At 37.3% G+C, this 72,089-nt stretch overlaps 3 protein-coding genes and 1 long non-coding RNA gene across 6 annotated transcripts in view; 1 reads left to right on the top strand and 3 right to left on the bottom strand.

Annotated features, from left to right (window-relative positions):
• ugcg (UDP-glucose ceramide glucosyltransferase) overlaps positions 1 to 21,852 on the bottom strand; it is a 25,984-nt gene extending 4,132 nt beyond the window's left edge. Inside the window, exons 1-6 of the mRNA XM_079861458.1 lie at positions 21,651 to 21,852; positions 13,455 to 13,596; positions 2,332 to 2,434; positions 955 to 1,056; positions 583 to 695; positions 1 to 42 (exon numbers count right to left, since the gene is read on the bottom strand). The exon at positions 1 to 42 is cut by the window's left edge and continues 137 nt beyond it. Coding sequence (XP_079717584.1) covers positions 1 to 42; positions 583 to 695; positions 955 to 1,056; positions 2,332 to 2,434; positions 13,455 to 13,596; positions 21,651 to 21,748 — 600 coding nt within the window. The 5' untranslated portion in view covers positions 21,749 to 21,852. The remainder of the gene's footprint in view (positions 43 to 582; positions 696 to 954; positions 1,057 to 2,331; positions 2,435 to 13,454; positions 13,597 to 21,650) is intronic.
• Positions 21,853 to 39,767: 17,915 nt separating this feature from the next.
• Positions 39,768 to 45,153, bottom strand: LOC307153117. Its single transcript, XR_013820108.1, has 5 exons — positions 45,096 to 45,153; positions 44,697 to 44,832; positions 44,369 to 44,563; positions 41,162 to 41,275; positions 39,768 to 40,533 (listed from the first exon to the last, which is right to left on the bottom strand). It is a non-coding gene; the product is annotated as an uncharacterized lncRNA (long non-coding RNA).
• A 1,552-nt stretch (positions 45,154 to 46,705) lies between these two features.
• On the top strand, positions 46,706 to 55,751 carry ak3 (adenylate kinase 3). Its single transcript, XM_079861126.1, has 5 exons — positions 46,706 to 47,091; positions 49,737 to 49,856; positions 49,952 to 50,124; positions 52,814 to 52,932; positions 54,268 to 55,751. The coding sequence occupies exons 1-5, from the start codon at positions 46,941 to 46,943 to the stop codon at positions 54,383 to 54,385; spliced, it is 681 nt and encodes a 226-aa protein (XP_079717252.1). The 5' UTR covers positions 46,706 to 46,940; the 3' UTR covers positions 54,386 to 55,751.
• A 152-nt stretch (positions 55,752 to 55,903) lies between these two features.
• Positions 55,904 to 71,165, bottom strand: cdc37l1 (cell division cycle 37-like 1). 3 transcript variants are annotated; one of them, XM_079861123.1, is made up of 8 exons: positions 70,897 to 71,153; positions 67,229 to 67,498; positions 64,015 to 64,111; positions 63,810 to 63,925; positions 63,585 to 63,707; positions 61,690 to 61,848; positions 59,683 to 59,754; positions 55,904 to 57,184 (listed from the first exon to the last, which is right to left on the bottom strand). In XM_079861123.1, the coding sequence occupies exons 1-8, from the start codon at positions 70,972 to 70,974 to the stop codon at positions 57,071 to 57,073; spliced, it is 1,029 nt and encodes a 342-aa protein (XP_079717249.1). In that variant the 5' UTR covers positions 70,975 to 71,153; the 3' UTR covers positions 55,904 to 57,070. The 3 variants fall into 3 exon arrangements, with proteins under 3 accessions (XP_079717249.1, XP_079717250.1, XP_079717251.1); XM_079861124.1 differs by lacking the exon at positions 59,683 to 59,754 and having other exon boundaries at positions 70,897 to 71,165; XM_079861125.1 differs by lacking the exon at positions 59,683 to 59,754 and having other exon boundaries at positions 57,028 to 57,184; positions 61,661 to 61,848.
• Between the last annotated feature and the right edge of the window lie 924 nt (positions 71,166 to 72,089).

Below are 72,089 nucleotides of genomic sequence, written 5' to 3'. Positions count from 1 at the left end.
GGCTGAGATGTAGGAACGAGGATGTGACGTTCCAAAATAAACCTGCAGGATTTCACATGGGACACGTTTAACAGTTTATATTCCACATAATTAATCTCTAAAGATTTGATGCACTAAGAATCACATTACATATGTAAACACGTTTGGCAATTATTTATCTGTAGGGCTGACAATTTAACCTGTTCAAATATTGACTTCAAGCCTGTTTTTTTAAACGATAATCGACAGAGATATTTAGTAAGGAGAATTTACTTTTGAGCTTAAAAAAAAAAAAAAAACTTCATAAAGCAATAATGAATTTAAATATTGCATTAATTTGGCAAAAGAGCTTTAAAGTCCAGAGGCACAGATGAGCTCCACCATACGGTGTCCCATTTCAAGTCTGGTGTCTCTACTATCAACACAGCCACAACTCAGCAGTTTTATTGCAGTGTGACAGGACAGAACACAGCCCTTCCTCATATAAACACACACACGTACAATAAGCAATGATGTCAGTTCATAAGCAGTCTAATAAAACCAAAGCAAGACAAAGGTCTTCAACACAAAACATTTGGAAGGTCAGTCGTGAAGGCTTCTGACCTGCTCCAATGTGGCGGCAAATCCTTGTCTGTCTGCCACGTAAGGAAGGCCGTGAACCAGTCCCACCTTCTCCGTCATCTGATTAGCCATATCAGTGAGAGTGTCTGGCTTCACTGTGGAATATTAGTTCATGATCAGCACTGACAGCGCCTCAAGGGTGTATCTCTTCAAAACAGTCATGCTCATTAATCATCATCATTATTTGAAAGTAATAGTAAATAATTGTATCTTTGTACAGTATTCACCCTTAAGGCCAACTTTACAAAAGACAGTTTATGTACTACTCACTGAAACACTCTGAAGAGGTTTTGTTTTTTTAATAATCTGAATGATCTTATTTTTAAAGCAGTGGATTTTAGATCATAAACTTACCTCGAATGCCACTGTCACAGATCCAGACGAGTTCGTACCTTGCCCCTTCATAAGCTGGCATGAGGTTATTTATTTTCGGATTGATGCCAACTTTCTTTCCTCCTAAAAGAAGATAAAGAGATATAGTGTCAATACTAATGACCTCCATTAGGGCTATAAATGACTGAATAAAACGATTATAAAATTTGACGTGGCAATTTTAAAATATCAGTTGAAGTTTCTTTTTCCTGTCAGTCACAGATGTGTTCGTGGATGAATGGCATTTAAAAATATTTAAGTAGAATAACATTTAAAAATCTTTTTTTAGACCACTTAAGTTACGATAGGGTCAACATCCTGATTCCCAGTCCATGTGAATATTATATTATAGGAATAAAAAACATGATTATTCTGCAATTTTATAACAATCTTTATCCCAGGTCTAGATCAATTCTGCCATAGAGATCATAACTCATATCAGTGCTGTTTTAGTATTTATAGCTTTATTTTTATATTATTTTATTATTATATTATATATATGAATATATATACTTATATTTATACACCATTTCTATTTTTTTTTAGTATAGAAATATCTAATATTTACATTTATTTCAACCAGCGAAAATGGTTTTTAATAGTGAATTAAGGAGTGAATTATGTTCACACTGTTCAAATTTAATTACAATGATATATTCAATTAAAATCTATGACTGGAAACCAAATTGCAAATTGATAACAGTTATATTTAAAGACAATAATAGCTTAAATAAATGAGCTTAAATAAAGCAATTACGTAATAAACCACAACAGGCCTAATGTCCATCAATAAAGCAGATCCATTAAGGCCGAATGAAGATGTTCTTTTGTTGGTCGAACACCTGAAGGTCGTTTGGCGGCGAGGCCTCTGAGAGCACTAATGCACTTCACACCGCACGCTTTCCTGCCATCTGATTGGCTGGTTCGGTAAACAACTTGGAGATGTTTAAACCAACACAACCTAGCAGACGTTACATGTTTTCTAACATGGCTTCAGGTTAGTGCAAAGCAGCAGTTGCCATCTCCGGGACAGCCCATCTCCCCTGACTGGCTGGAGGCAGCGGGGCGGATAACAGCACCCCGGAGAGACACCAGCTGCTCCTAATGAGCAAGAATCAATATCCACTCCAAGAGCTGCATTTGCATATACACAGCTGAGTTGCGGCGCACACGCGGGTGGCCTTCGCTCCTCTGGAGAGACTCCTCAGAGACCCTGCCTTTTCCCTGCACACGACTGAACAGACCTGACAGACAAGCCAATCCATGAGGGACGAGATGTACCTCAGCATCAAACTGCCTGATGTTTCTCCATTACTGGCTTCATCTGACATAAAAAGAGATTATTAATCAAAGACTTACCTATAAATAGCCTGGCATCAACATTCGGATATTTGCCCAGAAGCTTTTTACAAACGTCGATGGCTGGATCGTCATGGTCTTGGACACAGAGCAGAATCTCAAACTGTGGAGAGAGAAAAAAAATATTTTGAGAAACTCAGTCCATTTGTCAAAGAGAACATTTTATCACATTAATGTTATTATGGCACCATAAGACACTTAGAGGCTGAGGTAAATTGAAACGTGCAGTTCAGACACGCTGGTGGTTTTCAAGGCGCTATTAAATTCCCTACAGTACAGCACAAGCACTATATTGGTTCATAATGGTGAAAAATTACCTTGAAACATGCATTTAAAAAAAAAAAAAAAAAAGGTTTACACTCATATGCAAAGCGACATTAAATGTATTTGTCATTGAATCATTCAGTCAAGAGTTTCGTTCAAAAACAAATGCTGATTCATCCAGTAATGAAACAAGTGAAGCGTGTATGAGCGAGTCATTCTCAATTCATCCAGAATCGTGCAGCTCTACGGCACAGCTTACCCCTCTCTCCCCTACGCTCACGATATACGCCGTAATGTAAAAAGAACAGAATAATGATACACCCAAAATAGCGATAAACAGCATCTGCCAAAAATAGAATGAAAACAGAAGTGAAAGAGTTGAATCTGTCCCCTACAAAGCTCATAAATTTCAAAGGAGCCACGAGTCTGTTCTGAAACAGCCACTCGATTTTCAATTGATCTTGCTCTCTGCATCTGAGCGGACAACACTATACTTCCAGCACTCCACTGAGTGTACCAGTAAAGAGAGCATGGCAGGCCACATAACAAAGGCTTTCAGGAGAGGCTGTTTGAGGCTTGGAGTCGCACCAGGGCCGAAGTGAGAAAGAGCAGGCCTGCGCTCTGACAAGAGACACCAGTCCCCCTCACAACCCTCCAACAGCGGGCCGGTTGCCATGGCTACGGCGCCGGACACGGAGCGGAGAGACAAAGGGACTTTTCTGTGCGTCCAGAGATGCGGATATACGACAGTAACCCCCGAGCGCTGAGCTGAAAGAGTGGGAGGCTTTTATTCAATCATTTATAGACCCGTCTGGGAGCAGCCCCTCCAACTTCGATGCAGTGTAAGGAAATCTGATGAACTGTGCCGGGATCAGCTGACCCAGTCTGTTCTGGCTGAATGAGGGAGCTTGTCAGACTAAACAGCGGGTTGCAAAACAATATAACAGATGACGCCAAGAAGAATACTAGCGTCAGAGAGATGGAAAACAAGGGAAAATCCAAGCGTGCAATACATGTGTCATCCTCTTAGATCTCATGTGTCGAAAACAGCAAAATCTAAGGGCTTGAGTTTAGGGATGGTACATTTATTATATATATAAGCATGTTTTTAATTTCTGAATTAATCCATTTAGATTTTTTTTGGAGCAACAACGTCAGGGTGATAGGATGATGGGATTTTTAATGCACAAGTTAAATCATGTTATCTTAGTGGAAACAAAAGAATAAAGAAAAGTCATTAATTATACCTCTGTATGCCCATGTTTAGGAAAGACAGAACAATGACGTACAGTAGAAGATAAGGACGAGTGCATGCTGAAAAAGTCTGAGAAACAACTACCCAAGAAATGCTGGCTCATATCTGACATGTTCAGAGTTCTGACAGATACAATCTGAACCACAATTCACAACATGTGCCTTGAAAATCGAAATGCTAAAAACTGTGTCCTGAATATTGCATTGTAATGGCTTTGAAACTCACTGTAGGATCACAAATCTAGCAAGGCTCGTAAACACAAAAGATGATCATCCATGCTCCACAGAAGGGTAAAAAAAGAATAAGTAAATTGTCATTGTGGAAATGCCTGCATACCCTGGAATTAAGTCAAGAACGAACATGCTGGGAAGAAAGACACTCATTCATTATTTTACATTTTTCCTTCCCAATGCACTTGAAATTGAGTCTTGGAACGATTCAATTGGACATGAAGCATTTTTCTTAAACAAAGCTAGAACTGTCTTAAGTTTTTATTCGTCCAGTAATTGCATAAGACAAGAGCTTCATGGCATCCGCTAAAGCGGGAACCAATTTAATGTCCCAGAAGAGAAATTAAAGATGCATTTGCACTTGTTTTAATCCTGGTAATATGGTTCATTAAAACTTTTTTTTTTTTTTTTTAAGTATTTAGAAAAATCATGATTTGAAAACTTTGAAACCATTAAATTAAAAATAAACATTTACACTTATATGCATGCAAGGTTTAAATTAAAATGTCATGTGGAATAATTAACCATGAAGGAAAGGGTAATTCATTTCAAAGACATTACATTTACATTTTGTTACAAAAACATTTGTTGACATTTGCTCAAACTTGGCACATGCATTTTAAACTAGTTTTTTACCTTAATTATATTATTTATATTAAAAATACCGGCCTTTTAAAATAGTAGTGTGCATTAGCAAATGAGTTTTTGCTGTGAAAAAAGCAAATACAATTTGCTGATATTTGGCCAAGCTTAAACACTTTTTGTGCTATTTGAATGGGCAATAAAAGTCTTACAATCTCAGTCGAACACAAAAGTGGTAATAAAGAAAAGGATGACCAAAGTTTCTAAATTGAATGGAGTAATTACGCTAGAAATGGCACAGGTCACCTACGGCCATTTTCCTGACCTCCACTGTCTGTTATAATCAGCCGTTCTCCCTTTAAAAGCCCAGAGCTGATGTCCCTCCCGGCATTATTCATTTAGAGGTCTAGGTGTCTATTCCAGGAAACTTAATTGCCAAAAGAACAGTGTTATTTCCTGCTCTCAAATGAAGCAGAATGCAAAACAGGGTGGACAGCACAGCAGGCAACCATATATACTGTCGGTTAAGGTGTGTCCTTCAGCAGAACACAGACCAAACAAACATAGAACCAGGCAAACCACGATGACACACAGCAGTCCTGGCTTCTGTAATGCAAAATGATAGCGCCGCTCAAACCGGCAGATGACAAAACCCACAGCAAACATTGTGTTCTTACTTTCACTGAGTCATTGTAAAAGCAGCATGTTCCTAAATTCAGAAATATCTTTAAAGCATGACTGATCTTGAGCAGCTCTCTATGAGCATTAGCACGGGGATGGATTATGTTTGTTTGCTTAAGAACAAGTACGTATGCAAAAGTAGACGGCATTCATCAGCACACATGCACACATTGCATGACCTCAACTTTTCAGAAACAATTTGATCAGAGATTACCCGAACAACTGGCGCTTCATGGAGAAATTAGCAGATAAACATGATAAGCTGACTGTTTAAAGAAAGATGCACATTTACCATTGTTCGTTACTTAGTTGTAGATGTGAGTCCATTAAGTGAACGCTCTGAAGAGAGAGATTTTAAATTGTGTTCATTTTAACAACACGTTAACAGCTGAACATCTGGCCCTCATGACATCCAGATCCAGATCTCATTCCTCTGGGTTGTGTGCGTCATTTGCTACATTCCTGGGAGCCTGGGCTGATCGGCATATTTACTAATAATACTCCACTGATTTTTCTCCGAATTTCACAGACTCATTCAGAAGTTGATTTTGACTGACCCGAAGATGAAATTTGTGGACTCATGCAGTAACTGCTGAAAAATTGGCTAAACTCAGCTGGATTTAAACATGGTAAAATGTCTAACTAAACTGCAAGTAATAGAGTCATATTGGTAGCTGAAAGCATAATAAATCAATCAAAAACTACTGTTCTGGCGCTTTTTAATGTGGTGACAGATCGCTGTTGCTACCAGATCAAGAGAAGTGCATGTGAAAGATCATCTCTACCGCTTTACTACTAAAAGGGATATTTCAACGTTGGAAAGATGAATGTGTATTTAAATTGGGTCATTTATGTAGTAAAAATGTGAAATTATTTTAGAAGTTGGTGCCTTCTAGACTGAGAAAAGACAGAAAATGTATTTTTGGCTCATGTGGATGAAAGACAACAACTCCCAGAATGCACTTGCTTCGTTGCCCTATGAGGCCACTCCCAAGCCACGCCTACCGGTTACAGAGGGCAGTATCGGAAGAAATGATACAACTAGGCTACTAGTTGACTTCGAAACTGAAAAGACGGCATTTTATCGTGAGATCCCCCTATGGGCGGCTTCCTACTACTGGCTGGAGTCTCTAGCCTCTGGTCTAAAAAGCCTCCGATGACGCTAAATGACGATTTTCGCATCATTGTAGGTTTTTTTCCAGACACACAATACAGAAATCTCTCGTCTCAGGGGGACATGAGGGAGGGAAGCACGGCCATTCGAAAATACTAACGGGTTTCTACAGATACAAAGCTTAATGCTAATCGGTGAAGTATCCCTTTAAGGCACGAAATAAACATGAATGAACATCAGAAGGTATGTTGGAAGATACAGGACAACTTTCAGAAATCCAAACATATCCATAGCGACTTGCATGCATACGTTTCAGAAAACCATTACAGAAGTGCATCGCAGTTATAATCAATTATATATATATAATTTCTATACGTTGCTTGTCATGCGTTGAAAATGCGAATTGTAGTCAAATCCAATAAATCATCACCAAAATAAGGCATGGACTATTTTGTAGATCCATTTCTTCAACTTGTTATTAACATTATCGTTATCATACTTAATTTTCCCATGTGTACACAGGTCATAACATATCGTTCACTGGCGTATGAGATGAGGGGTGCCGGATCCGAATCAGCACAAATTAAGCCCTGCATTGGGATCGCAAAATTGCAATAAATTATTAATAATAATTATCTTTTCACACCTTACATGCCAAATGATGCCAAAACACAGAGATTAAATGAGAAAGATTGAACAATTATTCAAACAAAAATAATTAAAAAATATTATATGAAATGTTTCTAGACATCGCCTGGTACATGATGGGATTTTTAATGCACAAGTTAAATCAGGTTATCTTAGTGGAAACAAAAGAATAAAGAAAAGTCATTAATTATACCTCTGTATGCCCATGTTTAGGAAAGACAGAACGATGACGTACAGTAGAAGATAAGGACGAGTGCATGCTGAAAAATTCTGAGAAACAACTACCCAAGAAATGCTGGCTCATATCTGACATGTTCAGAGTTCTGACAGATACAATCTGAACCACAATTCACAACATGTGCCTTGAAAATCGAAATGCTAAAAACTGTGTCCTGAATATTGCATTGTAATGGCTTTGAAGCTCACTGTAGGATCACAAATCTAGCAAGGCTCGTAAGCACAAAAGATGATCATCCATGCTCCACAGAAGGGTAAAAAAAGAAAATGTACACTGTCGTTCTGTGAAATGCCAGCATACCCAGGAATTAAGTCAAGAACGAACATGCTGGGAAGAAAGAGACTTACTGGCAATATCGGTTTAGGGCCATTCATTTATTTATTTTCTCCCAAAGCACTTGCAATTGAGTGTCTTGGAACGATTTAATTGGACATAAAGCTTTTTTTTTTTTTTTTACAAAGCTAGAACTGGCTGAAATTTTTAATTCATACAGTAATTGCTTCATGGCATTTGCTAAAGAGGGAACCTATTAAATGTCCCAGAAGAGAAATTAAAGATGCATTTGCACTTGTTTTGATTCGATTAGGCCTGAATTAGAGAACTGGAGAAAACTTCCGTCTTTATATGGACTCGTCCAGTAATGTTGATGCCGAATTGGCTTGTGTGGTCTGGAAGAGATACTTCACTTTACAAGTAGATGCACCAATGTTATCCTAAAACTTAAATACTTCTATTCTTAAGGCCAGCATAACTTTAGTATTTTTAATAATTTAATACTGATATTGACATTTTTCACGTTGCAACCCATACTAGAAATATATCATAGTTTGCATAAATAACTTAAAACTAAATAAAACACTAAAAACTAAAATCAGCTGTTTAAAATGCTACAAATGAATTTAGGCATCACAACATTATAATGTACAGTATGAAAAATAGATGTTCAATCATTTGCTAAAGATTACAGAACAGTGTTGTTTTTAAAGATCACTTCTGCCATAATCTGCCATAATCTAAAATAGGAGAAACCAGCAAGCGCAAATATCCGACATAATGTGACACCAATCAACTCATGCATAAATATCAGCTGATAATATATATATATGGTACCAATTTATTATGCTTCCGTAACAATAAGGAAAAAGAGTTCCAAACAGCTAAATAAATAGTTGCGTGTCTCTGAGAATTATACAGACTTATGAGGAACACAGATAAGGGAGAAGTTCACAACATTGCTTGTCCAATCAGATCAATGGACTTAAACAAACTGTTGCATCAAAAGACATCAAATATCTTCAGATTGGCTGAGATTGCGTGGCATCAGTAATGGTTTCACGTGCAACGTGGACAAGGAAATATCTTGTTTCGGAAAGCGTTTCAGAGGAAATTAGAGATGTTTTGAACATTTAGATGACTAGATATCCTTTGTTCACAGTAAGTGCTTTATAAGCATTTTCACCTCCTGTTGTTCACTTGAAATAACACAAGGAATGCCCCTAAATGGGAAGCACTTCTCCAACCCAACAAGCAGCAGCAGGAGGAATCAACATCTGTGCTGCTCAAACAGCTGTGTGATGGGAAATAGAGCAGAACATCCCATCTGCAGAGTCTGAGCGCACCACTGCAGAAATAATGCACCCCGTCATCTCCGCTCATACTCGTCGCCCCCAAATCCCTTGAGTGGAGCGCAGGGAGAGCAGCGAAGGTTCATCCTCCTCCTCCAACAGTAGAGTCGCCATTAAACTTTAATCAGCAGAACACACTAAAGAAACGGTCTCGACCTTCACTCACACATGACTCAATCAAAGTTGCCAATTTAACACTTGTGAATTAAGCATCATTTCCATCCCATGTGTTCAAGAGTACAAAACTTCATGGGAAACTGGAGCAAAATATCTAATAATAATGGAAGTTGCTGCAATCAGGGAAGCCACTGGGGCTCCACTTACCCTCCATCATAAATGAGTCTCAGAGCGCGCAGACGAAACTCAAATACTGTCATGTTCTCGTGTTCGGATGCTGGTGTTTGGGAACACAATCATGCGAGACGCTTCTGGGAGGGAATTAAACCAAATCATTCTGATGACAGACTTCGGCTCAGGCCTTTCAGAGCGACCAAACCAACATCTGAGATGCTGTGATGCGATTGGTTTGCTGGGTTATCGCAGTTATCCAATCACATCCACTGCATCAAGGGATTTATTCGGTAAATGTGTTTCCTTTGTAGTTTATGCGCATGTTTTCTTATCGGATACATTTATCCACCTCAATTGAGCACATTCGTTTTTTTAATGCGCATTTTTAGAATTAATACCCATCTTTTTTGGGTGTTTCCATCCAGCGTTTTTATGCGATATCCCAAAATGCACATAAAAATAGGTGGATGGAAACTATTGAGGAAGTCTTTAATCTATTAACATTAAAAAATATTAACGCAGGGATTGACTGAGAAAGGAATGACTACATTTATAGGTGTCACATGTTTACAATTTATTTGAAAGGGGCGTTTTATTTGAGGACGCAAACAAAAAAAAATTTGTTTAATTGCTGAATTTCCAGTAAAGTAGCTACTGGGTAACACTTTATTTTACAGTGTCCTTATTACACGTTACATGCAGTTACTATAGTAATAACTATAAATTATGCATAATTAGGGCTGGGCAAAAAAATCGATTTTTCAATTAATCGTTTTTTAAAATGTGGTCGATTCAAAATCGATTCTCAAACGCCACGAATCGATTTGTTTTCCATATTTATTTATCTATTACCCAAAAGCCAGTATTAGTTTCCCCCACTGTTCATAGGCTTGCAAACTCCATTTTACTAATGCTGTGAGATTTTATGTTAGTTTTATCTAAATCATAAAATAACCTCAACTAGTGCTGCACGATTAATCATATCGCAATCGCGTTGTCAAGCCTAAGCAGTTATATGATGCAAAAAATGCTGCGTTTTATTTAAATAAACAAATTTGGGCTGTTAACGCAATTAACGCAGCATCTGTTAATTTTTGTCATTATTTGGCTAGTGTTACATAATCCCTCTCTTATTCATGCAAATGTTTTTAAACCATTAATTCGCGACAAGACAAAAAAGAGCTCGCTGCCTGTGAATGTCCTGACTGTGACACACAGAAAGACTCGCACTAATATCGAATACAGTTCTCTTTCGCGCTTGAACGAACAATAAGACACAATTATGACAAAATGTCTTTTTGTCGAGTATCTTCATAACATAAGAGCAGTCTTATGATGAACGTGAAGAGTTGTGACTCGTGAGAGAATGAGGCGCGTGTGAGATCCGCTTCTCTGTCAGCAGCGGCTGGTCTTAAAGGGACAGTACACAGTAGCCACTAATTGTCTCTGTCTTAAAGTTAATCAAAGAACAAAGGGAACAGAGAAAAACACTCACTGCTCTTGACTAAAGAACTTTTGTAACTTTAATAAGGATTAGTGTATATATAATTAATAATTAATGCAGCGCAGACTGTTTGATAACTATTACATTTCTATTTATGTCCTCCCGGTTAGACAGGAAGGGCACAGGTAAATATGATTCTGTTTTAATGTACACAAGTGTACCTAAAATAAAAAGAGTTTAATATACAGGTTTGTAGCTCTTAATTTCTTTTTATTAATTAACCACTTGTAAACTTATGTTCACTTTTTTTTATATATATATAGGATTTGTATTAAATATATATTCGAGTCGAAATCGAATTTAGAATCTAAATCGAAAATCGAATCGAGAATCGAAATCGAATCGATTTGTAACATCTGAATCGATACCCAGCCCTATGCATAATTACATGCAACTAACCCTACAACAAACCTAATCCTAACCCTAAAGTAAGTACATGTAGTTAATTAATATTACTCAGTACATAAATGTATAATTATAATGCAACATGGACACCTTAAAATGGTGTAACCAAGTACTACACTACCCATAATCCCAAATTGTAATCCACCAATCAGAAAAGTCGCATGTAAAAGTTCTAATGGCATTAATAAGTTTTTCCTACTATGCCAAACCCTGCTGTCATCAAAAGAGATTGATGGGACTGGAGTTTTTTTTTTAATTTCATTTTTAATTTAGCAGCACTGACAGATGGCTTACAACAGAGCACGATCGTCCAATGGGAAATCGGTTGTTTCTCGGAGCCGCCCCACCTGGAAAAGCTCCTCATTAGAAAAGCATCAGTGATTTATCCAAAGCCTCTTGCTCAAGTCAGGATGCAAAATAGCAACACTGTAATTAGATGGTGTGCGGTGCTCAGCAACAAAGATATGCATTATCAGGGGACGCACCCAGCACGTATCCATCAGGTCTACGGTAACCTCTTCATTACTGAAGCACACAGTCACCGCCTTTAGCCAAACACGAGTCAACTTCCTAGATGGGGGAACCTCATGAAATCTGACCAGAATACATCCGGATCATATTCCACCCCAAAAAGTAGTTATATTTTGCTTTAAAAAATGTAAACTAATTTAGAATTGCTGTACAATTTAAAATGTTATACATCACGGTTTACATACAAATATTAAGCAGCACAACTGTTGATGTTAATCAGAAATGTTTTTTTGTTGAGCATCGAATCATCATATCAGAATGATTTCTGAAGGATCATGTGATGCTGAAGACTGGAGTAATGATAGTGAAAATTCAGCTTTGATCACAGGAATAAATTACATTTTAAAATATATTACAATAGAAATAATATTTTATATTGTAAATAATATTTAACAATATTTTACTGTATTTTTACGGCAATAATGCTCAAAGTAAGCTTTGGTTTCTTCATGCAAAATACAATGTCTTATTTTTTGCATAACTATGGGGTAAAATGTGACGTGGACATGTTTTTGTGAGATTCATTAAGGTATAGTTTTACCTCTGAAAACACTCAGACAGAGCCTAAAGTGGTTTTTGGGATGGGCTTCGGATACATAAATTTGCCAGGAAAATTTAAACATTTATTCAAAAGTGCCTTATTAACACAGGAATATCGTGTAAACTGAGAACATAAACGTTATCTACATAAATGCAAAGCAGTGGTACTAGTTTCTCTGTGGGTAGCTTGGTACAATTCAAGCTTCCTGTTTGAAAACATACACTTTCTGACTGTGAAAACATACACTTTCTGACTGTGAAAACATACACTTTCTGACTGTGACAACATACACTTTCTGACTGTGAAAACATACACTTTCTGACTGTGAAAACACACTTTCTGACTGTGAAAACATACACTTTCTGACTGTGAAAACATACACTTTCTGACTGTGGCCGCAAGAAAAAGAGAGTATTATAGCATCTCCATCAGCAGGATAACAATAGTGTTGTTTACGGAAACATAATGAGAATTTAAAGAATTTTGTCCATCTGGTTTTTTTTTTATACATACATTTTTACCAAAACATGTTCATGAACATTTTTGAGAGATGAAGCCAAAACAAATCACAGCCCTGAATGAATTCATTGAAACAGACAGCCGGAACTCAGAAATGAGTCAAACACACGTTACAAGCTCAACAATGGAAAGACTTAACTGAACTACTCAGATTGTGTTTCATTAATTAATAGGCAGGAAGTCCTAAAACGTTCTCAACATCACAAAAGGACGTCAATGGTTTTAACAGGATGTGTGCAAGAACAAATGTGAGAAAATTGGCAACTTCTGAAAAGCAGTAGAACTAGCAACATCAAAGAGTTGTGTAGTCACGATATATTTTAACAATCACGAACAACCACTCAAAACCAAACTGAAGTATGAGACATTTACTTAATGAAATATTTCATCTTTAAATGTAAGACCATCCATTCTTTCATTTGTCTTTAGGCTTAAATTCAATTCAATTTGGAATTGGACCGGTTCATCCGATCATGACTGTATTAAAAAGAATAACAGCACCATAATAATAGCATCATCAAAAATGCTGGCGGTGGCTGGCAACTTTTTTTGAAAACCACAGGCGGTGAAAGAGTAAGGGTTTTTTTCCAAACACATAATAGCAAACGCATATAATAATAACTTGAACTTGACTGTCAGCAACTCGAAACAGCAGCGCAAACAACATCAAGGTCAAAGAGCTTAGAGGATGGTACCTTGGGATAGTCCAGCTCAAAAAAGGTCTCAAGATTGTTTATTAGATTGGGGTCCACGCCCTTGAGGGGCTTCAGCAGCGAGACACCAGCCAGTTTGCTGTACGGCACCTTGTCTGGGGTCTTCTTGTTGAGATGCAGACGGCTATAGAGAGAGAGAGAGAGAGAGAGAGAGAGAGAGAGAGAGAGAGAGAGAGAGAGAGAGAGAGAGAGAGAGAGAGAGAGAGAGAGAGAGAGAGAGAGAGAGAGAGAGAGAGAGAGAGAGAGAGAGAGAGAGAGAGAGAGAGAGAGAGAGAGAGAGAGAGAGAGAAATACAGGTCAGCTTTTAATAATGTTTTATTATACATATATAAAAAAAAAAAATTTAAATATATATATTTATGCATTTCATAAATCCATCAGGTGTCCATCCGTTCAAGGATGTTATGCTCCTTCCTTTGAGTCGGATGGTAAATTTCATGCGGAGGATTTTTCTGGGATCCCCGGGAAGCTGGAATGTGGCCTAATTCAGCAGTAGCAAATACTTCTTAGCATTTATTATGGGATTTTATTTTTTTAAGTGGTACAGCAACTGGTGACATAAAGGTTAGAGAAACCGATAATCGATTGAACAGATTTTTTTTTTTCTTTTTTTTTCTGATATTCACACTTTTCAGTTATATCGTTAATTGATTTTTTTATTGTTGGGTGCATCAAAATATGAGAACATTTGGTGAATCTCTAAAAGAAAAGGACCCAAAGACTGTATCAATAACAGTAATAATCAACTTATTTCACGTATTGTTTGGATACTTTTGAGAAAATCATTCTAAAAATGAGAAATAGTAACATGACCACAAACAAATAAATGAGTTTGCAATTATCAATAATTACAAGAAACTTTTCAATAAATTTCATAAATAATAATAAAATATATTTCTTTAAAATATTAAATAAAATAGTTATAGTATAATGATAATTTGGTTATTGTCTGTCAAAAGCCAAAAAAATATACATTTTGAATATTGCACACTCAATCAATATTTCAAAACACTGCAATATTGTATCACTATTCTCGTACCAAAAATGTAATTTGTCAAACTTTTCACAAATTCAAATTAATTTTTGTTAAACAAGAGAAAGTCTGAAGACTATATTCTGTATAGGCTAACATACTGTAGAACTACATCAACACACGCTCGATTCTTTGCACCCTAAGAAGTGTGCAAAGAACTGAAAACATATGCAGATTAATAAAAAAAACAAATGCAATATATATATATATTTTGATACACACAAAAAAACTGCAATATTAGTCTTAATTCATTTGTATTGGTTCCTACGGATTCATACGCAATTATGATCAAAATCAACCTTTGTACTCATTTCCAGAGAGAAGCACAGGTGTTGACTCTGGTTCCTCGGCTGCAGCGCATGCACATGATGTATCAGGACGGTGTATTATTTCAAACTGATCTATTGTTTGTTTGCAGTTTGACAGGCAGCTGAAAGTTCATCTATGAACTGAAGCTGATCCAACTGGTTTAGTTTCCCAAGTTACTGCTGTTTCACTTTTTTCAAATATATTTGTTTGTTTCACACAATTGTCATACTCTGACGAGAAGAAGAAAAAAAAAAGCACCCACACGGCGCTCAAAGTCTATGGGGTCAAGTGGCCATCTTCCATTATAATTATTTTGTCTAGAAGTTCACTGAACACAGATATGACTTCATGAACGTATCCCTGGCCCAGTTTCAGGATGCAAATCACACAAAGCGTTCCTGGAAGACAGTATTCTTTCAAGAGAACTGTTCATGTTTTATCTTGCTTTGATGGAACAATTCGCAGGTAATGCTGAGTTAACCGTGTCAGTGTATATAGAGGCGTTTCAATGTTGGGCAATTTGAATGGCCATCCCGGCACTCTCCGCCTCTCAGGAACTCTCATTTGTGCACTTCCTATCTGTTCCCGTCTGAAGGGTCTGGAGTCTTTCCTGACACACTTGCCAGCCGCTCCACAGAACCAGCGGAGAAGCTTCCAAGACCGACACAGCCATTAAAAGCTGGAAGAAAGATTTAGCTGTCGGAGCATGTTTGCTTCTGAGAGATAAGTTTGTCTATCTTGACTGCCAAAACATCACGGTTGGAGGAGCTGTTGGCACTTTCTTGTGCTTGTCAAACAACATGTCAAGCTCCATCTAACAGAAAGACGGAGCGATAGGGAAAAAGAAAAGAAAATGGGGGATAAACCACCATAAATTGTTGTTTCTTTTGCGTAATAGACCAATATATAGAGACTTTTTAATCAGCATATTTGAAAATATCTGCATCAACCGATGTCTAACTGATTTACAGAAGTGGAAATCCCAGTTGACTTAATACATTTTGACAGGAAGTATAAAATTCTATTATACATAGATATGTAAATTATAGAGACCGATAATCAGTTTAACTGATATTTGTTACAGCTATTCAATTTTCTTCTTAATTGGTTTATATGTAGTCTATCGATAAATGCCAGTCGCTTAATGGTAAAGTAGCGAACATTGTGAGAAATTAATCTGTTTACCATCAATAAAAAAGGCAAAAAGCATTACTTGCACTTTCTTGATGACCTACAAAATCACATGACATACATTAGTAAAGGAAAGGCATCTTATTCATGCATGTGCAATGCGTTTACTCAGCTCCGCACAGCAGAGAATCAGTAAAGGGATTTCTAAAAGCTCTGGGAGCAGTTCTTCCTCATAGTTCATGTGAGAGACGCTCTTGCTGGAGGTGTTGGCCTCTCTTACGCTCTATTAAATGTGGGGGGGAACACGACCTCATCTCACTGCCTCAGACCATTAGTGGAACGGGAATGCAACACAGTCTAATGGGCAGACCCAGTGCGCCAAACCTCCAGTAAAAAAAAAACATGTTCCTAAAATAACAATGACGAAATTAATTAACCATAGGAATTCATCTCCTTTGATTACTCATGGTACTCGCATGCCCCAAAGGCTGAAACTCGGCGAAAGATTTCCCCACGCAGATTTTCACAACTGATTTCATTGAAAGCTTCTGTGTGAGCTGTGATTCATATATCATTACACTATTGACAGTAGACAACGGACCTTATCACCAACAAAGTTTCATCCTAAATTTTACCGCATCTTTACTTCAAAAGAGACTCATAGATACCCGGCTGTGGGCTGGTCTTGAGTAGATAAGTGGAAATCTGGTAAAACCTTGGGGTGTAACTATATTAAAAACCAAACTGAAAAAACGCAATACGGTACTCTCAAATGTTTCTTCTTTGGCATTTGATTAAATAGTAATTAGGGGTGTAACGGTACACATATTTAAAGAGAAAAGAATACAGCGTTGTAGCCTAACCACCACCACTAACCACCAATAATCTCCGCATTTTGTTACTTTGGATAAGAAATAAAATGTCATTTTTCAAATTATGTCTTTTTAAAACGAATTTTATTACGAAATTCAAACAATAAATGCCGTTTTGATGTAATTTAATGTGGCGTGCCATCACTATAGGCGCCTCAGTTCAAGCGGCAGAGTGAACGCGATCATCTCTTCCTCGTTAATACTAGTTACAGAACAAAGGTATGTTGAAGATACAGAACAACTTACAGAAACGTATTATATCTCATGCAATCGCTCAATCACTGTTTCAACGGGGAAAAGACATCAGTAAAACAGCTTGTAAACAATGTCACGCATTACATTTACCTCAGGCAAGTCATTCAGTCAGCTAGAACTCTTTTGCTAAATACAGTGCTATGCATAAGTTTAGACACCCATGCTAAAGTTGACTAAAAAGAGGAATAAAAAATCATCTTTTGGAAATTGAACTTAATGGCTTAATTAAAAAAATTAGGAAAAATCCAACCTTTAAGGACACCAATTTTGTTTGTGAATGAATAATGTATCGTAAATAAATAAATGTTCATCCTTAAAATACAGGGTGCATAAGTGTGGACACCCCTATGTTAAATTCCCATAGAGGCAGGCAGATTTTTAAAGGCCAGTTACTTCATGGATCCAGGATACTATGCATCCTGATAAAGTTCCCTTGGCCTTTGGAATTAAAATAGCCCCACATCATCACATAGCCTTCACCATACCTAGAGATTGGCATGGGGTACTTTCCATAAGATCATCTCTCAATGCAAATCAAACTAGCTATTAGGCTAACTGAAATAAAACCATGCCAGAAGAACATTTATTTATTTACGATACATTATTCATTCACAAAGAAAATTGGTGTCCTTAAAGGTTGGATTTTTCCTAATTTTTTAAATTAAGGCATTAAGTTCAGTTTCCAAAAGATGATTTTTTATTCCTCTTTTTAGTCAACTTTAGCATGGGTGTCTAAACTTATGCATAGCACTGTATATGCACTATATTAGCCTATATATTCATTATATTTGACTTAACCTGTTAGTGATGTCTCGATTTTTTAATATACGTTTAAAATATCTGTCATGAAAATGACAGCCACTATGATTATAATTCAACCACGAATTGGAGTAAAAACATCATTTTATAAAAAAAATTCAAAGTTAATGCTGTTTATTATTTTATCAACATTATTTTATATTTAGTTTGGGCTAGTTCACAGCAATAGCAGAGTTTTTTTTATCCTTAAGAAACTTAATTATAATTTAATTCATTTAAAGACAGACACACAATTCGTTTAGTAAACCATTGTTTAATAATAAAAATAAATAATGTTTAGTTTCCTCCCTCCTGCTGTAACGAACTGTGACTTCAAAACCGAGGTACGTATCGAACTGTCAGATCTGTGTACCGTTATACCACTACTAGGAAGCTATCAGTAATTTCTCTTTGTGGCAATCCTATGAGCACGTCATACACAACGTTCCTACTTTATGCAAAGAGGAAAGGATTACATAAAAGATTTTACTAAACAGATCCTATCACACTGAGTCAAACGTCACATACCACACGAGAAGCAATGGAGCTGAGAAATCAGGAAATGCATCACGTAAAGGAGGATGCCACTTGGGTGAGGTTCCCACGGGCGAGTATCACACGATCCCCACACCTGACTACTGAAACTCAGTGTCATCACTGTCATCACACTCAATTACATCACTGAACCTGTATTTCTTCATCCTAACGTCTCTCTGGAGCAGATATAAAAGAACAATGTAAAAGAATGTTAAGGCGTTAGAACTTTTCTCTCTGAATGAAATGCACCCCATTTCATTTCAGTGGATGTGCAATGTACAAAAAAAAAAGGGTTGCACATACGTTCCTTGTGATCTGATTCATTCAAATATCTTTGAATCCAATTATATAAACGAAAATACTAAACCTACTGACCACTTAATATGAAAAGATATCATATTTAGGGATGGGTACTGAAACCCGATATTAAATAGGACACACAGGGCTATATTATGAATGACGGCAGTCATATCAATAAGCGCCAATGTATTCGGTTTTACTTTTGGTAGAGGAGAAATTAAAGTCGGCATGAAATGTAGATTGCAATGAGTCTTTTCTTCCCTATTGTGCCGTATATCCGAGTGAAACGGCTTCCGGAACAAGAAAACAAATGTAGGGCGGGACTTGATTTTGTCCATGGGGAATTGGTTGGATGGTTGTGGTTTGCTATTGGTGGATCTCATGTGAGTGACAGGTTGCCCCGCCCTCGTCACCAGAGGAGAGAAGTCGCTGCATGAAGTTATTTTGATCACAAGGTATAAGAATAAAAAAAAAGATAATATATAAATACATACCACAATATTCCATACAAATTTTTTGATTCTAAGGTGACTTTAAGAAAAAACATTATTGCTACAAAAATATCATCTCGCTAATGTTACCTCATTAAGTTAATGTTACCAACATTAAGACATTTGTCGATGACGCATTTTGGCTATTTGCAATCCAGAAGAGAGATCTCTCTGGCACAGAGTCACAGTCGATTCGACAAAGCTCTGCCACAAGTGCAACAGGACTATTGCTTGCAAGAGAGGAAACAAACGCAATCTGACCAAACATCTCTCTGCGTAGTTCACCTCTGGTTGCCCAATGTACATCAGGCATGTGTGCTTGCAGTCTTCCCAGATAACAGTGGCATATAATCATCACATACTCAAAGTCTCTCACTGCATAAAACAATGCTGATCTCAGACATATGTTGCATCATATAAGCCATGTTGAATCAACGCAGTTCTTAACAGTTAAAAATCAAAAAATTTAAGTTGGTTGAAACATCACAATTTCTACTTGTTTTTAAAATCCCTCACTTAAAAAATGAGTGTGAGCGTAACCGTGATTGAAACGACAGTCCACAATCTCTACCGGTTTACAATTTTCTACCGTTTAATCGAGTGTACTGGTATATCACTCGCCCTTACTTAATGCTAGCCATCAGTGCCCGAGCGGCAACAAGTGAACTACTTTCTATCACAAAGAAAGCAGTTGACCCCAGGGTACAACCTGATCATGGAATTCAGTCCTTTCATTCTGGTCTCACAACAGATCAATGTGAATGACCTCATGAATGACTCGTGGTGCTGGACTCATGACCAGCTGTGTGCCATTATGTGGTCAAAGAAAGACCATAATGAGCCCCATCAAAAACATCATGATTATCTTTCGGGCCAGAATCCATTTTAAAAAAGTGGATATATCCAGTCAAATCCCTGCAACTTCAAAAAGAGCTCTTCATTCCAAAGCTTTAATGAAAACACACACTCATTTAAGAGTGTATGATGTCTTATAAAGCTGCATAGGATGGTTGAGATCTAGGTCAGTTTTTAGGAACCCAAAACCCCTCAGCTTGTTCAAAGTTAAAACATGAACTGCAACTCAAAAGCTCATGAGAAGAGCGGTCAAACGGCTACAGTCTTCCTGAAACAGTATTTCATGAGACATGAACAAAAGGAGCTGACGTCTCGAGACTCGTTTGAATGAGTCGAATAACCTGTGATGACCTTCTCCCAAACCCTGGCCAATTTTGCATTGGCAGGTGAATATGAACACATCATTTGGGAGTTTGCAAATGTCCAAAAAATATCCTGTAAGACAGACACGACCCTAAAAGAGCCTCTCTAATCAGTCTGACACGGATCAGAATAGAAAAAAAGTCAAGTTTTTTTTTTTTCCCAAACACAAAAAAACTCTAGTTTGCCGAAAACCATGTGTATTCTGTAGCAGAATCAAGGCATCGAGGCAAAGCCTACTCACATGACTCGTTGCAGGTGGAGGAAACTCCCGACCCAAAGTTCCTTAGTTACCAAAGTTCAGTTCATTATAGCCTTAGCACACCTATCATATGATAAACACTATCAGTCAGAAGATCAGACACACTTGACTTAATTCATTTCTCATAAATGCTCAAGAATGCTTGAATTTGAAATATATGTGTGTCAAGCACTCATGAAAAATGTATTCTGCTCTTCTGACTGGTATGTATGTGTACATAGTACATATGGGATGGGTAGATAATACGACTATATGACACTAGACAAGTATTAGGAGCCAATACATTATGAATAATTAACAGCATTGGTGAACTTTACAGGAAACTGAGGATTTTAACAATGGAAAGCAAACGCGTTGGTGAGCAGAAGCTTTCAAAACATGACATACCTATACAAAACCATTGAATATGTAAATCTACTCTATTTAAACCATGAAAGCCGGTTGTCTGGTAAGGCTAACTGGTGTAGCTTTAACTCCCACCACTGAGAATTAATAAAAGACCATTGAGAAATGAACCCCACAAGTGATTTAAAACCCATTAGACTTCGCAAATTAACGAATAAAATAACCCGGGCAGTGCGCAGTAGCTATGCTAACGATCATCGCTAGCGACAAGAAACGAGATTACTGAAGGACAAGCCAGAGGCTAATGTGTGTATGATTGACATTATTGATACGAGTTCTTCTCCTGCCAGCTATACAGTCAAAGTGAACATTTTGATAGATATACATATGTTTTCAAGCGGAAATAACAGCGAGGCGCTGAAGAGGAAACCAGTGTTCCTGTTAGCCAGACACATACACTAACGTTACACCCCATCTGCAACGCGCCGCGTCAGTCTACAACGCTCCCGTTACAATCAACGAATCTGTCTACACTGCATGCTTGCGATCAGCGTCGTTGAAAATAACGGAAGCGTTCTGAGCGTCGCGTTTCGTGGTCTATTTCAAATCAATGATGCCGCATTCACTTACACGTAGATGATTGACACGAGGTGCATCAGCCAGAGGACGATAAACAAGAGAAATCCGAAGATGGAGAACCCTTGCAAAGCTAGATCGAGCAGGGCCATGGCTGTCCTGTGTCCGGGTGCGCTGACACCTCAGTGTTCGGCCCTTATGCTGGAAGCTCGTCTCACACACACTCTTACACACATTCAGATCACTGGGGTTGAGTGGGCGGGTCTGCAGGGAATCGGCGCATAGCAGAGGTGGGTGGAGCATGATGACGCAGACAAATGGGTGCAGTGTTGCCAACTATTTTTCAAAGGATAAGTTGCTAAATGCTGCTGTGTGAGACGAGGTTGGACGTGGGAATATCCCAAATTACATGTCCCACTTCAGACCCCTCAGTGATTTCCAGGTTCACACGGTGACCACATGATGTCGCCACGACACAAGAGCATCGTGTTGTTATGGAAAGTTACTTTTAAAAGTAATGCATTACAATGTTGCATTACTCCCTAACACATAACTAACTGCGTTACTTTATGAAAACCGTTACGTACTTTTTCTCATGTGGGCTGGGCTTTCTTGTTTGTTTTTTAATAACAAAAAAGTTATTCTATTTTTGGCAAATGTAGGCTAAAGGCCCTTTCACACCATCAGTGAAGTTAATAAGCCTCAGGCTGGAGGAAGTTCTAACCTGTAAAATAGAGAGCACCACTCTTCAACAATAAAAACAAAAAATGAAGCATGAATGTGATGTTTATTTAAAATCATTTTTGCTTATTAGTATGGATGAATTGGATCATCGAAGCTCAGCAGCAAAGACATTGGTTAAATAAGTGAGATTAAATACATGAAGTATATTTGTGTTATTTGAGATATTCAATAAGTGCAGGTGTAACTGGTCCTACTCAACACACTTCAAGCTGGATTTGAACTGTGGTCTCCGGAGTGGGAGGCGAGCGCGCTAACAAGGAGGCTAAAGACCGCAACTTCTAGCTAGCTTCCGTCGCTAGAGCGCCGCTGCCTGAGATCAGGGGAGTGAGGTTTACATGCACAGCTCTTACTGGCCTACGACAGTTATTTCATTATACAGTTTGCATAATATTGAATATTCTGAGTTTGCATTTCATTGTTTTAATTAATTTTGATGGGGGGGGGGGTATGGGGGGGCTTGCATCTTGCATCACAAGTGTGTTGTGTTCATCAAAACATTTGGTAACTGTTTAGTGACAACATGTTACAATGACATATGTAACGTGACATATTGATCTCTAGCTGTTTTATTGACCTCTTTCCGCGGTTGAAAAACACTGATTGATCGATATACATTTCGATAAGTTATCCAACTATCCAACATTTTTGACAACTTAGTGTTAACTAATAATTGGTGCAAACTGGTTCTACCAACAAAATATTAGTGCATTCCTGGAACTGGGCGTTGTTACACTACATCCTTATGCATCGCTTTCTGCCAGGACTTTTACGTGCTTTTCCCAAATCACTGAAGTGACCTCGACGACCGGGTTAGCGGTAGCATTAGCCGTCAGGCAAGTGTTATTTAAATAAACTCCTGATGTACTTACAAACTTTCCAATGCCTTGTTTTATGAGTACAGAACCTATTTGTACTACTGTAGTAGTTTGGTACCATTCTGGGCATTATTAGTGGGGTAATTTACGAGATACAACCTTGGATCCATTAGCGCCTGCTCTAAACCATTCGGCTGATATCTCTAAATAAGCTCTAACTTTAATAATGTTCAACCAAGGGAAAAAATCTGCATCCTTCGAAGGCCATAAAGGTCGGACTGAGCATTGTTTAATTAATTCTGTGATAGGCAAGGCAACGAAGGATCCATCTGTTGTTTAAAGTGGCTTCATAAATTAATTAAAAACATAAAAAGCAAAACACACCTATACAAAATGTAGGCTAAAGGCCCTTTCACACCATCAGTGAAATGAATAAGCCTCAGGCTGGAGGAAGTTCTAACCTGTAAAATAGAGAGCACCACTCTTCAACAATAAAAACAAAAAATGAAGCATGAATGTGATGTTTATTTAAAATCATTTTTGCTTATTAGTATGGATGAATTGGATCATCGAAGGTCAGCAGCAAAGACATTGGTTAAATAAGTGAGATTAAATACATGAAGTATATTTGTGTTATTCAATAAGTGCAGGTGTAACTGGTCCTACTCAACACGCTTCAAGCTGGATTTGAACTGTGGTCTCCGGAGTGGGAGGCGGGCGCGCTAACAAGGAGGCTAAAGACCGCAACTTCTAGCTAGCTTCTGTCGCTAGAGCGCCGCTGCCTGAGATCAGGGGAGTGAGGTTTACATGCACAGCTCTTACTGGCCTACGACAGTTACACAGGTTTGCATAATATTGAATATTCTGAGTTTGCATTTCACAGTTTTAATTCATTTTGAGGAATTACAACACAGCGCCTCTGCACTTACTCTTCGCAGGGCGAAGTTTAGCTCCAAGTGAGAATTATGGGGGGGGGGGGGGGGGGTATGGGGGGGTAACGTTACATATTGATGTCTAGCTGTTTTATTGACCTCTTTGATCGATATACATTTCGATAAGTTATCCAACTATCCAACATTTTTTATACTCTTTTTCCAAAGTGTTGACAACTTAGTGTTAACTAATAATTGTTGCAAACTGGTACTACCAAAAAAATATTAGTGCATTCCTGGAACTTTGCGTCGTTACACTACATCCTTATGCATCGCTTTCTGCCAGGACTTTTACTTGCTTTTCCCAAATCACTGAAGTGACCTAGACGACCAGGTTAGCAGTAGCATTAGCCGTCAGGCAAGTGTTATTTAAATAAACTCCTGATGTACTTACAAACTTTCCAATGCCTCGTTTTATGAGTACAGAACCTATTTGTACTACTGTAGTAGTTTGGTACCATTCTGGGCATTATTAGTGGGGTAATTTACGAGATACAACCTTGGATCCATTAGCGCCTGCTCTAAACCATTCGGCTGATATCTCTAAATAAGCTCTAACTTTAATAATGTTCAACCAAGGGAAAAAAGGCTTCTGGGGGGGTGTTTGGCTCAATGTCATGGTGCTAAGGACCCTAGGTTGATTTTACTCCGAACTATCCCTTTAAATATAAAACAAAAGAGGAGACGAAAAGTGATAGGCAACACTGTGTGTTCATGTGCAGCTTGCTCAGTCACGTCTATTGCTGTGTCCCAATTCAGAGGCTGCATCCTTCGAAGGCCATAAAGGTCGGACTGAGCATTGTTAAATTAATTCTGTGATAGGCAAGGCAACGAAGGATCCATCTGTTGTTTACAGTGGCTTCATAAATTAATTAAAAACATAAAAAGCAAAACACACCTGAATCCCATTATAGAAGTAGAGTTTAAAAACCTTGCTGTATTTTTGTGTATTTAAGAGAAGGGACATCGCCATCTTGCTCCGACGAAGGAGACTTGAACGCACCTGGCGTCGTAAACACAAACTCCCAACTCATGAATACGAACTTCCCAGTAGGACTTGAACGCACCATTTGAGATCGTTTGCAAAACTTTTGAGTTCTTTCCGAGAGAACGTAAAGTTTCTTTCTACGGAAAACCTTTGCAAGGGAACATAAAAACATTGAAATATTTTTTCCTTCCCATCCATATTCCATAATTTTTCCACCACCATGTCCCTTTAGGGGTAAGCAAAATGCAACATGACTTTTGAACCTAGCTTTATCCAGTAATCAGATTTCTGGTATGCAAGTTAGTGCACATTAAATTTGCTAATGCCTAATTTGCATATTTAAACATAACATTTCAGAAATGATTCACCTACAGTGTCTTGCTTAAATTTAACACGTCAAAGTTGTTTTTGCATTGATTTAAAAAGGACTCGTTGATTTCTGTGACCAAAAACAAAAAGCTGACAAAACAGTTTTTACAAAAAACACTTATTTCAAAAAATGAAACACTGGAATGATCAATTATAAACAGTACTGAGGGAAATTAGTGGGATTTAAAGGTGCTGGTGGTGATTTATTTCTTTTACTAATAACGCATGAAATCGCCCTAGACTCTGTCGGTAAAAGAGCTACTCATGCTTTGTGTCTCAGTCATTGTTCAGATTGGCTCTTAAAAACCCCTGTGATCTCTTGTGCATGGACTTTAGAGAGCTTATATCAGCATTTACGCGTGAGGATGGATTATGGATTGGGCCAATGGGGCCTCTAACGGTCACGGGCCTCCAGCTGAAAGTCTTTTCAACACCTTATTGCAGCTATCATGTTGTAAACTAGTCATGTATACTACATAGTTGTCCTTTTAGGAAAGTGTATTCATTTCTGCAACTTTATGACTTTATTTCTCATACTTGTGGTAGGTTGTTTGAATACAATTTGAACAATGTTTAACATTAAGTAACCAGGGTTAAACAAGCTTCCACTGGAATTTTTAGTGTTCTATATAGTCTGAATGTGTGTAGTATGAATGAAATTCGTATGTACTACATCCACAAACCATGTTGTCACTGTCATGTGACCTACAGCATCAGTGTTGCTTCCCTGCCACAAATCCTCTCCCATTGGATTGTGAACTGTCCATCATAAGCATATGTTTTCAGAAAAATTCTGATATACTCTGTTAGCATACTATATAGTACAGACTCACAGGTATTCAATATTGGACGCAGCGCTAATTTCTAGATGTTTAGGGAGATTTTCAGGGATGCTTAACTTGTAATCAGGAAAGTGATGGCAAATCCAAAAACATGGCCCATCATACAAATGTCACGCAGGGGTTGCAAACAAGATGAAAAATAAAAGAGCTGGATCTATTTGGCAAGCAGTGTATCCTTTAATCAGAATAAACTCAAATTACACTTTCAGGATATCTAGAAACAAAAAGTAGCAAAACAACACCTAATACAATGAGATAAGACAAAGACTAACTGAAAATGATGACTATATACACAGAGAAACACTAGGGGAAAATCGTAATAATTAACTGGACACAGGTGAGACACATGAGGGCAAATCAAACACTATGGCAACAGATGACGGAGACAAAGGAAACTGAACTGGGAAGATCGATTTTGAAAACCATACGTTATCATCTCCGTGTAAACTACAAAAACGTGAATTTGTAAAATAAAAATGGTGACGTCATGCGCATGTGAATTACGTATTCAGACCATGTTTCTTTACAAAGTGACATCGCCATCTACTGGCCTAATACAGCGTCTTTAGTTGTGTTTGTGGATACGCGTGAACGGGGATCGTTCTGACAACATTGTAGTCTCTATACGCAAAAAAATTCAAAGGAAAAACTTTTCAGTTTTTAGTACATTGTTGTCGTGTAAGCGTGACCTAAATGACTTTGATAACCGTCAATGGACAATTTAGCAGACACTAAAAGACACAAAGAGATATAGTGACATGGGTATTCAAATCAATCATAGAAATAGATGAAATACAGGTTATTTTTGGCGTTAATGGTTCCATGAAGAACATCGATGGAAATTTTCAATACATAAAAGGTTCTTTATAGTGAACAAAAATTATTTTAGATTAGATAAGACAAGATAAAGAATGCTGAAATATTATCAGTTATAATTAGAGAATCATTTATTAATTTAGAGACTGAATACCCCTGTTATATAATAGCCTCAAGCAAGCTGAATAAAAATAAAAATTCTAGGAAACTATTATGGTAAATATATCAGATAATAATGATATCTGTAATCGGATTGAATGGAATGGTTAAATTATCATCTATAAGAAGTCTTGCACTGCAGAGGAATTGTATAAAGTTGACAGATGTAATGTGCCAAGCTCTCACGGTCCTCTGCGATTGCTCTACTCAGTAAACAGAAAGCCTCGGGTATGAATGATTCTCTGTGCTGTTGGTGGAGGATCTTGGTACTGACGCATGAGAAGGAGCAGCTGGATGTGCTGGAGGAGGACATGTGAGCTGTCCCACATAATATCCCGGGCCTTTCTTGTAGGATGAGATGAGACATTGTAGGGCCACTTCTATTCAATTTCAGAGCAGATGTTTAAAGATTTGAAGGCGGTTTCTGTTCTTGGTTGTGAGAGACAGGCAATGGAGAAACAAAGAATCCTTATAATAGAGGAGCTGTGGGAAGTACGTAGGATTCTTATTTTGGGATCCAAACAAGTTCAGTTTTCTCAGGAAGCATTGTTGCTGGTATGCTTTTTGAATTACGGATTATAGATAAAGGCTTATATGATTTTACACACAGGTTTGATGAGAAACCGTATATCAGGCCTATTCAAATCCAGCCCACTTGGATATTTCAATGGGGTCGCCCGTTTCTCCTGGCTTTAGAAGAAAAATAAATAACCAGTGGAAATTAACTAGTTGCAACTACATGCTATCAGATTTATTTATTTAATAAATTCAAGATATAACTGATGGCTTATTTAATTATTACACTTCATAATACGACATGTTTCATTGTTAGACCAGTAGGTGGCGACAATGAGCGAGTCACTGAATTATTCACTTAGCTGATTCGTTTACACAAAACACACCTTTTACAAACCAATCGCAAATGTTTTCTTGAAAGTATAATCTATTAAATGCATTCCACGAATCATAAAACTTTTTATACGTTCTGGTCGTTCATTTACACGACAACGGCGTTTTGGGTGCCTGAAAATGCAAACTTTTGAAACCGGGTGTAAACAACAAAACGCGAATCTCTGAAAACGATGACGTCATGCACATGCGTATTACGTGTTCAATCTAGTGTCGCCATCTACTGGCCTGGCAGCAGAATACAGCGTTTTTAGTCGTTTTTGCGGATCCGTGTGAATGGGGATCGTTATCGCGGAAAACTCGAAGGAAAAACTCTGTTTCAAGCATATCGTTGTCGTGTAAACGTACACAGTCAGTCTTTGTCAGTTGGTGTCTCTGTGAACATGTAGCGTATGTTTTGCCTTGTGTTTCATGTTTGGATTACCTCTTGTTTTATTAAAATAATGCTTGCATTTGCATCCAGCCTCTCCGCTTCCCTGCATCGGCTACGTTACAGCAACACTATTTACAATGTACAATAGAACTTTTTAACTTTTTATAAATTCCACTAATGTGACCGAACCTTAACAAAGCAATGTTTCGAAAGTGCCCATCACTAATGAACTGTCATTTAAACGCATGATCATGCTTCCAATCCTGATATTTGGAACAGCCTGATTATTGCTTGTGTTATATAGCTTATTGTTAATTTTTCACCAGTGAACTCCAATAAACTTAAACCCCGTAAATTGCTTTATTGGTGGACATTGGCTACTAAAGAACAATTTGATCAGTTCATAAAGTGCAAAGCAAAGCACAAGTCAAACAATAGATAGTGAAGCCATTGCAACACAAAATAATTAGTACTGAGTAATTCCGTGCTTCTTTTTTGTTTTGAGTAATAGATGTTCATGTATCTTTGCTGACTGTAAGATAATCCTCTGGAATCTGCTTGAATATTATTTCTGCCTAAACCTAAACTTGAGACTTGAATGTCTTTCTTTGAATTCCATGAAAACAGAACAAGAAGGACAAGAAGTTATTTTCCATGAATCATTAGGTGATATATCCGAGTTCAGAGGAACATTTTTCATTCTCATTGTCATGCCAACTTCCACATTCACTCCTCTTTTCATTCTATCTTTCTTTCTTCCTGCTCACCTTCTGACAAGATCAGGTGTGGAGTTAATAATAAGGACAGAGAAAGAATTAGTTTCATCAGGCTGAGTCAGTGGAAACATGCTGTCATGGACACTTGTAAAAGGATAAGGGTTGTGAATGTGATGACATCATTACCAGGACACGAGAGCTAGGCAAGTGTTAAAACAATGCACGGGATATAGCAACACTGTCAATGGGAAATTGTGAAATAGCAAAACAATCAATTTGCATCACAGCCAGGTTTCAGTCTTCAGATGATGTCAAATAACTAGGCTAAATAAAAAAAATAAAAAAGTAGGCTACAAATACAAAATTATGACTAAACAGAAGATTGCTTAACAACCTTTTAAAAGTCAGGAATGAAGTTTTCTAAATGAAATAACCAGTTGAGGTTGGCCTGAGTGTGATTCTGGATCATGTGATTAGTCATATTACGTCTCTTATGAGGGATGATGAACATCCGCCTTCTGTTCCTCGTGCTTATGAGTTACACTCACCATATTGGCCTAATGAATTATGGACGTGTCACGTGACGGTAAATAACAATGCTTATCTTTTTCAAGCTGAATGCTCAGCTCAAACTAGATAAGAGTTCGTTACCTTGTGAATAAACTGTGGAGGTGCAGTGTATGTTGATATAGGCTATAAATGTTTATTTATTTATTGGTTTATTTGAATAGGGACCATGCATATTCATGAACATTGTTGTATGAAAATACACCATGTGAATATGCCAGAATTAGTAAAAACAACTACTTTTCATCTGCATGAGTGATTTCATCAAATGTGTGAAAATGTTTTAATGAATAGGCTATAGCTACATTTAAAACAAAAACCTTTCTATATAATATGTATTATTTTAAATTATATCGTATATTTGTACGTTATAAATTAGATTCGAGAAAGTACATAGCCTATTATATTCTATAATATGAATGTAAAATATAATATTTTATATTAGACCTAACCCATATCATTTGGTCGTCAGCTCAGGAATCGTTTTAAGTCTCTTAAGTTCAAATAACCGTGTGAGGTAGACCTTATGTAAGTTTTAACTCAGTGTGCTGATTCTAAATCATGTCTTATTAAGTCAGATAAGCCTTATAAAAAGACACACCTTATGAGGGACGATGAACATCCGCCTTCTGTTCCTCCGTCTTAATATGAGTTATATTAACCATTAGCCTTATGAATTATGACCGATCATCCTGGACTGGTTACGGTAGGTAAATAGTATAATAATGTGGATCTTTTCCAAGTTGAGTGCTCAGTTTATATTAGATTAGAGGACGCCACTTTGTGGATAAACAGTGGAGGTGCAGTGTATATTGATATATGAATTTTGATAATAGAGATACATTTAAGCACACAAAAACGTATATATTTTTTGTTATGTATTTTAAATTGTGTATATATAATGGATGATAACATTTTCATCATATATTATAAAATATTAGTGTAAAATATGATTTTATATTATTTAACATCAGCTCACAACAAAACAATGATTTGAAATGTTAGATTTAAAAGTCAGTAATTACTTTTAGGCTCGGTGTTGTGCCGAAATGATTACCCACCTAGTATTGGTAGGTTTAGGACTAGTTGTGGGGGAGGGGTTAGGATTAGGCAATCAGGTGGGCTTCTGACTTCAACGAGGGGGGTAATAATTTGGCAGGGGGGCGAAATTCAAGCACAACAAGGGCATTAGTCTTCTAATTCAAATAACCACTTGAGGTTGGCCTCATTTTAAAGAATTCTGTATAGCTTGAATACATACCCTGTTGGTTAATGAAGGCAGAGAAAAAGCTGTTGTTAAAATAAACAGACGTGGCACACACTTAGAAGAAGAAGAAGGAGAATATCTAAACACAAACTGTCCACAGGAGAATAAGGGAAACACAACCACTTTACATCAATGAGTCAGGACAAAGAACTGAACAGAATATATATCAGAATCAGAATCAGAAAGAGCTTTATTGCCAAGTGTGCTTGCACACACAAGAAACTTTTCTTGGTACTGAAGCTTCCAGGGCACATATACAAATACAAATACAACAAGAAACATAGTAAAAATTCTAAGAATAAAAAAATAAAAAAATATGAAAAAAGAATAAAAGTATAAGGTTACAGTTGGGTTTAGTCAGAATAAACATTTATAGATTATGAACATATTTACAGTATTTTGAACTAGGGCTGTCAAAAGATTAATCGCGATTAATCGCATCCAAAATAAAAGTTTGTGTTTACATAATATATGTGTGTGTACGGTGTATAATTATTTTCTATATATAAATACACACACATGCATGTATATATTTAAGAAATATTTGCATGTATATACTGTGTATATATATTTATATTATATATAATTTATATATAAATATTTTATATATAAATAACACATTTTTCTTAAATATATATGCATGTGTGTGTATTTATATATAGAAAATAATTATACTCCATACACACACATATATTATGTAAACACAAACTTTTATTTTGGATGCGATTAATCGCGATTAATCGTTTGACAGCCCTATTTTGAACAGTATGAATAAATATAAATATCACCTGAGTTTAGAAGATACTGCAACAAACAGAGGGAGTACTGCACTTACAGGCATAAGCTTGGTATGTTAAAGCTACACTGATGTCTTCCATCTAGCGGTGAAATTGTTTATGACTACCAACTTAATATTACTTTCTAGCCCCTCCCATTCCGAGGGCGTTTTAACTCCTACGGTCGCCGTATTATTTCAAATCTGCCGGCAGTCGTGAGTAATCTCCCCCTCGCATTCGTCACGGTGCCACTGAGTGTAAAAACGCGAACGGCGAAGCTTGAATTTCCAGGTATGTCCCTCTTTGGCACATGTATTTTCAAGATGGAGGCGCAACATGGCTGCCGCCATTCGAGCGACTCGCTCGTATGTTTTCTATATGGCAGATTCTAGATTCTTACGAGAATACTTGATTAGTTGGTAGAAGTAATTACACATTAATGTGCACATATTATTTTGAAAGAACAAAGTGGTTTTAGCTAAGAATCAACTTAAAAAATTACACAGTGTAGCTTTAACTATTCACAAGGGAAATGGCCTGTGGGAAGAAACTGTTCCTGTGCCAGTGATCTGAGTCGCCATCTTGACGGTAACAGTTCAGACAGGCGGTGTCCAGGGGGAGTCTGTGAGGATTTTACCTGCTCTCTTCCTCACTCTGGAAGAGTACAGGTCCTGGAGGCTGGGCTGGACTGTCCGTTAGTCTCCTGATGTCTGATTTGGTAGCTGAACCAAACCAGACAGTGATGGAAGTGCATAAAACAGACTCAGTGACGGCTGAGTAGAAGTGAATCAGCAGCTCCGGTAGCAGGGTGAACTTCCTCAGCTGGCGAAGTACATGGTAATGACGCAGTGCCACTCATGATGGTGAGTGGGGGGAGTGCTGGGCTGTTCCTCCTGAAGTCCTCTATCACCTCCTCTGTTTTGAGCGTGTTCAGCTCAGGGTTTGTTATAACTGCACCAGACAGCCAGCTGTTCAGCCTCCAGACTCGTCACCGTCCTGGATGAGACCGATGACAGTGGTGTCGTCAGCAGATTTCAGGAGCTTGACAGAGGGGCAGTCATTAGTGTACAGGGAGAAGAGCAGAGGGAAGAGAACCAGTGCTGATCGTGAGAGTCCTGGATGTGAGTTTGAGGATGGCATGGAGAGCTGGGTCAGTTTGGCTGTGAGAAGATCAGGCATGATGGTATTGAAGGCCGAACTGAAGTCCACAAATAAGATCCTTGCACAAGTCCCAGGTCTGTCGAGATGTTGCGGGATATAATGCAGTCCCATGTTGACGGCATCATCCACAGACCGGTTTGCTCTGCATGCAGACTGAAAGGGATCAGTGATGTCCTTCAGGTGGGCCAACACCAGTCTTTCAAACGACTTCATGACCACAGATGTGAGAGCAACAGGTCTGGTAGTCATTAAAGCAAAACTAAGGAACATTTTTTACCTTAAAATAATGTCTCCAAAATCGTATCAGTGGTTCATCAAGTCGTAACAGGGTGAAAGGCACTTCTGGATTCGCTTTGCAGCCCTATATCTGATATAACCACACTATGCAAGTTTGCCAAACCGGGTCGCATTTCTGTAGTTCGAATGAGACATAAGTAAACTACTAATTTGACTTGCTCTACGTCAAGCGTTACAATAGTCATTATTTAGTTTTTCTTTGTTTCTGATGTCGCAATACATCATACTTTCATGAAATCATGCAACATACTCTACCTTGTCTGTGGACATCGTTCATTCCAAAGCCGGTGCTGGATAAACAGCGAGCGTGCGTGCTACAGTAGGGCTTATTTATGACAGCGGTAATGGACAATTCCGCTTCCAACCTGTAGGGGGGCCGAAGAGGAAAAGTTCCTTAGTGTTGCTTTAAGTCCAGTGATTTGGGGTTTTTTTTGGGACAGGAATGATAGTGGAGCTCCAATGATGTGTTGAAGATCTGCGTGAAGTCTGGGGCCAGTTGGTCAGCGCGGCTTTTAAACAAGCAGATGAGATGCCGTCTGGGCGTGAAGCTTTCCCAGTCTTGACTCGGCTCACGTCCTCCACACAGACCTTAAGCTCAGGTTGGATGGCAGGAGGGGGTGCAGGAGGTGATGGTGAGTGTGTGAAGTGCAGATCCGAGCGGGTGTGTGGTGTGAGACTGGGCTCTTCAAACCTGCAGTAGAATGTTGTGGAATGTTGCAGCAAGTTGTTGATCCTCCACAGATCGTGGGGATGGTGACTTGTAGTGGGTGACGTTCCTCAGGCCTGTCCAGACTGATGCCGGGTCGCTGGATGAAAACTTTTCAGAGTATCTTCTTTTAGCAGCTCTGATCTCCTTCGTCAGTCTGTTTCTGGCCTCGTCATACAAGATTTTATCCCCACTTCTGTAAGCATCCTCTTTGGCATGACGAAGCTGTTTGAGTTTCCCGGTAAAGCATGGTTTATCATTAGTGAATGACAAGAATGTCCTGGTAGGAATGCATGTATTCTCACAGAAACTGATATATGATGTTACAGTATCTGTGAGCTCATCCAGATCGGTGGTAGCAGCTTCAAAAACAGACCAATCGGTGCAATCGAAGCAGGCCTGTGGATCCTCTGCTTCATTATTCCATCTTTTTACAGTCCTTATTACAGGTTTAGCTGATTCCAGTTTCTGTAGGTTGGTATGTTGACTTCGCACCATCTTTGGTGGCAGACTGTCCTCCTCCACCCTGTCGTAGCTCAACCACTGCACCTGGGACACCTTGCTATATTGATTGCTCACCTGAGAGTCCCTACGCGTCAACCAAAAGCAGGACTAAGAAAAAGCGGAAAGCGGAAGACTGCAGTTCTCTCAGACACCCCAGAGAAAGAGGCACTGGAATTGGAAAAGAGGGTTGTTACTTGTTTGTTGTTTCCTAGTCTTTGTCTTTAGAGTTATTTTTAACTTAGTGAAGACCCTGCTGTGCACAAATAAAATAAAGAAATTGCAAAATGATGTTTTGACATTTTAATGAATGTTGCAACTGCCCCTGTGGACTGTTGCAACCATCCCTTGTTATAGGGTAAGTTGCAACATTTGACTGTCTATTCAAGTATAAATTGTTGGCTACATATATTATCATATGTACACATGTTGCAGCAGTGTGGGTGGGTAGCTGACAGATGTGGGTTTAATGCATTCAAATGTAGGCTTTCCAATACAAACAGTCTCTGAGTCTGTCCCCGCTCTCCCGTGACCATATTATTATGGCAACAAGGGGGCGCCGTTTCCACAGCATCTCAAACCGGGAAGGTACAAATTATATTTCACATAATAAGTTAAAACATTAAATTCCAACTGACAAATGTCACCTCATATATTTTTTTTTTGTTTCATCTATTTACTTCATACACAAAAGCTGCACATCATTGTCCTGTCCTACGTCTTTTAACACTATGGTGATCGTTAGCATTCCTGCCTTTGTCTCATTGTGTTGAAGGAACTATTGTTCCAGAGGCCTTTAGGAGAGAACAAATCTCCATTCGTATCTTCTTTATCTTGTCAAAAGAAGACCTCCTGTCAATCATTTGTCAGCTGATAAGTGATGATTCAGTCAGTGTTGGGGATAAATGTGCTCTCTTGTGATTGTGTTAAACCAGCATGAAAAATGTCAATCAAATCCCTCAGATGAAACCCCACACTACATTCTGGAGATGATTTAATCAAGCAGAGAAAACACTGCCAACTCCAAAGCCCATCAGATCAGACCTACTCTGTCTAACATGTTACATAATCACATTGCATAATAATTGAGTTGCATGCTGTTTGTTTGTTTGTTTTGTGCATATTAGGCTTAGGTTACGTTTCAATGAATACAATAAAGTAATAATACCATAAAAGAGTTAATCCACTAAATAATTACACATTCAATATTTCTAAGCATTTTCTCATGCACTGTAATATGTTATTTTAGTATAATTTATATAGTTTTATTAGGCTAATATTTTCTATTAGATTTTAGTTTCATATTTTTCCATTTTAATTTGATTTTCATTTTGTCATTTTGTTGTGCTTTTGTCATTTTTATCAGTTTATATTATATTTAAATATTACTATGTTTAATGTATTTGCATATACGTTTTTAGTTCCGTTTTTTTGTTTTTAACCATTTTTTTGTAGGCCTAGGCTACTTCAACCAAGGCAACATTTCTAATTTTAAATAAAGTCAATTTTGTTTATTGTGTTTTCAATTAATAAAAAAGGTGTTTAATAGTTTTAGTTATCAATACTAACCCTGGTAATAAGAAAAAATGTATTAAAATATTATTTATTTTCTAAAACTTTCAGGGTTTTCAACCAGGGGTCCATGGACCCCTAAGGGCCCCAAAATTATATGTTAAAGATAGCTTACATTTTAACTATTAACTATTGACACTGTATTAACCATTGTGTAATGTAGCGGCGTTAATGTGTTCAATTCAAGTTATAAAGAGTTACTCAGAAAATCACATTTTTCTATGCGTCTGGGTACGGGTCCCCGAGAGCGTTAAAGGTGGAAAACCTCTCAAAGAGATGTAGCAATATCCAGACATGGGCAGTATTTCAATTAAATGTATTTTAAATACGTATTTAATTACTTTAGTGTATTTTGTAATTTGTATTTTGCAGGTGTGGAAAAAATAAAATGTAGTTTGTAACAAAATATTTTGAGGGAGTGTATTTAGAGTATTTCAAATACTTAAATAGGGGAGAGCAGGGACGAAAGTACCATTTTTCAGAAAAACATCATTTGAAAAGATGATGTTTTAGACAGAGATATATTTTTGCTGTGGTCAGTCACTCACAAGTGTGGTCTATCAATACCAGGTGGTATTTTGTAAAAATGTAGAAGGACTTCAGTATAATTTCACTTTGAACTTAAGACTGCTCATGTTACTTTCGACCCTGTCAGTTGGGACGAAAGTAACACACAGGTGGGTCAAAAGTAACACAACAATATACAAGCTATATTTTTTGTGTTACTTTTGTTTTTTTGTTTTGTTTTTTATTAGCCTAAATATACCCGAGTATGACCTTGTTAACATGTAACTGCAAACATATTTTGGCCTTTATATTTGCAAAAAATTGTTAATTTACATTTTCATTTTAAATTTCAGTTTCATCAATGTTTCAAATATAACCCAATAGTACAAACTTGAATTGTTTAGAATATTTTTTTATTGGCAATGTCAATCTATTTTATAAAATGTGTTTTCAACATGAACAATATGAAAATTTAATTAAATTACCATAATACAAATTTTCAACATAATGTAACAATAGGCATGTTTCCATCAAGCTGTTTTTATGCATAAATTTAAAATATGCATAAAAACATCAGGATGGAAACCCTGCAAATTCATAGGTGGAGGTGGAAAAGCTATAAGGTATGGCTAAAACCTAAATGTGACTAGGGTAAATGGAAACAGATTGAGTGGAAAAATATTGTGACACAGAAATCAGCTGATTTAAATGTGAACGCCCTCTCATAAACATCTGGCTGAATCAGACCTCTATCTGTCTTACTGACCCTCACTCTTGCCATATTCTGTTGGTATAATATGACAAACATGTTTTAATAAATGCTGCAACACAGAGAAAGTCACCAGATTAGCAGCGCGACAAAAGAAACACTTGTTTTCACTATAGCGGGACAAAAGTAACAAGTGTTACTTTCGTCCCGACAGGAACTCCTGACATTTAAACCCGATTTACTTTTATACTGAAAAACTCTGACAAGGCAAACTTCAGGATGTGTTACAGCACATAATAACCTGTAGATTGATCATTACTGTGTGACATGAAACGAAAAACACAACTTGTAATTAGAAAAAAAGTACCGCTTCAGTAATTTACTTATCGAACTCGAAAACTGCTTTCCGGACCTAACCGCGGGAAACGATGACGAAATCACGTGATATTTGGCAGCTCCGTCAAGGGTTGCATACTGAACGTGCTGTCATAGCTTGAAATCAGTGGTGTAGTCTACGTGATACGCAGGTATACGCCGTATACCCACTAGAAAAGGCCAAGGATTTGCGTATACCCACTTAAAAAAAGCGTGAGGATACGTATCAACTTCGTTTTGTGTCAGAACTTTCACACTTTCATTCATAAATTCACCCCGTCTGTGTTTGCGAAGCGACGGATCGAATCGCGGAATCCAGTCACAAATGGAACTTGCTATATAAAGCAGAACGTCACGGAATTTGGCTATTCTTGAACGAATAAATCAAAAGTAGGGCTGTACAATGAATCAAATCTCGATATGGACTAGTGTCTATGAATATTAAAGCTAAAAGAGACTGCAATTGTTCTACGCGTCTCTGGGAATGAGCGCTCAGTGTGTGCTCCACTACACACACACACACACACACACACACACACACACACACAGAAGCACGCGTGACTCACGCTCGTGGTGTTTTCAGCGTTTCACTGTATTGAGACATGATGTAAGCTACACATGTGCATTTCATCGCAGAGCTGCTATGAGAGTCACTTGATGAGAATTTCACCATTTCATTTGATAAAACTATCGTCATTCATTCGTTTCATATACACACAGAAACTGTTATGTCTTTACGACAACCTGTCAAAATAAGAGTTCTGTATAACTTGAAGAAATTATAACAGAAATATATTACTATTGCACAGAGTATACTTCAGGCCTAATAATAATAATAATAATAATAATAATAGTTTATTAAAACACACAGAAACTCAAATGTCTACAACCCACCAAAATAAAAGTTCGGTCTAACTCAAATTAATTAGAAAGAAATTGCACAGTAAAATGTATTTTAAAATAAAAAAATGTTTCAAAAACACCATTTCTAAAAGTAAATTTGTATTTGTGCCTAATGCTTTAAAAAAAATTGTTGAAAATTGTCAACTGATAAAACCTGTGCTTCAGGGACCATATTCATATAACATCTAAGGCTAAAGGTAGCTCTTAACTGACTGAGTTAGATGGTGATTAACACTAAACAGTAGAAAATCAGTCCAGTCTCCCCAGCTGTAAATGTCATTGGCTGTTAAAGTCTTGTGTTGCTTATAATAAATTGACATGTTGATAACACTTAGTATTTCATAATGCTCTCAATTACATGTCGATGCATACTGTATGCATTAGTGAGTGTGGTGGTGCTTATGGGGTGACGCTCTGGGATGGGTGAGTATGCGGCGGGGGGGGGGGGGTGGGGGGGGTGTGTGTGTGTTATATTAGAGTATACTCACTACAAAAAACTAGACTACACCACTGCTTGAAATGCTAATATAGTCAGGGCTCTGAGAAAATCGCTTTGTTACTTTCGTCCCGCGTTACTTTCGCCCCTACTTAAGAAAAATCACCATATGCTTATCACCATAGTAAATGATTTTTGCCATATTTTTGGTCTGATGTTGGCAATGGCAATGTCCAGGTTAGATGCACGAAAATCACGTGACACCCTGTAGACCAGGCTCCCTCCAAGAAGTGAATGAGTTTTGAACACAGGAGAAGAAGTGGCGCTGTTCCTCTTAAAAACGGCATTAAAGGGTTAGTTCACCCAAAAATGAAAATTCTGTCAGTAATTACTCACCATCATGTTGTTCCAACCCCGTAAGACTTTCGTTCATCTTCAGAACACAAATGAAGATATTTTTGATTAAATCTGAGAGCTGGATCACTCCTCCATAGGCTTCTAAGGCATTATACCTTGCTGGCCCAGAAAATGTACTCACTTAAAAATGTTGGGTTAAAAATAACCCAACGAATAACCCAACTGTGGATTGGTATAGCACCTTCCCAACTGTGGGTTATTTTAACCCAATGCATTGGGTTAAAATACAGTTGGGTTAAAATAACCCAACAGTTGAGTTAAATATTTATTTTTATTTATGACCTTATTTTAATAAATAAAATACACATTGTTTTCAAATACAGATTGTTTATTTGAATAAACAACACATATGTTTCAACAAATATATTTTTCAATTACAAACTATATATTGTGGAGTCTAGGATTTAATGTAAATATACATAATTGTGTACATAAATTCAAAATGCACAAGTGTACATACAACACACATAATAAATTCAAAACCTATGCAAATATGTAAAAACAGAACACATTCAAAACCTACACAAAAATACACATAGCATACATACAATTGTACAGCATACAGAACACAAAAATTCAAAATGAACACTAAATTAAGAACTACACATTAATAACCTATTTAATTCAATAACCTATACAAATATGGAAAGAATACACAAATTAATAACAATAAATCCTAATCACAACTTTATTAAAAGTTCTTCACTGTACACTGAATGCATTGATGTGTTAGTGTAAACATACCTTGAGTAATAAAACTACAAATACATATGTTGACTACTGGACGTAATGATGATGATGATCAAAGTTCTTAATGAGGCAGGAACTCCTCCAGATATATCTCTAGATATATTAAAGTTTGCGTACTACAAAAACTCCCAAAATGGGTGCAGAGGTCTTGAAGTAGTTTGTCATAGATGTAAAACATTTTTGAAACACATCCATTGCTTGAAATAAAGTCTTCTGTTCAACTGCTTCCACACTGAATATGATAAAAACTTGTGAGTTCTCTTCGTCCCCAATTAAGCATCAAGCCATGTGGATCCGGGCTTGTCTCACTGTTTCTCACTTGTCTCCATCCTTAAAAGAATAAATAATGTTCAGTTGGGCATGCACTGTGACAACATCAACAGTGTTAAATTATGAAAAAGTTACATCAAAGCAGTGCTGTATTGAATTAAATTATGGTCACTCAAATTAGTCATTACACCTGCCGTTAAAGGATTAGTTCACCCACAAATGTAAATTCTGTCATTAATTACTCGCCCTCTTGTCATTCCAAACCTGTAAGACTTTTGTTCATCTTCGGAACACAAATAAAGATCTTTTTGATGAGTCTGAGAGATTTCTGTCCCTCCATTGGCAGCTACACAACTATCACTTATAATCCCCAGAAAGGTAGCAAACACATCATAAAGGTAATACATGTTACTCCAGTGGTTTAACCTCAATTTTATTAAGTGACATGAGTATATTCTATCCCTTAAACATAATTTAAAATTTAAAATTAAGATTAAACCACTGGAGTCACTTGGATTACTTTAATGAAGTCTTTACTACCTTTCTGGGGCTTGACAGAATTTTCTTTTTTTGGATGAACAATCCCATTAACAAGCGGAATCATTGAAGAAAAGAAGAAGTGGACGAACATAAGCCGAAGAGCAGTGTAATTTATCAAAGTTGATTTGATAGTGTTGCTTTTACTTACAGGCTTAATGTCATTTAAGCTGCACTTCATTTCAGCATATGTTGGACACACCATTTTTCCATTTGTGAGGTATGGCGATGATGGCAGGATGTCAGGCCATTTCTCCGGGATCATCTTTGAAAGACAAGGAAAAAAAAAAGAAAAGAAAGAAAAATTCCAGTTTTCAACTATACCACACGTGTGTCAACCTATTTTCATATGCATTTAGACACAGCCAAAACAATTTTCCAAAATAAGACACTCCTTCCCTATAGACTATAGAGGGTATGCACTGACGTCACTTTCCCGCCGAAGAGCTGCTGCATGACTGGATTTAATAGGGGTAACTGCGAAAACGTGAGTAAAACAAATGATTATCAGTTTAAACTAAAGGTTGGACTCGATATAGTGTTCCTTACAACTTACCAAAGATCCAGTGATCATGGATATTCATATTTCGTTCTTCCTGTCAGTCCCATAGAGGCTATGCTGTCAGTACCGGAAAGAGAATGGATTAGTTCACCTCTCGAGTCTTCGGGTCTGATTCTTCTGAGTCTTTCATTCTTTTGTCACATGACAGCGCTGGACCATAAATGAGTTACTAATGTTTTAACGGCTTAGATTGGGAGTTGAGGTAAACTAACAGACTGCATAGCCTGAAGACCCAGATAAATCAATTAAAGGTCCCGTTTTTCCTGTGTATTTGAAGCTTTGATTGTGTTTACAGTGTGCAATATAACATGTGTTCATGTTTCGCGTGTAAAAAAAAAAAACTGTATTTTTCACACAATTTCCTTATCTGTATACAGCTGTTTTCACTGTCCTAAAAACGGGCTGATAACTTCCTTGTTCTATGAAGTCCCTCCTTCAGAAATACGTAACGAGTTCTGATTGTGCAGCGGTTCCTGTGTTGTCATTCAACAGCAGCTTAGGAAAGGTCACGCCTCTTACCATAACGTGGAGATGCATGCTCTCAGTGTTATTGTAAACATGTCTTTAATTTCAATTCAATTTGAGCCGGAATCAGACCCAGAGAACATAGATGATCTCATTGATCTCTAAGTACAGTGCCCCTGGGAAGGCCAAACAAAGGTGATTTGACTCCGGGAAGAAAATATCAGCGTCTCGACAACATGGCGACAAACACACTCTACAAACGCAACTCTTCCTCTTCTCCGTGGAAGCGCAACAAGACCACGCCCCCTTTTTTTGTGTATTCCTGTAGGCCAGGGGTGGGGAACCTTTTTCCTATGAAGGGCCATTTACAATTTTTTAACATTCTTTAAGGGCCATTGTAATGAGCAGGGGCGTTTCTAGGTTTTAAAAACATCAGGGGGTGAGCCCGAAACATCAGGGGCTGGTGGTGGGTAACAAGACAACATGATTCGATACAGAGAATAGTGTATATTTTAGGCCTATATGCAGGGGGGCAGACTGGTTAAAAAATTCCATCCTGGCACTGTAGCCACACCAGCCCATATTACCACACAGACACACACATTCAAATGTGCCGTAGTTAGGGGGGTTCGGGGGCATGCTCCCCCGAGAACATTTTGATTTCTCGGACCTACATATGTGCATTTTAAGGTGTTTGAAGGCCAACATTTTTTGATAACAATAGCTTTAAAAGCATGTCAGTGGGCAGTAGCATAAATTATTTGTCAAGATAACAGATTCTTAAACATGAGAATGAGGATAAATGTTGAAATGAATGATCCACACTACAAAATGGAAATGCAAAATGTTTCTGCTTATTGTTGACAATACACAATCACATATTCCAAACAGGAATGGCCTTAAATGAGAAATCTTTCAAGGATTATTTTGCATAGATGTAAACTTTTTAGCATTAAAGATTGGTTTCAGCAACTTGTTTCTTTCTTGAGTTAATCAATGTTTTTGGCACTATTAAATCAGTTCAATTAAATTTCAATTGTTCACTCATAAAGACAGTCACTTGTCACCACCTACTGGCTTAATGATGCAAGTTGCGCAAACACAGACAAGCGGAGTGATACAAACTGTGAAAAGGCTAATGCTGGTGAAATATTCCAACACATTCGAGGACCTTATATATATATATAGGCTACATATCAGAGTTAAATAGGAATACATTGTAATAATGTTAATCAAGCAGACTAAATCACACGACTGCGCAGCAATATTTAAGCTCATTATACAAAGGAAATAATACAGATCTAGACAAATTGGGTTGCTTATAGTTAAAATAATTTTTTTAGTCGGCCACACATTCCACTTGCTGTCGGCCACTTTTAGTCGGCTACTCATTCCACTTTAATACGCAAATGACAAAACGAAAGTAAAAGCAGCAGCCCCTCGTGGACGACTACCACATACATGCACACGCAACAAACACACGCACACGCAACACACGCACACACAGTAAAGTCCATGCCTGGTCTTCCGCTGTCTTCGTTCCGATCCTTTTATGCGCCCCGAAGCTGATCCGTGAGAAACTTGAAACCGATGCGGCGCGCAGGTGACTCATTAACTCTCGCGCTACTGGCCTCGTCCTGCTCTCACGGCTCGTGGACTCGTGCTGCTTGCCACTTTGTCTATTTTGTGTTTTCTATAACAGGAAACGTAATTGCTGAGATTTTTGTTTCTGAAGTTTTTTTTTTTTTTTGGGAGGAATTGACTCGCGGGCCGCATCAAACTGTTTCGCGGGCCGGTTACGGCCCGGGGGCCGGACGTTCCCCACCCCTGCTGTAGGCGGAGGTTAGTCAAAAAACTGTTCTAGTGACGTCATTAAAGCAGGAAGTAGAGGGAAGTAGTCCCAAACCGGCCGTTCGCTGTTGACTTTGAAAGGGGACTTCTGTTAGATAAAATATCTCACTTGGCACTGAACTTTGAGCTTTATCATTTTACAGGTATTATTTATGCTCTAACAGCAACATTACACTAACTAAAGTTTGAAAAATGGGATCATGAAGAACAGGACCTTTAATCGTTTCTGTTTCTCATAATTTGGCCTCTTCCTTGCATTGCAATTTTTTTCTTATTCTAAATGTGATCAACATTTGATGTGTTTGGGGAATTTGGCTATTGACATAACATTTAAATAAATATGAAATGAACGAAATGACTTGAAAAAAGATTTGTTCATTTTTATGAACGAGATTTAAAGATCCAAGTCAGTAAAATTATCCGAACTTCCCACTACTACGTCACGCGCATACCCTCTGTACTGAACTTCATTAAACTCACCATTCCAAGAAAATTGTGAAGTCTAGGATGTTCTCTAATGATTTCTTCGGTAGTTTTTGTTCCAGATGATCAATTCCATGCACTGCAGTTTGTTGAGGTGTTGTGTGTCCCTCATGAACTCCTCGACTTGGCTGTGAGGACTTCTTGCTTTTCTTTTGCCACTCAAACATTGTCAGTCATCAGACAGCTCAGACTCTATTGAAATTAAAACATACTGTATTAAAATAAGTGAAGACAGCTGGAAAAAAAAACACAAGTAATTATCTGTACCTGGATCTGTAGTAGCCCCAGCACTGCACATCTGGTCTCTAATCATTATTCAACTTACCAGCTTGTTAGTAGAGGGTCTCCAAGAGCGGTGCCAGATAAGGAAGACATCCAAAATGTGTACTATTGTACACTGTCCAGGACCAAAGTTGAGAACCATTGTTATCCAGTAGTGCAAAACTTTAATTTACTCCTTCCTGTGTTAGAATGAATCAGAAAAAAAGAAATATTTTCAAAAAAGTAAACTAGTCCTTAAAAACTTGTTACTACAGTTGTACAGTAAATCAAGGTAATCTGTGTATTGGAAAACATAACAAACTTTCTTTAACTAATCATGAACTAATAGTTTATTTGTTACAAAGTGTTTCTCATGTTTTCCACTTCAATTTTGTTAGGAATATCTGCACTTTTTCATCTTTCTTTCATCGCGGAGATTTCAGCGAATTCAAAGGCTTCTCACCGCATCTCACAGCACTGTTGTGGTGTCGTGTGACCGACGTCTGAGCTCGCGCCGCGAGGCCGAGCTGATAAATGGTCCGTGCACTACGGTTCAGAGCTCTTTCGTTCCGCATTTAGTGACAATTGTAGTCGCACCTGTACGAAAAAAGTACATTACCAGTCTGGAGCACTGCTTCAGCTGTGACAGACCATCACTAAAGTCCCTTAAATTTGCTATCACGAATACCGTAAAACAGGCGTAATGCTAGATAGTGATTTCAGACTAGATAACTTACTTAGTATAATATTGTAGTAGGTAACTCAGTAGTAGTAACGTACATCTCTAAATGGTTTTACTAGTATAATTTTTAATTAATTATTTTATTTCTGCTTGCGAGCTAACGGGGAGCTAGGATTAATTTCCAATCGATCTCACTTCCCGTAAATCATTAAAACGGACTAAGGGGAACTTCGTTTTTTTTAAATATAAAATTCAGTTTTAGAGTAATTATATTCAACGTCTCAGTATACAATACTTAATGTTATACATATATAAAAACGATATGACTTACCTTTTATAATCAAGATGCAGCAGCAGCTTCTGTGTTGACTGTCTGTCACTGGACCGTTAAAATTTGAACTGTCGCTGCGGAAACCGTAGGTTATTTAACCCAACGGTTAGGTTATAACTAAAAATAAACCAACGACATAAACAAATGACCCAATAAATTTTAAGATAACCCAACATATTGACCCAATATGTGTAACCCAACGGTTGGGTTACACAAATAACCCAACGTTTTTTACTGTGTATTAAAGACATTGTTAATATAGTCCAAGTGACTACAATGGCTCAATCTTAAGTTTATAAAGCGACAAGAATACTTTTTGTCCGCAAAAAATAAATAAAAAAAATAACGACTTTATTTCACTTTTCATTTCTTTCTCTCTGGGCCTCGAGTTTTTTCACGTAGTGTTTTAGCGCAGCGCGTCTGTGTTGTACGTCACACGTAGGCTCACTATTGGCCGACGCTGGTCATGTGTGTGATGCGTGTGACGTACAACACAGAAGCGCTGCGCTAAAACACTACGTGAACCAACTCAAGGCCCAGAGAGAAGGAAATGAAAAGTGGAATAAAGTCGTTATTTTTGTTTGTTTGTTGCGCACAAAAAGTATTCTCGTCACTTGATAAACTTAAGATTGAGCCACTGTAGTCACTTGGACTATATTAACGATGTCTTTAATACATTTAATGGGCCAGCAAGTTATGGAGGAGTGATCCAGCTCTCAGATTTAATAAAAAATATCTTAATTTGTGTTGTGAAGATGAACGAAGGTCTTACGGGGTTGGAACAACATGAGGGTGAGTAATTACTGACAGAATTTTCATTTTTGGGTGAACTAACCCTTTAAGATTATTGTGGGAGTATTTTTGTATTTTCAAAATACTAATTACTTGTATTTTATTTAAATACATTTTTCACATCAGTATTTTGTATTTTATTTTGTTACATTTCATGAGCCAGTATTTGTAGTTTGTAACAAAATAGTTTTTGATGTATTTGTGCCCACCTCTGGCAATATCCATCATGTTGTAGTGTGCACTACTAAGTGTCTTCACACGCCCACTTGAGATAAAGCCAGCACTTCCTGTAATGTGAGCGCGCCCGCGAGAGATGCGCGTGCATTAGAAAAGGACGGGCTTAATCTGGGAATAAAACTGGAGTTGCGTATTTGGCGTTTCTATCGCTTATAGGACTGCACATCCCTGGAACCACTTTCATATTGATTTCATAGGACTGCAGTGCTCGGAGAGATGCTGTGAACTGGAGATATTTCTTTAATTTCATATTCTCGAGTAGTTGCATGATGGGTCTGCAGACTGTGTTCCGCGCGGTGATCATGGGGGCCCCGGGCTCCGGGAAGGGGACCGTTTCTGCTCGGATAGTGCAGAGTTTCGGGCTCAAGCATCTCTCCAGTGGGGACTTGCTGCGGGCCAATATCGAGGCGAAGACAGGTACGACAGCTTCAGCACTGTAATGAATACTGTTTCACTGTTAATTTATTTACATGACTAATGTAACAGAATGTGAACGGTTGAATCTTTTTCCCCGGTCGCTACGAGCGTAGTTTAACTTCATACGCAGGCTTGATAAAATGGCTGCAAAACTTCTGGAACTCGGTTTTATGTTGAGCAGGATAATTAGAGGTTTCTTATCACCAGAACCGAGTCTAAACTTTGGTTGTGTCTCAAATATGCAGTGGGCTGCCCTATCTAAACAGCAGTTTTACACTTTTCGAGTGAGCTCGCGCGTGTGATGTCCAAAAATAACAGCACATGTCACTATAGACACAGCTTTTCTCATATTTTTGGTTTTGAAATGCATGGAAGAGTTAACTCTGAAACCGTTCGCTGATATTATCTAGTCGAGCACTTTCTTCCAGTGCTGGTGTTGATGAAAACCACTTAAGTCTGTCTGCTGTTTACCTCAGGCTTTTACGTCTGTGGCATCACTCTTTTTATGTGTTGACTATAAGTGTATTTTCAAATATTTGTGCTTTAATAGGGCTTTTGTTTAACTTTTGAGGGGGATGTCTTTCACCGAAGAATATGCCCTGCATACTAAACATGTCTAAGAAAGGGACTTTGGCTGCAAATCACACCCAAGCCTGAAGGCTGAAGCCCAAGCCTTTGCTTTGCATGTTAGAAATGCAGAAATTTGCACCGACACTCATAAATGTGTAAGATTGTACTTTATACTGCACAGTGTTGGGCAAAATTACTTTTAAAAGTAATGCATTACAATATTGTGTTACTCACTAGCTAATTGCGTTACTTTTTACAGAAAGTAATGCATTACATTACTTTTTTGCATTACTTTTTCTCACCTCGGCTGGATTTGCTTGCTAATTTGTTTGTTTTTTAATAACAGAAAAAGAAACACAAATATGATGTATATAAAAGTCATTTTTGCTTATTATTATGGTTGAATTGGATCATCAAAGGTCAGCATTGGTTAATAAAGTGAGATTAAATACATAAAGTATATTCGTGTAATTTAACATATTTAATTATTGCAGGTTTGTGTAATTTTCAGTTTTCATTTCACTGTTTTTATTCATTTTGAGGAATACTGAATCTATTTTTGTTCAAGTGAGATGAGATGCTCACATTTAGTCTAAAGCACACACAACACCTCTGCGCTTACAATTTCTCTCAACATGGGGACAGGAGAGCTGTCAGCCAATACATGGGAAAACAAAGTAACTTGCGTAACTTGTTTGTAAAAGTAACTCAGATATTTGTATTGTAAATTTAAAAGTAATGCATTACTTTACTAGTTACTTGAAAAAGTAATCTAATTACATAACTCCCATTACTTGTAATGCGTTACCCCCAACTCTGATAGAGCAGGTTTATTGCCAGTGTTCTTTAACTCAAAAGATTTGTGAATTACACGTTCTGTGGGCAAAAAAATAAAAATCCCAAATGAATGCCAGATGCTCTGTCTCTGGGAAGCAGAATAGCCTTCCATGTTGTGTGACAGTGATATTAATGTTGCAGAACTCATCAGTTATCTGGTGTACAGATCCACCGACCACAGGGAGACTAAACCATTATTATTATTATAAACCAGATTCAACATGAAACAAATGACCGTCAAATGAACCCTATGCATAACACAAAATTTAGCCAGATATAGAGAAATATTTCAGTGAATATTTGAGTTTCATATATTTACAGATCAAAGTAGGACCTTAAAAGGAGAGTTCCCAAAAATTATAATTCTCTCATCACCCTAATGTCTTCCCAAATAATGTTGGTAACAAAACGGACAAAAAACATATTATAGAAACAATTCTTATTCTTAAAGAAACAACAAGAGGGTGAGAAAATGATGACAGAATGTTGATTATAGATTTCAAGAATTGACAGCATGCGCTTTTTCTTTATAATATGCATATTTTGATACATTAATTGTCTGTGTTTTGAAAAATGCTTTTGTACAGTTTAGGACTATTTAAGTAAACAGTGAAAAAGCTAAAAATATTTAAAATGATGGAAATTTCACGGTTGTGTGGTTGCAATCCAACACAAATGACTACGAAATTCAATCTAAATAGTCTTTAATTGACAAACCGAAATACACGGGAGAATCTCAGGAGAACATACACACTTAACACACTCACTAATGACGATCACCGACAAAGAACTGAACAAAACAGGGTGTTATTAATTTATTACTAATGGTGTTATTAGAGTATTATTACTTTTGAACGATAGTGTAGTTATATACAGTATTATAGGCCTAAAATATGGAGCACTAAACAGAAATATCACAAAGGGTCACAGAACGATTATTACAGAGTTATTAAAATTAAAGTTCATGTATGAATTACTAAAGTTCATTGTATTGGTCACACATCATTTCCAATTGAATAGTTAACAGGAGGTAATGATCAACCTTACAGCCTTACATCACACTAGAAACCATGAATATGAGTAATGACAGATGTGTCATATTACTATACATTATTTTATAGGTAAAATTAGAATCAACATAAATACAATATAAAAAATTAATTCCTGACTAGATTTATTTGTGGATTTCGTCTGTATTTATGGACTATCTATATTCCGTCTCTTATGCCCCTGGGCAGATTTGGGTCTTCTGATGAAGTCGTGCATCGATCAGGGTCAGCTGGTTCCTGATGATGTCATCTCGCGGCTCATCCTGTCCAGTCTGAGGGGAATCGAGCGGACCAGCTGGCTACTGGACGGTACCGCTCTCACCCCGCTCACCGCAGCACACACGCTCTTCTGTTTATCTTATATGTGTGATCTTTATTCATTCTGTGCCTCTGTGTCCTGGCAGGGTTTCCCCGTACCGTGGCTCAGGCCGAGGCCCTGGACGCCGTGTGTGACGTGGACTCGGTTATAAACCTGGACGTGCCTTTCCTGACCATCAGAGAGCGTCTGACGTCCCGCTGGGTGCACCTTCCCAGCGGCAGGGTCTATAATGTAGACTTCAACCCGCCCAAGAAGCCAGTGAGTCCTCTGCTGATGTTGAGATATTTACAGTCCTGTTTAACATTACTTCAGGGAACTGTTGATAATTAAACGAAAGAATCAGGAAGTTGAGCACCTCTGCTCATATGGAAACTCCTCAGTGACCTGTACACTTGTTAAGTTAACTTGTTGCTGAGCAGTGTAATGTTTGAAGCGGATGTCATAACAAATGTTAGTTAGACCGGGAAGAGTTTAAAAAGAGCTGTTCATTCATAAATCCGTAAGATCTTTCCTTCATGCTGTGGAAATACAAACCGGAAGACAGGACAGAAAAAGGGGCGGGGCTACATAAGGTCTATACTGCAAAAAATGCTGTGAAAAGACATTTGATCAGTATTGCTGCCATGATCAATAGAAATGTAAGAACACATACTTAAAATGCTGTTTAATCCCTGTTTTCTTGCAGGTAACAATAGTGCAACGTTAATTACGTCAGGTAAATGGTGCTGAGTTTTGTGAATTTATTAGCCTAATTTGAATGAAGGAGGTGTGTTTGCACTAAAATACTAACATTAACCTTGACCTGGTTCAACTGCAGATAGCTGCAGATTTGTTTTGTGCTGAAATGCTGTTCGCAAGAGTGAGGTGCAAGTGAATTCACACAGAATGCTTAAAACAACCCTTAACGTACTTTTAAGAAGAGTATTGTTACTTTGAAAGAATATACTTACAGTAAGTGTGAACTGAACGTACACTTAACTGCATGATTGCAATTAAATGAAAGTGTTATAGTTTAAATGTATATTAAATGCAATTAGCTGAACTTAAGAGTGCTTTTTAAGTGTACTTAATTATGACTTAAGTACATTTTACATGTAATTTCATAATTCTGTTGTCTTTGGAATATGGTTACAGTGTTCTGCTGAATGTACTGACAAGCATTTATGGTAAACTAAAATATACTTTGATGTCATTTCTATTGAAACTTATATATCCGTATATATATTCGTAATTACACTTTTGTAATGAACTGGCAAATTAATTTAGTACATTTAAAATATATGAACTTTAAATGCAGTTTTGAGCAAAGTTACTTTTAAAAGTAATGCATTACAATATTGAGTTATAAAATATAAAAGTAACTAATTGTGTTAGTTACTTTTTACAGAAAGTAATGTGTTACATTAGCCGTCAGTCAATATATGGGAGGACAAAGTAACTTGCGTTACTTATTTAAAAAAGTAACTCAGATATTCTGTTGTAAATTTAAAAGTAATGCATTACTTTACTAGTTACTTGAAAAAGTAATCTGATTACATAACTCACGTTACTTGTTCATTTAAATATTGTTTAAATGTAATATCAAATAACATTATAGTTAAAATGATAATCAAATACTACACGTGCTTTAGCATGTTAGTGAACACATTAAAATAAGTGTACTTCTTTAAAGCACATGATTTTTAAAACAATGATTTAAAATATACTGTAAAGTTAAACGTTTAATCTGACATGATTGAAAAGTGCACTTTTTAAAAGTGTACTCACCGGTAAGTGTGTTAAGAAACAGTCATGAATGTGTACCCTCTTTCACTACACTTAAGTGGCCTTTCATTGCATAAATGTTATATTATCTGCAAGTACAGTTTTTAAAAATGTATATATACTTAAACACATAGATCTGAACTACACTAACACTACAAGTGCACATTCAGCACAATTAAGCACACTTTCTTTTCACGAGGTTTAATACATGTGTGATGTGTATATATAGATACATTTTCTATATAATATACAATATCAGTTAATTTTACAATTACATTTATATAATTTTTCATGTTTAAAGAATTTCAACATATAAACACACTCTAACAAACAGTTTTTCTTTAACTAAAAATAATAAAAATGGAATCATGTTAAAAACAGTAAAAAGTAAAAAAATGGAGCATTGGATAAAAATGTGTGTGTGTGTTAAACTGCTTGTGGTAAAAGTAGGTCGTGGTATTTCACAACCTGACCGCTCAAGACAGATAAGAACGCTTCTGTTTACTGAGGAACTTTGCTCTCATCCCTGCAATAAATCTGGAGCGCTCTGAGGAAGTCACGGACTTCCTGTAAATAAATCAAACGCTGTCCGAGAAAAGAGCAATCGCAAGGGCAGAAAATGGGCTTAAATGTTGCTTGAACAGTTGCTGATATACTTTAAAAGAGAAACTTCTAAGGGCAGGGAGTTTTAGAAAAGTAAAACTGAACAAAGAATGAGTAATAAGCCGTTTATATGCAAGAGCTTCAAAAAGATTTTCCACCACTAAGCCTTTGAGGTCGCAAAGAGTTATGACTCAAAACAATGGTTCATATTTGGTTAATGGTTATATAATGATTCAAAATGGTTATATTTTGGTCATCTTTGCAATCATTTCAAACAAGACAGCAATTCAGTGTGTTTTGAACTGATAAAACAGAGCAAGCCAAGTGTGAAACAGTGTTTGTCAGTGTTGCTCAAATACAGTTATGTCCACACAAAACTGCGTGTCTGAAGGTCACATCGATTCAGCTGTGGAATTTGACAACGCCTGCCAAGGCTTGTTGACTGTTTCAATACATGAATTCTTGAGCGATTGCACCGTTAATTTTGTGTTTATAGCAGGTTTTGAAGTCGGGTGTTTGTGTTGGAGCTCTGCAGTGATGTCGTGTGTGCCGAGCGTAATCATTGGTCTCTTGTGCACAGGGTCTTGATGATGTCACAGGAGAAGTGCTGGTCCAGAGAGACGACGACAGTCCCGAAACTGTGTCCAGAAGACTGAAGGACTACGAGAGACAGACACAGCCGGTTCTAGAGTACTACAGGTACTGTACAGAAAGCTGTTTTCTTCATGATTTATGCTGAATGAAACACCACAGAAAATATTTAGGGAATATTTAAAGGAATAGTTCAGCCAAATTCTGTCACTCTTCAAAGAAGATATTTAGCAGAATGTTCATGCTGCTCTTTTCCATACAATGAAAGTGAGGCTGATGAGCTCCAAAAGACACTCACAGAAGTAACATAAAAGTAGTCCATACATCTTGTACGCAATATATTTAAAATCTTAAATATAGAACGGATCAAAATTGAAGTTGTTATTTGTGGCAAATCTCCCTCAAATCTCACTTGCGTTCTTGTACATTCAAATCGAAGCATGTTGCACCAGGTTTGATGTCATCAGGGGTTCATACAAATTTTTTGTCAGCCAAACCCCATAAAAGTAAAATATTAACTTGAAATACTTGAGATTTTAAGTTAATATTTCAATAAACACATTTGCTTGTCCACAGTTCTCAGATGTTGGTGAATGGTCACATGACGTGCAAGTAAATAGATCAAATATTAACTAGTTTTATTTTGACTTTATAGCCAAACTTTAAAAGTGAACTCAAACCTCTTTTTAGTTGTGAAAGTGTCTCAGTCCTCATTACATTATTTACAATGGTGTTTCAGGAACCTAATCAAATTGAGTAATAATAATGATTCATATTATTAGTCTAAAAATAGTGTTTCAAAGTAATTGTTCATGCTCCCTTAGAACTTCAAGTTTAGTCAACTTGGATATTTGAGTTATCTCAACAAAATTGTGATTGCTATCAACAATAATTTTTTTAACAATGTATTATTATTATTATGTTTAACTCTAATAATAAAACGAAGACAGACATATATTCTACCGAAAAAAAGAATATTTTTTAATAACTATTTTATTTTACACAAGTTACAATACTAATATTTATGCCCTAAATTAATCACTTTCAAACTTTTAAACCCTCAAGCTTTAAATATTTCAAATATTCTTGCTTTTATTTGGGCACAATACTGCTGAAATACTGTAAACTTCTGCCCACAAAAATGTTGGAAACTATGAGAATGTGTAAATAAAGTAAAGCTAGCGCAGGTTGCGTTCCCGAGATGCTGAATACAGTGAATCCTACAGTCTCTATTATTTTATTGTACATTCGATATAATCAATTATTAGCGTCTCATCAACTCAAGAAACCCCTGGTCATTGGTTCTCCAGTGTCTGATCAAAGGAGGAACATCATTTTGGGATGATAATGAGGATGAACTATTCCTTTAAGCCGGACTGAAGGTGTAACATCATATGAATAATAATGTGTTTAAGGCATTACATGTGATATATACTTTAACAGGAGTAAAGGAGTGTTGGAGACATTCACAGGAACTGAAACCAACAAGATATGGCCTCACGTTCAAGCCTTCCTGACCAGGAAAATCCCAGGAATCCAGCAGGCTATGGGAAAAGCGTGATTCTACAACCTTTAGGACTTTTCCAGCAACTGAAGTACACTGTCTGAAGAAGCACAACGCACCTCTGTGGCCTGAAGCAGTCTCCTGTATTTACACGCTGAAGCCTTTAGTGTCGCTGCTGGCTTTAGTGGCAAACTAAAGGATTATGGTCAGACTAGTCTTCTGAACACTAGCGCTGCCATCTTAAGCAAACAAACTAGCTTTGAGCATTGTAGGCATGCTAATAGATGACTCTTCCCTTAGCAGAAGTGCTCGACCCGCAAGAATGTTTTTCTTTTAACTGAAGTTGCTGCAAAATGCGGCAGCTACAAAATATTTTAATGTTATTGAAATCTCATACTGGAGAAGTTCTCAGTTCTCATTTATTAAGTTTTCAGATGAATGCAAAAAATATGATTCAAACCTGATTTTTCAAACCTGTACCGCCCATTGTGTGTGAACCACTGTGGCCTTAATTAGCAAAAACAATCTAATTATGAGTCAGATGATTATGTAGCTATGTTTAATACAGAGTTCATATTTTTTATCATAATTATACAAAATAATGTTATTTTTAATTAAGAAAGGTTTGTACAACACAGTAATTTATAAAGGGAAAGAAATTCTCTGTGATCAAAAGTCCTTTTGTATTGATGAAACACTATTGTGTGGTTATGGAGTCCTTGGCCGCGAATGAAATGCAAATTATTAATTCACTTGTTTATGCATTTAATGGCAGTTTGTGCATCACTGTATAATTGTAGTGACTGAAAACACTGCTATTGAATAATGGATAAATTATTAAATGTAATGTACTGAATGTTATTTTAGAAAGCGGACCTTTGAAAGAACTGCAATAAACAGTGAAGCTTGACTCTTTTTAGTTTGTTTTGGTAATAAAGCTCTAGATTTTTATGTAAATAATCACACTGTTTACATTTATATTTTGTACCAAAAGATTGGCCGAGTAAGGCTTAAGAGCGATGATAATAATACATTTTTCATTTCAATGTCACCAGTAATAATCCAGTATTTTCTTAATCACTACCGTATCTCCCACGTTTGTTCATACAACCCCATATATATATTAACTTATTAAGATCGTTAAATTTTATGACCGATGCCTTATGTTCCTTTTGTTGAGTGGACGTGCCAAAAGCAGCACGTATTGTATATTATATCCTACTTTCATTGTACAACCCACTAACCTCACGGTCAATAAAATATAAAAAAAAAGCCCCTCCCCAAAAAACAATGTTTTAAGCCAGAGTTTATTGCGCGCATGTAATCAGAGGAGAATCCCTCTCACAGAGAGCTAGCAAAACATTTATAAAGTGCTCAAATGTTATTTTAAAAACGGTGAAATAAAACATTTCAAGCAGTCAGCAATACTGTGGGTCTAAAGATTTAATTCAGTTTGTTTGATCTGATCGTAAAAGACTTGCACAATATCACCACATTTATTATAACACAAATCCTAGGTTTGCTGTAAATGCTGTGTGCAGTTCAAGCAATGCAAACTGGCTGGATGTGATGCGCAAACAGCTTCGGCAGGGTTTCAATGCAACTATGTCGATGAATAGAAGTCAGTTTTCTAAAATCGTGGTAAGGAAAAGCTCAATTCACCCCAAAAAGTACATTATGTCATCGTTTTACACAACCCTCATGTTGTTTCGAACATGTACGACTTACTCTCGTCTGTGTAGAACGCAAAATGCATATTTAGAAGAATGTTTTTTTGGATTTGACTATATAATGAAAGTCAGTGGGGTCCAAAAAAAACATTGTTTGGACCCCATTGACCTTCATTGTATAAATAAATATAATATATTTTTTAAATATCTTCATTTATGTTCCACAGAAGAAAATAAGTCATACAGGTTAATGAGGGTGAGAAAATAATGACACGAAAATATCGTTGACGTTTGCCATTTTTTTGCTTCGAACATCAAATTCAAACTCAAACGGCCAAGTGCGATGAGCCTCCGGTTTACATTTTACACAGTAAATGTGAATCTCTTTCATTATAACTGTAGGTAACAACATTACATTGCTGGTTTTCATGCCGTACAGTTGGACCTGCAAATGGGTTTTTGCAAAGGTCTCACGCCCAGCATGACGGTAAAGCGGGTGGTCCTGCCCCGCCTCAGTGTCGTTTCTCTATCTGCAGGAAGCCCACTGTTATCTGCTGCGTTCATGCACACACGACACATGAAACACTTCCCAGATAGCAGCTAGAGTTCAATGTGCAGTGGACTTTAGAGATTACAATCCAAAAGTGGGGATATGAAACAAAAAGTTCAAACACAAAGAAAACCGCAAAAGGCTTCTCAAATATCACTGATCTTGTTGACTTAAAACCAATTTACGACAAAAAAAAGGTTCAAACTATGCAGAAATATTTGAGTTTTTCCTTTGCACTCCTGCTTGTACCACTTTCCTAAACTGTTTTTTTTTTTTTTCAAACTGCTAAAACAGATTGACGAAAAGTTAGCAACAGAAATGTAACAAAATCTGCACAAAAATATAAGTGCCTCAAAATACAGTTTCCTGTGTTTTTTTTAAAATACTTTCTCTATTAAACAAATATAAAGTGCAGCACACATTCAGGCACGGATACTAAAGAAAAGTCTTTGAGCACAGCAGCCCTTGTTCTTCCTGTCCTCCGACCCAAAGCCGTTTTCCTACTGAAGTTTGTCTTCACTGCTAGGTCTCCATCATTCTCCACTCGTCCGTTTCTGAACTCTCCTCTTTGGAGGCTCGTGGTATATTCGTCCAGACTCCAGCCTCCAAGCAACGCTTCACGTGGTATTCTGCCACCTGTGATGATTGAGAAAGAGCATACTAATAAACGGCCAAAGACTGTAACTTGTAGCACAGAGATCAGTGTGCTGTACGCTTAAAGGGATAGTTCACCCAAAAATGAAAATTCTCTCATCATTTACTCTCCCTCATAGTGGAGCGGCTAAGTGATATAATCGTTCAGTTTATGATACAAGCGTGAAAATTGGCATGAGCAGCCTCCATGGGTCACTTGACAAGAAAATTGTCCGAGCCACTTGAAATTTCAAGATTTTTCATTTTTCAATATGGCCGACACCTTAGTGGAGCAGTTAAGTGATATAGTGGTTTATTTGGTGATACAAGCATGGACATTGGCATCAGCAGTCTCTAATGGTCACTAGACAATAAGCCACCCACAGCTACTTGAAATTTCAAGATGGCGGCCATTTTTCAAGATGGCCACCACCTTAGTGGAGCAATTAGGCTCATGGCAATTTTCACGCTTGTATCACCAACTAAATGATTTCTTAAGCCTAATTGCTCCACTAAGGTGGTGGCCATCTTGAAAAATGGCCACCATCTTGAAATTTCAAGTAGCTGTAGGTAGCTTATTTTCAAGTGACCCACAGAGACTGCTCATGCCAATTTTCATGCTTGTATCACCAAATAAACCACTATATCACTTAACTGCTCCACTAAGGTGTCGGCCATCTTGAAAAATGAAAAATCTTGAAATTTCAAGTGGCTCGGACAATTTTCTTGTCAAGTGACCCATGGAGACTGCTCATGCCAATTTTCACGCTTGTATCATAAACTGAACGATTCTGCCAAACATAAGCACTTAGCCGCTCCACTATCATGTTGTTCCAAACCTGTAAGAGTTTCTTTCTTCTGCTGAACACAAAAGAAGATATTTTGAAGAGTATGGGTAACCAGACGGTTGATGGACCCCATTGACTTTCATGGTATTTGCAGAAGAAAGAAATTCATATGGTTTGGAGCAACTTGAATGATGAGAGAATTTCAATTTTTTGGTGAACTATCCCTGTAATCCTTATAATGCATTCAAAAAACTGCTGCAAATGGACCTGGTGGAACGTAAGCTTATAAAAGTCATAACTTAAATATTTTTAAACTTAAAGGATATTGTATCTGATCAGTTTTTGAATGTTACCATGTTTTTACCATGCTATTGCAGTATTTAACCCCTTTTTATTAATAAAACATTGAGAAATTTTACAAGAACTACAGCAAAAACCAGTGTACTGCAAGAAAATATATATTTTATCAATATTTATGCATTTCAATATATATCAATAATTCTTTATATCATGATAAGAAATTTATAAGAACATGTAATATGAGAATTACCAGTATGAACATTTAATTTAATAACTTCTAACTCACGACTGCTCTATTCTTTTTCTAACAAAACATCAATGTAACTCTGAAATGCTTTCAAACAAAATATACCACTTTTAAAATGGCATAAACTTTTATTTTCAGATAAGAAAAAGGGGGACAGTCTTCAGTGTCACATGATCCTTCAGAAATCGTTCTAATATGCGGATTTGCTGCTCAAGATGCATTTATTATTATTATTATCAATGTTTTTGTGGAAACCATGAAACATTTAAGGATTATTTGATCAATAGAAAGTTTAAAAGAACAGCATTTATTTGAAAAAGAAATCTTAAATGAAAAGAAGCTATGTGCTTTGTGCTCAATAGAAGAAAGCGGTTTTGGAACGAAATGAGGGTGAATAAATGACCAGTTTAATATTTGTGTGATCTCTTCCTTCAACTGCAGCGTTTTAATCATCCATGTTGATGCAGGAAGAGGGATTATAGGTCAGCCTGTGTTCCTCTGATGAAGGAAACACTGCAGATTAAAGCAGTTATGCAACTCTTCCCCTGGCCTTTGACTTAGCAGCGTGTGTGTGATGTTCAGAGCATGTGCGCTGAAAGTGGAGGAAGTGTTCAAGAACCTGAAAGATGAGCGGAACCGACCCTGACTCACGCCAAAAATGTTTGGGTTACGCTCCGGACAATGCGGCACAATGCATTTGTGGGGTTAGGAACCAAGAATCAGTTCTTATTCACAATCAGCGGCATCACAATACCACTACTAGAGCCACAAATGTCTTCTCCAAAAGTACTAAAATAACAAATCAGGGAACTGGAATCATTGAATTTTGAAGTGCATGTTTGACACGTTGTGATGTTTTACAGCATAAAGTGCTGTTCACACCAAAAACAATATCTATAGCTATATCCGCTTCCTCGCCAACACATGATATCGTTCTGGTAATTAAGCACAGGCTCCAGTTTTGTCGTCTGCCACTTTAAATGCTGGAGCTCTTTAAAGCGGGATGGATTCTGATTGGCTGTCAATTGTTCTTCAGCATTTGAAAGTGATTCCAACAACATCGTTCCTCTGTGCGGTTTTATTGTTATAGTTGTGGTGTGAACGATTTTTAAAAACCATCTCTTTATCGTCCTTGGTGTGAACGGGCCTTTATGCTGCGGCGTTACCTGTGGGTTCATGTTGCTCAGCACACTCTGAAGAATCTGCATATCTTGCATCTGGATGCACGTTTTCAGCTCCTGCAAATTCAACATTTGACTCGTTTTATAGTTTGCTACTAGCGACACTACCATTTAAAAGTTGGGAAAGAAATTAATTTAGGTCGCATTAAATTGATCAAAAGTGACAGTAAAGACTTACATTGTTACAAAAAAAAGCTTTTTTAACCTTCTATAAGCCTGAAATGTAAATGTATTTCCACAAAAATATGAAGCAGCAAAGCTGTTTTCAACATTGATGATAATCAGAAATGTTTCTTGAGCATCAAATCATCATATTAGAATGATTTCTGAAGGATCATGTGACTCTGAAGACTGGAGTAATGATGCTGAAAATACAGCTTTGATCACAGGAATAAAATACATTTTAACATATATTACAATAGAAAACGGTTCTTTTAAATTGTAATAATATTTCACAATATTAGTGTCTTTACTGTATTTTTGATCAACATTGAAAACATGTTCACATCAGTATATGTTGTCAAGATTTAACGGTCAAGATTAAGCTGCGAATTAAGTGTGATGATACATTTTGTCATCAGAGTCTATTTTCAATGCATTCGCGCCCACAGTGAAATCTCACTGGTTCAGAATGGTTCTCTACATAACTGTATATCAACCATGAAACATGTTCTGATCCACCGTGCTTCATGCTGTCAGTGAGGCCAAAACACATCATTATAATTCAGCACATAGAAATTAGAGATTCAATTATCATTCCCAGTGGCGTAACTTTGTTTTAAAAAGTGGGTGGCAGTGGCTAATACAGCGCTATATCAGATGTATAGCCTACAATAACAATTGCAGTAAAAATAACATTCTGATGTCTAGAAATTAAGTTCAAAAGAACATTGAGTTTAATTTATCGAAATAGAAATCATGTTTAATGTGATGCAATGTTCCATCCTTACATCTACTATAATTCAATATATTGTTATTCCCGAGATTCTTCACGTCAGTGAATAAATACACGGATCCGCAATAGACGTTTGTGTGCTGTAACGGTCTGGCGGTCCTACTTCAGTCAAGCGTGTCAGAGAGGTTTGTGTTCTAATCCGCCCTCGTATAGTTTATTCATTTTCTTGAAGATGTGCATCAGTGATTGTATATCAAGAGCAGGGACACATTTGTGCGCATTTTGTTTTGCGATTTCACGGAACGAACAGAGAGTCTCCGCAACAGCGTTAAGTGAAAGATTGAAGCGCTCGTCTGTGTGAGGTTGCACGAGCGCCAAGAGAGAACTGACAACAGCGGCAACGAGGACTCGTCATGATTTCAAAACCAACACAATCCAGCGCCAGATCGCCTCTTATATAAAGGGGTGGTTGATTATGATTTCACTTTTCTAACTTTAGTTAGTGTGTAATGTTGCTGTTTGAGCAGAAACAACATCTGCAAAGTTACAACTCTCAAAGTTCAAAGCAAAGGGAGATATTTGCTTTTAAAGAAATCGCTTTTTAAGGACTACAACAAACGGCTGGTAGAGACTACACAAGCTTCCTCCCGGGTTAGTGACATCACTAACCCTAAAATTTACATAAACCCCGCCCCCTGAACACGATTTATAGATTATCAAGACAGAATATGCTAATCAATGACTAGAAGGTAACTACACATAAGCTACATACATTCACCAACTAAACATTCAGAAATGTTGTCTACATGTTATCACTTCTTCTTGAGTTTCTCCATCTTTCTGACTCAGGTTTACATAAAAATATCTGTGGGGTATTTTGAGCTAAAACTTCACATACACACGAAATAACTTCACATTATTTTACATCTTGTGAAAAGGGCATTATACCACCCCTTTAACACAAACAAACAAAATGAATACTCTGCTAGTCAACTGGAGATGTCTCATTTGTATACGGTACATCTGTGCCCCGAGATGTTTCAAAAAGTGGTGGGGACAATGTCCCACCTGCAAATTACGCGTATGATCATTCCTACCGGTGGCAAAGACTCCAAAACCTCCTTGGGGTCGAGGCGACAGCCTGGCGGTGTATTTTGGTGCACTGCATCGTTTGATTTCATGGTACACTCTTTCAATCTCTGCTTGAAGGCTTTGAGTTCTGTGTGGAAGACATCCAAGTATCCCTCCTGCCCTGCCTTTAAAAAAAAGAAAAAGAAAAAAAGAGCAAAGCAAGATTAAAACTGATTCAAAGTGCATTAAAAGTTTTCACTTTCAGTGAAAAAATCATGTGAGTTCAATCACATGACATGGATGAATGTGTGAATATGAACTTCATCTGTCCTCTATTGCTGTTTCCTGGCCTCGGGCTGTCAGTTATGTCATGTCTCTCTCTAGTGGTCACTGACATTATTGCATAACACTCAGGCCCTGTTTACACCTGGTATTAAGATAAGTTTTGGTTGATCAGTGGATGAAGTGAATGACAGGTGTAAACGGGTCTAAAAAGGTCTAAAACGATTTGAGCTTGTTCAGTTTTGACCAGACCGTTACATCACACAAACATTTATTGCGGATCTGTTTATTTATTCACTGACGTGAAGAATCTCGGGAATAACAATATATTGTATTATAGTAGATGTAAGGATGAAACATTACATCACATTAAACATGACTTCTATTTCGATAAATTAAACTCAATGTACTTTTGAAATTGATTTCTGAAAATCGTAATGTTATTTTTACTGCAATTGTTATTGTAGGCTACACATCTGATATAGCGCTGTATTAGCAGCCACTTCCAGAGGTAGTTGAAAACGCATTCGACCGGATTGCTTTCGTAGTGTAGACGCTCAAGTGGTTGAATATGTTTGAATGCGTAAACATTACTGGAAGCGCGCTAGCCAGACAGGATTTAAACTTAGTCAGCTGGAGACTCAAGTTTGGTTTAAAGATAAAAAACAAACCAAGCACAATGTTCTCTCACCATTCCTGATTTCTATCACACACTCGCAGCGTTCGGCTGGCCTTGCGTCTGTCAGAGCAGAAACTAAAGCTGCTGCTCTCTGTGTTTCTGTCATCTCCGGTCACATTCATATGTAAATTGTGTGAGTTTATTTCATTCATTAGATTGAAAGATCTGAAAAAGCCCATTCATTAACCCACACATAGACCCTCCCCTAGAAGAAATCAGGACAGAAGAGGTCGAAAGTGGATAAAAGAGACAGATTAAAACATCAGGTGTAAACAGGAATGTGTCTCCATCGTCTACTTGTGATCCAAATAACCAAAACATCTTAATACCAGGTGTAGACGGGGCCTCACACTCACTCATTAACTTCAAAAAAATTTAATAATTACGATTTTTTAATGTTGTTGGAAGAAGTCTCTTCTGCTCACCAAGGCTGCATTTATTTGATCCAAAAAAAAAAGTTTAAAAAAACAAAACAAAGTAATATTGCTATAAAATAACTGTCTTCTATTGAAGAATGTAATTTATTCCTTTGATTAAGGCTGAATTTTCAGCATCATTACTCCAAATCATCATATCTGAATGATTTGTGAAGGGTCATGTGACACTGAAGACTGGAGTAATGATGCTGAAAATTCAGCTTTACCATCACAGGAATAAATTACATTTAAAATAATTTCAATAGAAGACAGTTATTTTAAATTACAATAATATTTAACAATATTCTTCTTTTTTTTTTTTTTTTACTGTTTTTTAAATCAAATAAATGCAGCCTTGGACAGCATAAGAGACTTCTTTCAAAAACATTAAGAAATCTTAATTATTTCCCATTCCACATCCTTGAGGACTTTATTATTGCAGCTCTCTGGTTGAATATCTGGTGTACAGTAAGAGATGTGTAATGACTTGTAAAACCGGTTGAAGGTGATGCATGCTGCGCTGCAGTGCAGATGCGAGTCTCACTTTGGCTTTCTGAAAGAACTGACGGAAGCAGCCTCGTGGGTCTTGCTGTGTGTTGCGGGCCATTTCCAGAATAAACTGCATGACGACGGCCTGATGAGCCACCTGCTCCATTAGGGCCTCTTTCTGCAGAAGAGGCAGGTCATGTGCTCAGTGCACAGATTACATACTACAAACTCCAGATACAGTACAGGTAGAATATTATTTTGAAAATGAAAGAGGGCTCACTTGCTCTGCCTGCAGACGGAAGCACCACAGGATCAGGTAATTGGCCGTTTCTTCACAGATGAGATGGTGGTACTCTGCTAGAAAGCGCTGACTATCATCCCACCTCCTCAACATACCTGTCCAATCAGAAGAAGCGATCACCTCCATTAAGATCAACAGTCTCCGTTAATAAGCATTCAAATCAAACACAAACCCCATAACTTACCAAAATGTTTCAAGAGTTCTTCATTGTGCTGGTTGAAGCCCAAGTTCTTATCATGATCAGATTCATTAGGCCAAGACTGCGACATGTTTATGATACTCTAGGAAAAAACGAGAAAAGGGGCATCAGCAATCTACACACTAACACTTAATGTGTTCAATTCAGATTTTGTGCAAGCACACAAAACAAGCTGGGCAATAACATCCATTTTGGTATCAAATGGATCATTAATTATATTCCTCCTATTGCATTCGGGTCAGTTTTTGAGGTACATAAACATTTTGGTAAAGCTTTACAATAAGGTTTTATTTGTTAACATTAGTTAATGCATAAATTAACATGAAATAACAATGAGCGTTAATAACACATTTTATGTTCATGTTAGGTCACAGTACAAAAAATTAAATAAAACATTTCTCCAAAATTCCAGGTTTTAGCATGTGAAGCAAACGAGCTAAGAATACTATCAAAATACACACTTTTTAAAAAATATTTTTTTACGATTTTTAAAAAAGGTATTTAAGAGATATAACCATTTAAAAAATAAATTGTACATTGTAACACCTATTGTGTTCCGGGTCAATTTTGACCCAGGTATTAACTGACAAGTGCAAACGCACTTTTAGGACAGAATTTTGCTGGTAAACATGAATATGCACGCACAAAGACACTACAAACAGACAACAGATGTAACTGTGAACAGCTGTTTGATTCCTGTAGCTCAAACAGTGGAGCGTTAGCGCTTGCAACGCCAAGGTCATGGGTTAGATTCCCAGGGAAAGCAAGAACTGATAAGAATATAAATGTGTACCTTGGAATGCAATTTAAGTCGCTTTGGATAAAAGCGTCTGCCAAATGCATAAATGTAATGTAAATGTAACTGACAAACGAAAATACAGCAAAAGTTAAAAGACCAAATAGTCAGGACTCATCAAACAGGACTGGTGCTTGAAGACGTGAAATTGAACTGAATTCGGTTCTCGCAAAGCACCTCCAGCACCCAGAAAGTATCCTCATACACACAGTTGGTTAAGTCTGAACGTAACTGTGTAAATGTGTGAACGTAAACAGTTGAGAAATAAAACGCATGTGTAACACTATATTTGTCTTAAAGTGACAGCAGCCTAATCTAACAGTCAAACAAAGGACTCACTGCCCTTGACTGAATAACTTCTGTAAGATTAATAAGGAATAATCTATATTTAATTTATACAGTGAAGACTATGCTTCAGTGAAGACTATGATATACTTTAAATATATATAAATAACAAAATATGCTCTCAATGACAAATGCGGAACAGTTAGTTCATGCGTTCATGACCTCAAGGCTAAGTTATTGTAATGCTCTTATGGGTGGTTGCCCTGCACACTTAATAAACAAACTACAGCTGGTCCAAAACGCAGCAGCTCAAGTTACCAGAACCAGGAAGTATGACCATATTAGCCCGGTTCTGTCAACACTGCACTGGCTCCCTGTTAAACATCGTATACATTTAAAAAATCCTGCTAATGACTTACAAAGCACTAAATGTTTTAACTCCTCAGTACTTGAGCGAGCTCTTTACGCATTATAGTCCTTCACGTCTATTGCAATCTCAAAATTTTGCCCAATTGATAATACCTAGAATATCAGGTAGATCCTTTTCCTATTTAGCACCTAAATTCTTGAATAGTCTTCCTAGCCTTGTTTAGGTAGCACACTCTCAGTTTAAATCTGGAATATACATAACACATTATCACATTTCAATCATTCACATCCATTAAAGGGTGGTTAGGCTGCATAAATTGTCAACCGGACCTGGGAACACTTCCTATAACACCTGATGTACTTGATACATCGTAAGAAGAATGGCGTCTACGCTAATATTAGTCTCTCTGTTTATCCCGAGGTTACCGTAGTCAGCCGTATCCGGGCCGTATCCAGATCAGATGGTGGACCTGCACCTAGACACGACCTCAACGCAGCCCTGAATGTCAGCAGAGATCCTGTCAACTAGTCAATCCCCTGTGAAGGCCTCGTCGAAACAACATCTGTCGGCACAGATCCTCAGCAAAGACCACAAGAACCAGACAAGTCCTCAGCACAGATCTATGACCAGCCTCGTCTCCATACTGGCGTGATGAATCTGATCTTCAAGTAAAAGGAACTGGATGAATATTTGAATGCTACCGATCCAAAATCTGATTCTGACTCGTGATGCTACCTGAATCATAATCATACACTGTTCGTTCGTCGGCCAGAGGAGAACTGCCCCCCGACTGAGCCCAGTTTCTCTCAAGGTTTTTTTCTCCACCCCGTCACCTGATGGAGTTTGGGTTCCTTCCCACTGTCGTCTCTGGGGTTGCTTAGTTAGTTGAGGACACTTAATATTCAGCAATATTACTGATCTGACGCGGTTGTATGAGATCTGAACTGAGCCGGATGATGACATTTCTACAGAGCTGCTTTATAGATGAAATGAACTAATTTAATAATTGATGATCTTTACAATGGAACTGAATCAACACTGAAATATCTTCAGTTGAACAATGAGACTATTGTCTTTTAGAGCTGAAAAGGACTGTTTGCATTATTGAATCATTTTCCTGTTATCACTGTGAAGCTGCTTTGAAACAATCTGTGTTGTATAAAAGCACTACATAAGTAAGGGTGACTTGACTTATGCTGTGCTATTTTACATTTGATTACTTTATTCAATTTATTCAAATTCTGTACCTGAAAACCACTGTTACCTAAAAATCCCGAAAAGCTCTGTTTATTTCATTTTTACGTTGGTTCTGGTGTATTTATTTGTACTATTGCTCATAATTTCATAACTTGTTCTTATTTTATTACTGACTGTTTACTTTTAATAATATTTGAAATTTATATTAGTTAGGCTAGTAGTTTTTGCTGTGCTATCAAAATTGTAATCAAGAATTGTGAAATTTCATCTGAAATTTGGTGTCATAACCTTATTTATCAAGGTTTCATGAGTCAAACACAATAAAACTATACCTAAATTAATTAATTTATATATTCCTTTGTTTGTGGTGGGGCCAGTAAAAATTTTCAGTCTAATAGTCCAAAAAAAAAAAAAAAAAAAAAACTGCTGTTTTATTTTTAGACTAAAGAGTTAAGTGCTGAGATAACAGCAGCCCTGTGGCGTATCGTATAATGCAGAAATAAGCATGACATGAACACTGAATGACTTTCTAGAGTGTTGATATAAGATACCTTGTTAAACACATCTCGGCTGGCCTCAGGACACAGAGTGGGGCTTCTTCCCAGCATCCTCTCCTTATGTCTCCACTCCTGTTCGGTCTGTGAGAGCTCAGCGGAGGAGGCCAGGGCTCGTGCGCGCTCCTGCTCCACAGACTCAGAGCTGTGAAGCTCCAAACCGCAGAGCTGGTCCTGTGCTTCTGCCAGCTGCCACTGGGACGCGATGGAGGCCTCCAGACAGCGCTGCTGACTCTGGCACAGAGACGCCATGCTCTCCGCACTGGGCTGTGACGGGACACAGAGATAACGCCCACTAATCACTACAGTCTGCATGGAAAATTCAGAGATTCATAAAGAACATTGCTCTGTTTTTGCAACAGATCCAGTCCTTAATGACAGCGAAAATTTAAAATCCAGAAAAGTTTAACATTTATCTCTATACACTACCATTTAGAAGTTTGGGGTCAGTAATATTTAAAATAAATTAATCATTTTAATCATCGATCACACATTAAATTGACCAAAAGTAACAGTAAACACATTTATATTATTGCTAAAGAGTTCTATTTCAAAAATATTGTTCTTTTGAACTTTCTATTAGTCAAAAAATCCTTTTAAAAAAACTGCATCTTGTTTTCCATAAAAAGTGAACCAGCATTTTTGACATTTATAATAATAATACTAATCATAAATGTTTCTAGAGCATCAAATCATCATATCAGAATGATTTCTGAAAGATCATGTGACACTGAAGACTGGAGTAATGATGCTGATCACAGGAATGAATTACATTTTATAATAATAGAAATAACAGCAATTTTACAATAATATTTCACAATATTATTGTTTTTACTGTATTTATTTTATCAAATAAACACAGCCATGGTAAATGTAAGAGGTTTCTTATGTATACAATATATAATTTTCTATAAAGACTGCAGATTTATATTTATATGGCAAGCAACAATCTTTCAAATTATTAGATATATAAAAAAAACACTTAGTATACAAAAATGTCTTCAGTAAGAAACTCAACAAAAAGAGTGATGTTAGTACATTAGAGCAATATTTAGCCAAAAACAATATAATTATTTTATACATTTACATAACTTTTTCAAGCCTGAATACTGTCATTTTAAAGGGGTCATGGATTGCATTTAAAAAAAATGTTTGAGGTCCACTTATAATGTCATCAAGATTTTTACATAAAAAAAACATCCTAATTTAGAAATAAGCTATTTTCTATCCTGTTTTTGACTCTCTTTCAAACTCTCCGTTTCGATGGGCATGTCGCATTCAAGACTTGCAAGTGAACGCCCTCTGCTATGATTGAGTAACAGTTTTGCATATTAAAATAATTTTCAATGTCCCGCCATTACACGTGTGATAGTCTTTTAAAAACATCCAATGTGGAAAAATCTTGTTACATAGTTGAAACACTTGCCAACAATGTGAAACATTTATGCATTTTACATATGCTTTATAAGTCCTGGTTGTGGCAAATAAAGTTAAAGTACTTACAACAGTTACAATTGACAAAAGATAACTTACGGTGTAAACCAATTATGAATGAATGTACAATTGTTTGTCACAATGCTTTGCTGTTCTTATAGGCTATTCAGTTCCTCCTTTGCAATAAAGTGAAAAACATAGGCTACATTGTCCTTTGCAGTGTCGTGTTTTAAATAAAACAAAATGTGTTGTAATGTCGTGCTGTTGACAAAACAGATGTCGCTCACTTAGGGCTGGGCGATATATCGCATGACATTGTTATGCGCATCTTGTCAGTAAAGCCGGTTCCTTGATTAGTAGTAAATCGCCATCACCTGCTTTCAGATGGAGCGGCATTTACAACACAGAGCCGTAGTTCACTGACAAGGCGATACGTCCGCGATATTAATGCGATGTGGCTCAGCTTGTTAGTGAACTACGGCTCTGTGTTGTAAATGCCGCTCCATCTGAAAGCAGGTGATGGCGATTTACTACTAATCAAGGAACCGGCTTTACTGACGAGACGCGCCTAACAATGTCATGCGATATATCGCCCAGCCCTACGCTCACTGAAGCTTTTATTCACGATTAGAGCGATTGGCTTCGATCAAAACAATAACAAAAGCACCGTCCTTTATGTGCGTTCTTCTATATCCGATAAGCCAACACATTAACGGCAAAGAAAATAAAAGAAACAGCAAACCAAAACTATTCAGGTTGACTGCGACACTACAGTATAAATATTCAGTATCAAACGATCTGTATCAGACAAAGCAATACCGACACAAGGTAAAAACACTGTTACTCACACTTGTGTGTTGCGACATTATTACTGTCGGACCCAGTGTAGTCGTCACTGCATCATCTTTTATTTTCAGTCTCTGCGAAAAGTCTGCTTTTGTCTCGTTTAAAAACGAATCCGCAGTAAAATGAAGCAAACAAACGAACAGTGTCTTACTGACACGATCTGACTAAAACTTCGTTAAAAATAAAGTTAATCCGTGCTTTCTTAATGTTAGGATCACAAGGAGGGCAATGCAAAGACTGTGCTTTGTGTAATCCTCAGAAGATCATTTTGTTGCTGGAGTAATTACTACTACATGACACCTGTGAATCGGTGGCTAAAGAGGCAATATGTAGAAGTAGGCGTGGTCTTTTGTAGAGGCGGTCTTTCGTCTCACTATGATGTATGTGACAAAATCTGAAACAAGTTGTTTTCTGAGCTTGGTTTCAATAAAAGCTGTTTTTGGACTAATGAGGAAGTTTTAAGACCCGAAACTTACAGGATATTTGTATAGCACAATGACCTCTTACATGTTGAAAGATCAAATAAAATTAGATTTCTCAATTCACGACCCCTTTAAATTCAGATATTTCATGAGGTTGGTGGTACAGTTATATTTTTTTCCCCAATGCATTTGTCAAACCATAAAAAGAACAGCATAACAATGTACTTCCTTCTAAAATCCTCCAAAGTGGATTGAATAAGCCTTTTTATCTCCAAAAAATTATTTGCATTATTGAGTTTGATTTCAAATAGGCCCAGGCTGTTTTTATGTGATCTCCAGGTTATGCACTTGCAGTGTAGTTACTACAGAGATAAATAACACAACTGTGAGCCATCAAAGTAGTAGTGGCATTGTAATGGATCTAATAATAAAGCACTCGTTATCCTCAGCTGTCAGAACAAGCTTGTCAACACGAGACCGAAAACACAGGCTCATGATCTCATGTCAAAGATCCTCACAGTTAAATGTACAACCTCTCGGAGATGTGTGATTGCGATGCCCAAAAATACTGTCTACCAGTCAAATACCAGATTTCTGAAATAGAAACCGGGGACATTTTCTATTTCAGTGGTCAAAATATCACTGAAATCTCATTTGTTAACACTGCTGTGTGTTGGTCGGGCTTTTTTGCCATGTATTTGCGGGTGTACAAGACATTTCCGGGGACAGAACAACAACACGGGCACGTATTGAGATCCAGCCTTTCTCTTCTCATCCTGCGGAAACTTTTACTGCAGCCTCTACCGTTAGTAACCCAGCTAGCGCTAACTAACGACGGCTTTACAGCACATCTCCGCACGGTTTCAGGTGTAAACACATAGAGACGGCAACCTCGTGTTGATTTAAAGCACAATGAAAAGGCCTCGGGTAATAAGTGAAGCACTGGTGAACTTTCTCGGGTACCTCGTGTGGGTGTGTGCGGGGCATGTTTCCCTTTGAGTCCTGTTCAGTGGGGAACACGCCGCCTCCAAACCACTCCATATCGCTGCTTAAACTCTGTCCTGGAGCCGCGGGACGTGTTCTGCTGCTTAATAAGCTTATTATCCGAAAAGCACACGCAATTCGGTGGGATGTAAGCGAGCAGAGAGAGTTATTTTCAGGCTATAACATCAGCAGTCCTCTCTGTACCTCTTTTTAGCTCGTTATGACAACTTCCGTGCGCTGACGCGATCACTCGTCACGTGACGCCAGACTCTAATCACATGATAAAGCCCAGAAAATAATATTTTCAAAGAATATTAACAACACTTTTTATTGTTATTATTATTATTATGTTTTATGTATGTTAGATATAAATGTTAGATTATTATTTATTTTTCTGTTATGATACATATCATTATCATAGAATAGTATTAATATCCTGAGTGGGATTTTTCATTTATTTCAGTGACTGGAATCGTTTGAATCCGTGCTTTAAAAAATGGTCATTTGTTCACAGATTAATTCAGTGAATTATATATGTACAGGTTACATGTCTTGGCTACTGAAATCGTAATGTAATGTACTGAAATGATTAAATGTAAAATGCCAATCGATTCTTTCATGGTGGCATGGTGGTAATTTTTCACTTATCGACACCTTATTTTTTAATAATTGGTTAAAGAAAACAAATACTGTTCCCTAACAAATTTTATAACTTTTTGAGTTTTGGCAAAATTCAGTGTCCTACAGAAATTTACATGAATTCTATTCCTAGATGAGGTATTACACTTCTACAAGAGGCTGCAAAATTAGCTAATAATAATAATAATAATTTCAAATTATAATCTTTAACTGTTACTTGACAAATTTATATTTATTGTTTTTATAAATGAAATCAAGCTGTACATCTAAAGAATGGTTTCTTTAAAGGCACACTATGCAGTTTCCGTTTTTCTCAAACAGCGCCCCCTAGAGTCGCTGTGGAGTACTTGTATTTAACGTTACTTTGAGCCGTCTCTGCACTCTTCCAACTGCGTTTTCTTCGTTGACTCTGCCATGATTCACGTCTGAAATGCGTGCTAGTGTCTTCCATAGAGGCTGCTTCATATGTTGTTGATGTATCAAGTCGTGATTCTCGCGAGATTTGTCGGGACGACACCTCTCAAACCTGCATT

The sequence above is a fragment of the Squalius cephalus genome, assembly GCF_949319135.1.
Source record: "Squalius cephalus genome assembly, chromosome: 24".
NCBI lineage: Eukaryota > Metazoa > Chordata > Actinopteri > Cypriniformes > Leuciscidae > Squalius > Squalius cephalus.
This window is presented reverse-complemented; position numbering and strand designations above follow the sequence as displayed.

Bases quoted from the DNA above. Each gene is read 5' to 3' on its own strand.
- ak3 (XM_079861126.1), top strand. From the start codon at position 46,941: ATGATGGGTCTGCAGACTGTGTTCCGCGCGGTGATCATGGGGGCCCCG. The intron at 50,125-52,813 runs GTGAGTCCTCTG...TCTTGTGCACAG, and splicing joins TCAACCCGCCCAAGAAGCCA to GGTCTTGATGATGTCACAGG. The intron at 52,933-54,267 runs GTACTGTACAGA...ATACTTTAACAG, and splicing joins CCGGTTCTAGAGTACTACAG to GAGTAAAGGAGTGTTGGAGA.
- cdc37l1 (XM_079861123.1), bottom strand. From the start codon at position 70,974: ATGGAGTGGTTTGGAGGCGGCGTGTTCCCCACTGAACAGGACTCAAAG. The intron at 64,112-67,228 runs GTATCTTATATC...GTTTTTTCCTAG, and splicing joins GCCGAGATGTGTTTAACAAG to AGTATCATAAACATGTCGCA. The intron at 63,708-63,809 runs GTGAGCCCTCTT...CCTCTTCTGCAG, and splicing joins TCCGTCTGCAGGCAGAGCAA to AAAGAGGCCCTAATGGAGCA.